The following is a 72,089-nucleotide window of genomic DNA, read 5'->3' on the forward strand; positions in this document are numbered from 1 at the left end:
CAAATAACTCAAGCCTGAAGAAGTTCTGCCATGTTTTGGAGTTGCTAATGCTAACATTTAGCTTCTACATGCTGAGATGTACTCTGCTCTCTCCTGGACTCAAAATCAACAACAGCCTTCTCCGTCACGAGCCTACATGGGTGAGTCCATGAATGCTAATTTATAGAGGTGGTTTTATTCTGTTGAAGGTGCTACATAATTCTAGTAATAAATGGATGCTGGGAAACTAAATGTATCAGTAGTACCTTTCCTATTAGACTCCTACATCAGAATAAAACGGTGCCCTTACTGATCTTTTACAGTATTGTGTGTTTGCATATGAGCGCATTAAAATTCCTCTCTATCAGTGAACTATGGCAGAGTGAGTTTAAGAGCATTTTCCTTAAAAATTATTGTTTTTTTCCACCATTTCTTTCCATTTTTACACATCCTCTTCCTCTAAAGTTGGTCTGCGTCCATGCCAGCGCTCCAACCCAAACAAGCCAACCCAGAGAGTTTGGCTCTTCCTGTTAAAAACCAGAGCTGAGGCATACTGGTTGGACAGGGAGAGCACACAGTCAACTGCGCCTTGTGGCTTCTTCGTGGCAAAATGTTCTGCTCCCAGATTTGAGGGAAATCCGGACAGTGCATTCCTGGTAATTAATAAGGCAAGCACAGGTTTCTATTTGGAGTTCTAGTGGAGCGTTTACTCTGAGGATTTTACAATGTCCTGTTTTTAGGCTCATAAATGTAGGCTTTGTAAAAACGAAATGTTGTGAAAAAATGGATTCAACAGATACACAAACCCCTTTATGGCTGACTTTGTCAATCACATCAAACAGTTAAATCCAGCCACTCATGTCCACAATCTGTTTCTTTCAGTCACTGCCCATAGTGCGTGACCACAGGTTAGGGTTATAATGTAGAACACTTCCTACGGTCTACCCTCACTCGTGGGCACAGCCATGGGCGTCATTTTGGCCAGAGATGCTGGGAACATGTCCCCACCATTGGACCTTTTGTCCCTATCACTTTTGAACCACAAGTTTATGAGAAATTCATCCGTCTGTGTTCCCATAGTTCAGACAACAGCTCCATAACCTGCTTCAGACATGGTGTCACTTGTTCATAAATGAACAAATTATCCAACAAAACTACAATAAGCTTTTTTTTACACGTTGGTCATATTTCATTTCATCAATAATAATTTCACATAGAATAAAACTAAACCATAATTAATAGTTTTTGTTTAAATTTCAACATTTAGGAAAGAGTGTGGCATGCTGGGAATTCTGTCTCATCCAATCAGTGGATGTTTCTCAATGTCAAGGCGCCTTGCCTTGCGAGGCAATGTCTTGCGAGGCCAGGCGCCTTGCTTTCAAGACAACGTCCTTCCTTGGTCAAAGAAAACGGTTAAATGGAACAGACTTGCATCACGTGACCGCGGCTTCCACGGCGGTCACGTAGCGTCACGTGACTCAGGAGAAAACGTTATATTTTATATGTATTAGTTTCAATATAAATAAATAACGAGCCTTTTACTTTTGAAATTGTGTACATGTTAATCAAATTAAAAATATAAGTGAGTTACTACCCGCTAGCCACTGAAGCTGCAACTACTAAGCAACTAACCAACCATAGACAACGTTTTGGATCTAAAAAAATTATTTTAAATTAGCTGACAAAATTGTCCCCGAAGTAGCTGCCGGCTTCTGATCTGCTGTCTTTTTGAAAATACTGTGGTATATTGCGGGTAATTTTTGACCAAGGCTAGGCTACAAGACATCTCCCGTGTATCCTTGCTCAGCTAGCTAAATGGTTAACAAACGGAGAACACATACCTCGGTAGAACATGAACCTTGGAACCGATTGGAACATGTCTTGGCGGCTCTCGATTCCGTATCTCCTAGGCAACCAGGGCGGGGCCAAGACATCAAGGCAAGGTTCCTTGGCAATGAGAAACATCCAGTGATTAGCTTGCTAAATAGTAAACATTAGCTAGCGCTTTATCCAACCTAAACTTAATTAGGTTAATATCAAACAAAATAAAGTTAGTTCTCTTGCATTTGTCTAAAAACCTCCACCAATAGTACTGTTTGGACCAAAAGCATCCATTGGACCTTCCAGTTGTCGGTCCTTGAACCGCTGCACTTCCCTGGGTCCTTTACTTATGTTGTGGTTATTAGCCAACAAATAATTTGTAAGCTTTACTTACTTTTTGGATTCATCAATAAAATTTGTGAATATGGAAATATTTACTGATTTATTACGTAATTAGGATATCCGTGGATATGCCTTGGAGCACCACCCCCTTTAATAGGGGAAAAATGAATCCGAACCTCTATCAATCTGTCTAAAATTCGTAAAATTATTTTAACGAGCAGCAATCGTATTTTATCCTGATCAGACAAATTTACTTGAGACAAAACTTAATTGGCAATAACATTTATTGACTAATATGATCACCTTAGCTCCTTCAAAGTATTAGCCAATCAATATACCAACTTATTTTATCAAATGAATAACAAGCAGCGAAACCATGGAATGATAATGTGAAGTAACAACCTAATCAGACCGGTGGGGAAGATGATGATGTAATATGATCCAGCAGAGATAGCTGAGTACCAAACTGGAGGGAATTTGAAAACAAAATGGCTGATCCTTTGTTTAGCTAACCAAAGGATCGACTGTGGGTGTGTGTGTGTGTGTGTGTGTGGGTGTGTGTGTGTGTGTGTGTGTGTGTGTGTGTGTGTGTGTGTGTGTGTGTGTGTGTGTGTGTGTGTGTGTGGAGTTCACAGCAAACTTAATCAAAACACTTCAAATCGCTTCACAAAGATCAAGAAAAGAAACAACAGTCATAAAGGCAAATTACAAATCAGTCTGTCAGCCTGGCCACAGCATAAACAAACTTAGATATTTAACAATGAAAGAAACGGCTTACTCTGAGGTGATCCATTGGCGTTTTTGGTACGGAGGAGAGAAAACTGTTATTTTAAAGCGGTCACGTGGTCGACCGCTTATTTCGGACTATTTGAGAAAGCGGGAGAGAAAGAGAAAGATAAAAAAAAGGAAGAAAAACTTTAAACGAACGAACACACGAGGCGTCCCTCTGTGTTCCGCTGAGCAGATCAGATGGCGTTGTTCTTGATCAGCAGCTCGGCCTCATGCATGCTGTCCGGAGTGATGTGAGCAGAGGCAAAAATCTCCTTACTCCAGATGAACTGGACTGGAAGAGAGCGATTTCCTCTCTGCGCTTCAGCTTTATAGATGTCCAGCGGGCGGTCTCTGTAGCGCTGGTCAGACTTGGCGTCGCTTGATGATGTCATCAAGCTGCTGCCAGCCATAGAGGATCATGGGGCATGGAGTCCCTGCTGGCGCTGATGTTGTCTACACTTCAGGGCGTAGATGCACAGTCCTTTGGAGAAAATACTGCATAGTAATTTTCTCATGAGGGCAGGACCCCAACACTCATTACACACTCACGTGTAAGAAGTTCTCTGCTCAATAATATCAGATAAGGAGAAACAGCCGGCTGCTACCGCTTCTACTTTAGGGCAAACTACCAGTGTCCCAAAAAGATAAACATCATTTGAAATCACGGACAACAAAAGACGTTTGGACCCAGAAAATGGCAACTAGTGATTAGGGCTATCTTGTTTCCTCTGGTGTTGTGGTTTCTGGTTCCAGCAGAAGTGTCTTAGATAAATACTCGAGGGGAGGGGTGAGTTGTCCGCAACTGTTTCTGCATTCAAAACCTGGCTTGCTCTGTGTTGCTAGAGTAGCTTTAACTGAAACTTGACATGGGTAAGCTATGTATCGTTTTATTGGTATTTTTCAGGATACATTTCTGAGTGCTGCTGTGGCCCAGAGGTTATGTGCTTGTCTTGTAATTGGTGATTTGTGGGATCATTCCCAAATTTGAACTTTGGTTTGTTGAATAAAGCTTTGATTTTAAACACCTGTGTAACGGAATGAAATTACTGTTTTCCACCAAAAGTCATTTCCCCCCTCTCATCTGACACAGAACTAGTCTGCATGAGATATGGCCTCAAGGTTTCATGCATTTGCTTCTAAACAGCTTCCTTCCAGCTCAAGAGAAGAATGAAGAAAGGACTCTCTCCTTTTAATAATAAATCAAAGCTAATAAAACTAAGTGTTAGTGAATAATAAGATGTGACCAATCTGTGAAATAAAAATATTAATTACTTTATTATAGTCCTATAGAATATAATAAGTACTATGACTTTAGGGTCGATGATAGACTTTGTAGTCGTATCATCTGACCTGCGGCCGTATGTTTTGGACACCCGAGTTAAGAGAGGAGCGGAGCTATCAACTCATCACCACCTGGTGGTGAGTTGGATCAGATGGCAGGGGAAGATGCCTCGTAGACCTGGCAGACCCAAACGCATAGTGAGGGTCTGCTGGGAACGCCTGGCAGAAGAACCTGTTAAGACGGTCTTCAACTCCCACCTCCGGCAGAGCTTTGACCGCATCCCGAGAGCAGTGGGGGACATTGACTCCGAGTGGGCCTTGTTCCAGTCTGCGATTGTTGAGGTGGCTGTTGCTAGCTGTGGTCGCAAGGTGGCCGATGTCAGTCGTGGTAGCAACCCCCGTACCCGCTGGTGTACACCAGAGGTTTGGGGAGCCGTCAGGCTGAAGAAGGAGGCCTACAGGGCGTGGCTGGTCTGTGGGTCTCCGGAGGCAGCAGACAGGTACCGGATAGCCAAGCGGGGTGCAGCAGTGGCAGTTGCCGAGGCAAAATCTCGGGCGTGGGAGGAGTTTGGTGAGGCCATGGAGAAAGACTATGATCGGCTCCAAAGAGGTTCTGGCAAACTGTCCGGCGCCTCAGGAGAGGAAGGCAGCAACTTGCTCACACTGTTTACAGTGGGGATGGGGAGCTGCTGACGTCAACTGGGGCTATAGAGCTCCGGACCCCACGTGACTCTCAGTTAGTAGACGCCATTTTGGGAGGTAAAAAAAGGTAAACAAACACATGAACGTGAATGGGATCAGCTTGGATTTTACTTCGTTGGAGTTTACTTCACACTTTAAAACCGAAGAAATCGTTTTATATAGTCAGAAATTAAATAGACTAAACATCTACGACCCTTACCGTGTCCCTGGGATACTGTTTTAAAATGCCAGAAGCTGTCGGAGCGGACTTCTTACTGGACCTGGCCGGGGAACCCCTTGGGATTCCCCCGGAGGACCCGGCTCAGGCGGCTGGGGAGAGGGAAGTCTGGGCCTCTCGACGCTACTGCCCCCGCAACCCGACTCTGGATAAGCGGATGAAAATGGATGGATGGATGGACAAATAACAGATTTACACGTAAGTAGTTTAAATAGAGTGCTGTGCTGTTTGAATGTATAAACTGAACGCCAAGAGAAATCACTAGTTTGATTTTTTTTTCAGTGAATAAAATAAATATGTCAAGCAGAAGCGTCTCATGATCTGTCTGAGAGCTGTCTCGGTGAGACAGATAATAGAAATCCAAAGTGTTTTTTATGTGTGATCTGACACTTGATCAACCATTGCTTAAAAATTAAATACAGCTTAGCCGGTTCATTGCTGTGATCATAAAACACGGAAACGGCAGCACGCAGAAATCACGAGGCAACGTTTTACGTGATGTTTACTTGTTGCTATGAGTAATAAGACAGAAAAAGCCACGCCAAAATAAGTTTAGGAAGCCCGCTAAGAATCGTAATAAAAGCATTTAAAATAAATACCATACACAGTTGAGGAAACGTTAGTTTAAGTACCTGATATGAAGCGGTCGCTGCATAAGTGAAATCCTTTACTCTCGGGGTCCCACAGTTTCATTTTAGCCCGGTCACTAGTGCGTTTTATTACAATGATCCAACGTTTGTGGCGCTCCGGATCTTGGGGAATCCTGTAGAAGGATCTTCCCTTGACTTGTCCCCGTCTGTTCTGGCATCCTGGGGCACAACAGGAATTGACCATATTTCCCGTGTGAGATTTATGACAACAAATAGTCTAGCTGCCGGCTTCTGCCTGCCAAAATGGTGCCGTTTCGATTTGAACTGTTGCATGCGGGAGAAGTGACGTCAACTCCCGGAGCTCTATTGTCGGACGGTGGAAGGAATACTTTGGGGAGCTTCTCAATCCCACCTATGTGCATTCTGAGGAGGAACCAGAACCGGGAGACCTGGGGATGGACTGTCCAATCTCGGGGGCAGAAGTTGCTGAGATAGTCAAACAACTACACAGCGGCGGAGCCCCGGGGGCGGATGAGGTTCGTCCTGGGTATCTCAAGGCTATGGATGTTGTAGGGCTGTCATGGCTGACACGTCTCTGCAACATTGCGTGGTCATCGGGGGCAGTTCCTGTGGAGTGGCAGACCGGGGTTGCGGTCCCCATCTTTTAGAAGGGTGACCTGAGGGTGTGTTCCAACTATAGGGGGATCACACTCCTTAGCCTCCCTGGAAAGGTCTACTCCAAAGTACTAGAGAGGAGGGTCCGATCGATAGTTGAGTCTCAGATTGAGGAGGAGCAATGTGGTTTTCGTCCTGGCGGTGGAACTGTGGACCAGCTCTATACCCTTGCAAGGGTGATGGAGGGGGCATGGGAGTTTGCCCAACCAATCCACATGTGTTTTATGGATTTGGAGAAGGCTTATAACCTTGTTCCCAGGGGTACCCTGTGGGGGACGCTCCACGAGTATGGGGTGGGTAGCTTTCTGTTAAGGGCCATTCAGTCCCTTTACCAGAGCAGCATGAGTTTGGTTCGCATAGCCGGTAGTAAGTCGGACCTGTTCCCGGTGAGGGTTGGACTCCACCAGGGCTGCTCTTTGTCACCGGTTCGGTTCATTACCTTTATGGACAGAATTTCTAGGCGCAGCCGTGGTGTGGAGTGTGTCGAGTTTGGTGGCAGGAGAATCTCGTCTCTGCTTTTTGCGGATGATGTGGTCCTCCTAGCTTCATCCAGCGCTGACCTTCAGCTCTTGCTGGGTAGGTTCGCGGCCGAGTGTGACGCGGCTGGGATGAGGATCTGCACCTCCAAATCTGAGACCATAGTTCTCGACCGGAAAAGGGTGGCTTGCCAACTCCGGGTCGGGGGAGAGGTCCTACCTCAAGTGGAGGAGTTTAAGTATCTCGGGGTCTTGTTCACGAGTGAGGGTAGGAGGGATCGGGAGATCGACAGGCGGATTGGTTCAGCGTCTGCAGTGATGCCGATGCTGAGCCGATGTGTCGTGGTGAAGAGGGAGCTAAGCCAGAAAGCCAGGCTCTCGATTTACCGGTCGATCTACGTCCCAATCCTCACCTATGGTCATGAGCTTTGGGTAATGACCAAAAGAACGAGATCGCGGATACAAGCGGCCGAAATGAGTTTCCTCCGTAGGGTGGCCGGGCTCAGCCTTAGAGATAGGGTGAGGAGCTCAGACATTCGGGAGGGACTCGGAGTAGAACCGCTGCTCCTCCGGATCGAAAGGAGCCAGTTGAGGTGGTTTGGGCATCTGGTCAGGATGCCTCCTGGACGCCTCCCCGGGGAGGTGTTTCGGGCATGTCCTGCCGGCAGGAGGCCCCCGGGTTGACCCAGGACACGTTGGAGAGGTTACATCTCCAATCTGGTCTGGGAACGCCTTGGGGTCATGCCGGAGGAGCTGGTGGAGAAGGCCGGGGAGAGGAAGGTCTGGAGCTCCCTAGTTGGGATGCTGCCCCCACGACCCGGACCCGGATAAGCGGAGGAAGACGACGACGACTTTAAATGTTTCCACTAGGACCGATCTCACGTAACGTTAAGAGACGACACCTTGCTTTTACTGATCCAATCATAATCTGCCAGATCTGACGGAGGCGTGGTTTTGGTGGTGCTTGGTAAATCTGTCATCTTTTCATTTGACCATAAACCAAAACATCCAAAGTGTAAAACTATGCCCACGTCATCTTTAACGCCGGTTCAAAGCGTTCTAGAGAAGTGTCGGAGTGGCCAATCCGTAACTTTCCTCTTCAGCCAAAAGAACCAACGACAAGCTGGATAAAATCTGTTGCTGTTCCAACTGTTGTAACGGTTCCTTTCAGAATAAAAGCTGAACCATCATGACCCAGTTTTGGGTCTCGCTAGATGCCAACAAACTGTCGTGACCTGGAAGTATCTCAAAGACTGGTCTGGTCGGCAACTGCTGCTTTTCCTTCCGGCTTCGGTTCCAGAGAGGGTTAAACTGGACCTCGACATTCCTGATCTAGACGGGGACTTCCAAAAGGGTATGTAGGCCGACGGAATGGAGTCGAACGTGTTTATGAATCTCCTAACCAAAGCTTAGCACGAAGACATCACCTTCACTTCCCACCAGAACTAATCATCTTCGGATTTGCTGGTTCTGAGCAACATTCCACACTACACATTCTCCGTCTCATTCACTTAGTTACACCATACATTTAGTGTTTAAGTTAGTCTAGTTATAATTTGTTTAGTAATAAATCTTTAAACTTTTAAAACCTGACTCTCTCTTCTGTTGTCTCTGAATTAATATGAGGTTGTTACCTAATCCCTGCAATAAAAAGTTCCAATCTTCTGGTTAAACAGTACCCACAGATCCTTAAGGTTGATTTCATGTTTACAATGGAATCTTATGTCTTATGGCTTATTAAATAACATGTAAATTAAACCATTACACCTGTCAGAGCTGTGGCTCATTCCAAACTCAGAGTTGGCAATCAACTCTTTTCAGTGATAAATCCAGTCCAATCCAATGTGATTTCAATAGCACTTTCTACACAACACTGTCGATCAAAGTGCTGTACAGTTAAAAATAAACAAGCACATATTAAAAAATTAACTAAAAACACTAATAACACACCAATAATTAAACACATCACAGCTAAGATAATTCTGGATAAAAACACAAAATAAACGTGGGTATATAAAAATCAAACAAGAGTGAAAAAACCTAGCTTCAGACCTGGAGATGCTGACGTCCATCGCAGCTGCATCACACTTCAGTTCTGGCTTACTGAGACCAACAGAACAACATCATCCTTAGAAAACAGAGATGGGATCTGGCCTTTTTCCTCTTGGCTGCGCCTAAACATTAAATCCATTAAATTTATGAAAAGATTGGCCCAAATCTCACCAGAAGCAAGTCTGAACCTTTCTTTCTCTCTTGGAAACGAGGGGTTGAGAATCTCTAAATGGGTCACCCAAAACACACACACACACACACACGAGTGTAGACTTTCTCCAACAAAACACATGAAGACCAAATGGTCACACACTTGTACACCGGACATTACTATAAAGAAAATAAACTCTTTTGGCTCTGGATGTGTTTGTTTTAGAGTTACTGAGATGCTGCCTCGATAGCAGTTTTGAAATCATCTAGTCATCACCGAAACAAGAATGCCTTTGCTTAGTCATCCAGAGAACAATGCACCATTCAGCTCTCTGGTTCTTTGGGAACAAACCAATCTGTTGCACGGATGTACAATTGGGTAATTCTCAGACCATATTTCTGCTTTATATGATATAAAAATGTCTCCAGCTTGTTCATATCCATCTCTGTCACAATGTTGGAGCTCTGTTAGGAGAACGGTGATGTCGTTTTGATTGGAACAGCTCCTGTGGCTGCAGCGGTTAGACATTTTTGAGGGAAGTCATAGTTAGTGCAGGGAAATTTATCAAACCAACCGAATGCTACATGTTCAGCCCAGTAAAATAGTAATCTCCTCTTTCATCGATGGGAGTTTTCCCCTCATGGCTGCTGTGCTGAGTCAGCTCCAGAACAGAGAAACCAGTGACCCAGTGCGGCTCACGTGTTTCCTGGAAACCAAATGCAGTCTGACAGAAAGTCAGTCCTTCTTCTCTAACATTCATCAGGCTGCAACGCTGAGAGTGATCTGTTCAAGAAAAAGTTGTTCTTGCAACTTTTGTTAGCTTCAGGCTTTTTCAGCATTCCGTCAGGGGTGCAGATGGGATTTTCAAACTGGGGGAGACAAAGTTCCAATGTACCCTCCCCCAAACACACACACACACACACACACACACACACGCACACGCACACAAACACAAACTGTTGCAAGAGTCTTAACTCTAGAGCTCAGTCAGTTTGTGTAATTTCATCCAATGGTTTATGAAAAAACAAACTCTTTTATATACGTGTTTGAAGCCATTATGCAGTGGAACGCTGGCATCAAAGCTCTGCCTGATCAACACTATCCAAGTCAGTCATTTGTTATTCTCCTAATCGACTACTAACCAAAACCTCAGGCTTTATGCAAAATATTAAATGATTTTCAGCATACCAACGGCCCTAAAAACTTCACATAAAATATATTTAAAAAACGATATTCGCTTATCACTTAGAGCATTGATACCCAAACTTTTCAGCCTGACCAACAGATGTTCCTTCATATTTTTACGTTATTTAGAAATTTTCATTATATTTGGAAAGTTTTTATTTATACATACATAAATAAAGCTCTTTTAAAATTTTATGTTTAACAGTTTTTTATGATTATGTGGCACACTTTGACTTCCACATTTAACGCATCGGCATCTGCCTCTTTACGGCTTTTTTTTTTTTTACATTGTCGCTACGTTTATCACGTAAGCGGTGTTTTTACCATCATTTCTACATCCATCACGTCCCAGAGAAGGTTAAACCAACACGAAACCCAACGTTTGTAAACTCCACACACACCTCTCGTGCAGCACCAGCTGTCTGATGCTGCAGCGGCGTCAATCTTCCCGGCTGAATGAGTGAATTTCTTCATCAGATTCAATATTCTGCTTCATAATCAGAGTCAGTCATTACAAGACAAAGTGATCAGTCAACAAAGACCAGACCTGCCGGCAATTATAGGTTTTATCTAAGATTTGTGCACTTCATGTTGCGCACATCTCTTCCTCTCCCCGACTGGGAGCCTCTAGGCGGGAGGCGATTTTCAGACTCTAAAAACTCCCAAACTTTGCTCAGCCTGAAGGTTCCACATCTCCACTATCTTCTGATGTAAAGTAGTAACTTCATGAGGGATCATATTTGTAGATGAGACTTGTTAAAGTCAGCAATGAGGCTTTGGCACTTATAACGAGTAAGTCCCAACACTGACAACAACGTACTGAAACTAGAACCAACATGCATAAACAGACAGATCGGTCCCGCCTACTTACACTGTTGGTCTTTTATAAATACGCAGTAATCGTTGCTCGCCTTTTTCGCTTCATCCTGCATCCTAGCAGCAACCACTTTGGTGCCTCTGGAGTCGGTGTTTGTTTACGTCATGCGAAAAGGAGCTTCAAGCGCTTAACCTCCGATTTTGTTTTCTTACTGTCCTCAGTGCGGGGGACGGATCAGGGTCGATCTGAATCTGGGGGGACAGATCCCCCCGTCCCCTGCATCCCGTTGTACCTCCTCTGAAGTTTTCCAAACCGTAACACTGACCAGGAAAGTCAGACATTCCTCACTAACCCAACTTCAAATCCAATATGGCAGCCTGACACATGAAAAAAGAAAAGAAACTATTTCTCTCCACTGGTCGACCAGTTTCTCATTAAATCTGTCACATACGCAAAACATGATGGAGCACACGACATGCAATAAGGTACATTGTTATTAGCTTGTGTCGCTAACAGCTGTTAGCCTGGCTATGCATAACATAAAGCAGATTGGGATGCCACTCCCAAATCTGCGTTCAGACTTTTTAAGGGAAAAGTATCCTTGTGTGCTCTTGTGGCTATGGGGTTAGCTGAGAAGGGTTGCTTACCTGCCATAAACTGGACCTGATGTCCCACAAGGAGGGGAGTCTGGGTCAGACCCAGAAATGGCCCAAGGGATTGCACATTATGTCCTCCCTGGACTGGGAGCACCTCGGGACCCTTCAGGAGTGAGGGGAGTCTGGGTCTGTCCTGGACCGGTGATAATTACTGAGGCTATGGCCCTGAGCCTCCAGTTGATGGACACCGATACTTCTAAGAATAATGTTAAGGTGATCAACACACACTTGTGATTTCTCAAATGCTGTTGTTTTTATTCAAACCGACATGGGCCTCCAAGCTTTCTCTCTCCTGGCAAACAGAAGCCTCCTCACAGACAAACACATGAATCGCATCAATCTGAGCTGGACCGGACCCGTCTGTCGACAGGGTGTGTGACTGCTGACACACCCCAGTCATCCATCGATGTCCCTGGAGAACTCTAAAGGGAGTGCTCTTTTGTCTGTAGTATTGGTGGATGTCGTTTCAGCAGACCCAGCCCTGGAGCAGCAGCACAGCTGGAGGACAACTCGGCTCCTGCAGGGAAAACGAAAGCCCCTCTAACTTTGATCTTTCAGCCTGGACTCCACAAAGCCGCTACCTGTTGTCTAAGTAGCAGAGGGAAGCCAAGAAGTGACAAGAGTATATGTTACTTCTGCCCGAGAGCTCTATGTGTGTTGGAGCTGAAATATTTAGCGTGATACGGCATCAGGGTGGGGAATTAAGTGAGGTGTGTGCCCGTTCGGGGATTCCATACATGCCAGTTAGCTGTAGGGTGATATCTGACGTTGGAAAAATCCTGAGACTAATTTGTCAAGGCTGACAACACAAACAAGTCGAAGCTAAAGCTGTGAAAGCACTAAGCTCTTGGTAAAATAGAGGAACTCCCACTGAGATTGATCTCTTTTCCAAAGTCAGTTTTGCTTCAAATCTACTTGAAAATCTTGCTCTCTCTCTCTGTGTGTGAAAGCTCAGAGGGTTTTTCTTCTAATCACATTGTCTTCTCCCAGTGTCTTTAATGCATTATTAATTATTTATCTAGGTATTAAAGAAGCTGTTGACTAAACGACTTTTCCTGTCCATGCCCTCTCTCGTTCTCATGCTGACGAAAATTGTTTATTTTTCTATAAATAGAAAAGCTGCCAGTCAGTGGGTAAAATCTTGGTTTCTGTTTAAGTTGCTTAGAAGCTACCACAGTTTGAACAGATGTTGTGTTTGTTCCCAGGCTTTGTTACAACACTCACGTAGACTAGAGCATATTCTCACAGACAGAGAGCGACCGTGTGTGTGTGTGTGTGTGTGTGTGTGCGTGCGTGCGTGCGTGCGTGTGTGTGTGTGTGTGTGTGTGTGTGTGTGTGTGTGTGTGTGTGTGTGTGTGTGTAAATGACGTTTTGTATTTCAAACATTTGCCAAGATCAATTTTCCTCAAAGGTCCACAAGGAATAAGATCCCACCACCTCCTGGAGGTGAGTCAAGTGTATTTTGGAGAGAGAAAGGGTCTAATCCACAGAAGTAGACATCACATGACTCCCGTGTCACGTACACCAGATCTTCGGATCTACAGTGAAGCTTTTGTTGTTTCATAATAAAAAGTTTAATAAACCCTTTTAATTAGGAGGTTTTCACCACTTTTGTTACTCTGGCTTCATAGCTTTGACTTTTTTCACAGATTTTTAATCAAAATAATCTGAAACACATTTTAGTGGAAGAATTAAACTTTTACAGCCTCATGTTCTTGGATATGGCCATTTTTCATTGGGTTTATGAAAGAGGTTAAATCATAAGTGTCATGGGATCTTTTTCATTTTCCCCATCTGTCATTTGTTGTAAATCTGTTTGCTTCTTGGCTGCTGGTTAAACGAGCGCTGGAAGACTTCAAACACCTGACTTTTATTTTGGTCTCTTTGTTCAGTCGTGTTTCAATCATCTGGAGACATCTGTGCGCATGCGTAGCAGGCAGAAGACCCAAAAATAATTACAGGACTCTGCTTGACCTTTTAATTGACGAAGAAATCTGAGTTGAGTCTGAATGGTGGAGCAGGACGTTTCTGTGGAAACCTGAGTGGGTGGTGTTTCTATTTCCTGTTCTTCCTTCTTCATCTACATCCTCTCCCACCGTGAGGTCAGTCAGAAGTCAGCAGGCTCCATCTGTCGTGTGCAAAAAGTCAGCAGGTATTGAAACCTCTCCAGAAGTTTTCATAAAGATCACAAACCACAGCAGACCTACAGCTAGAGCAGAAGCTGCTTTAAAAGACAACTTGTTCGTCTTTATTTGGCTGCAGTTCTTTGCTCCGATTGGTCCTAGTGCTGATCAAACTGAATGACAACCACAGATTCTGCCCCTATGAGGGACTGTTTCAAGGGTTTGTGGCCAGACTACATATGTACATAGACTGGATTGCCGGGCTAGAAATACCAAGAATTTTTTTTCACTTGCCACCACTGTCCCTTGTCAATCAACATAGTACAACAAGTACCCTGTCAACATCCTGCAAGTACCCAGAACCTAGCCAGCATGCATAGGTGGGCCCCTTATGGATGCAACAGGGTTGGTCCGTGGTTTCCATGATGACCCCAAAGAGGTTTGCCCACATAGATCTCAACAAACTCATATTTGAGTCAAACCATCTGGGTCCCTCTGAAAACCCATTTAGGGCTTGTTTAAATATGGGCAGACCCGTGTGGGGCCGACATGGAAACAATGGACAAACCCTGTTGGTATCTATATGGTTTGCCCATATGGGGCCCACTTATGCATGCTGGCAGGGGCAGTAACCTACAAGCACCCATGTTCATACCCTTACCCTAAAAAGTACTGTGCAAGAACACCAGGCGAACCCTGACAGTACGCTGGCATGTATCCTGCAAAAGCCTTGAAGGTAATCTGGTAAAAAAGATTTTACATAAAATACAGTTAATAAAAACAGTTCATTGTTTTTATTAACTGTATTTTATGTAAAATGTTTATGGTGGCCTTCTTGGTCGTCTTGCAAAAGAGACTCAAAGGATTTCCCTGGTTAAATAAGGGTTGAATAAAAAATAAATAAAATCATACCTGTACTGTACTTTAGTAAAACCCTGTACATAATCTTGGAAGCACCCTGTAAGTACCTTGAGAGTACCCCTCTAAGTACCCGTTACATACCATCTAAGTACCCTGAATGTAGCCAGGCTCAACTTTGTAACTTTTCATTCTAGTTATCACCAGTTTGGTGGCTTGATATATTTTAAAAATCTGTTTCTGACTGTTTTTGTCTTAAAGTCCATCCTTTAGTTTCTGAGCTCCATCTCCCATCAGCCTGTCAGTTAAACCTGACTGACTAAAGCGGTGCAATCGGACTCCGTTTATGCACCACGCTTCTCACTTTGGCTTGAAACCAGAAACCAAACCTTAACACTGAGAAATGTAGAGCTGGCACAAACACGCAGCGTCCCCACAAACCACAAACTTTACTCTCACCTATACACGCTTCCTTGATGTTGGATGTGAGTCCTACCGGACGTGATGGAGCCTTTGTTCTTTCCTGTTGTTTCCTGTATTTCAGGGAACATTTTTGTGATTTGTTGGTGCCGTTCGTGAGCTGGGGCACCATGACAGAAACGTCAAAACTGGGTGAAACCGTGTGGCCTTGGATGAATTTCTCCCTCGTTAGTTTTACTGTGGGCTCTGACCTCTCCGTCACCTATCCTGGCACCTCACAGTAAGCTGACGCAATCTTCTGCCGAAGCTTTGTGAACACATAAACCAGAAACGTGCACAGGATCTATTAGAGACAGAACTCAAGTCGCTCATCCAACAGTTTTGTTTCTGGTGCTTCTGTTTGTGTTTGACAATTACACATCCACAGGTGACAGGAAAAATAAATGAAGATTTATTTCATTATTGATCAGCTGATGTAAAATGTACCTGTGGAATAATTTAGAAGTAAGCTTTAGGGAGGGGTTTTATACACCAACAACATCAGGCTGTGATCTGCTGCGAGAGACCTTCAGCATCCAGATGTTCTCGCTTATGTCCAGTAGTGAGACACAGCTGGACTCAGACACACAGAAACTGACAGTCACTAAAAAGATTTTGTTAATGCTTCAATTTTTGTTTGGGAGATTTGACTTGACTTAAAGCAACGGTGAGAGTTTTATGTCTTCTCTGGTCTCTCCTCCCAGTAGGGTTTCCACCCAACCTCCATCACATTCTGATATCTCGGCTGACTCATTTCAATGAGAAGGAGCAGTAAGTTCTCCAAGGTGACGGAGCTCCTCACTTTATCTCTACAGCTGAACCCTACAGAGGAAGATCAGATCAGCAGTTGACATTCAAAATCTCGACATGACGGTTGGAAAGTAGCACAGCCAGTAAATCCAGAGCTGCTTCTTGTTTAACTGCTCAGTCCACTTCTGCTCCTCCTGGACTCTTCTCTCCAAAATCCTAAAGGGTTAAGGAGGCGGAGATGTGGGATCCTCAAAAAGGAAAAAAAAAAACTCGAGAGGAATTTAAATTTTAGAGTGTCCTTTGATGTAAGCAATGCAATCAGGTGTTCAGGTCTAGATTTCTTCTGGCGAGAGTGGGGGTGTCCCTTTGTTATTAGACCACAGGTAGTGTTTTCATATCTAATCTACCTTTTTTGTGAACTTGTTTATTTTCAGAGTCCTTCACAGCTTTATCTCCATCACATATCACAGAGAAGCCCCTTCTGCTATGCCTCAACTTGGGGGGTTGGATGGGTTGAATTTTTAACCTGTGAGTCATCTCTTCTATGAAAGGATGATGTCATTCCCGAACACCAGATTCAGGGCTTCTTCGACTCTCGTTAAAATTGCAGAGCCCTACTTTCTGCCGTCATCTCTGCATTTTCCTCTCCTGCAGTAATGGACTTGCTCACTCGACTACGACCTGAGTCCAGGTGGTCTGATTCAGGATGGCACGCTGAGGGGGCTGAAGGGCTGAGAGTGTGGATGTGAGTTAGGGGAGTAGTGACCGCTTCAAGGACATAGCTCGTCCCCTCAGAACGATTTGGAATTTCTTTCCAGGAGCAGCAGTCGGGTCACAGTTCATTTCACACAGCTAGCTGGTATATGCCATGCATGAGTTCTTCAACAGCAGCTGTGTTTACATCCAGGATACGTGCGTGCAGGAAAACTGACCCCACCCCCACATGGCTTTCATCTCACCCCTATGCTGCTACTTTCAGAACACCTACAGGCCTGAGTGGTTTAACCCTTCAACCACCTTTTCAGGGACAGATTACAGAAGGCATCAGTGCTCACAGGCAAAGCAGATCATATGTACGCTCATCACACATTTCACTAAGTCCACTGTCCATGGATGACAAAAGGGTTATTGAAAGCATGCAAAAAGAAAAATATCTTGTATAAAAAACATGTGAGGAAGAGAACATTTGAATCGGAAACCAAATATAAATAATATATAAATAAATTAATAAATATAATAAAACAAACCAATGTAAAAATTGTTATTACAGAAATGTGATTGAAAGAAATAAAAATAATATGAATGGACTATGGACTGTGTTAAATCAAGCCATTAATAAGGATTTTAACAGAGCTGTTTCCCAAGATTATATAATTGACAGTGAAAAACAACAAACATGAACATTATTGTTAATACTTTTAATGACTATTTTGTCAACTTCGGACCACAACTTGCCTCTAAAATATCGAAATCAAATAGTGATATTGACAGTACGAATACATATAATAACGCACACTCTTTATTTCCATCACCAACAAATGAAAATGAAATCATCAAAATAGTTAGTAAAAAGTCTACTGATTGCGATGATCTTGACATGACTATAATAAAACAGGTAATACTTAATATGGCAACACCTTTAACCCATATCTGCAACTTCTCTTTTATAAGCGGAGAGTTTCCCAAACTGATGAAAACAGCAAAAGTCACTCCAATCTATAAAAGTGGAGAAAAACATCAAATCGGCCGATCTCTATACTTCCTCAGTTATCAAAGGTATTGGAAAAACTGTATGTGGAACGCATGAACGGTTTCATTGAAAAATACAACTTACTCAATAATAGTCCATATGGATTTAGACAAAATAGATCAACTGCTCTTGTGCTGATAGATCTCATAGAAGAGGTAACCGAAAAAATGGATCGTAAAATGTATTCTATTGGCATATTTATAGCCCTCCAAAAGGCCTTTGATACAGTAGACCATGAAATACTTTTAAATAAATTACAACAAAATGGGATAAGGGGGATTGCATATAACTGGGTGAAATCTTACTTAACCGACAGACAGCAGTACGTACAGATAAATGATCACAGGTCAAGACTCAGAAATACAAATTGCGGAGTCCCTCAAGGTTCAGTCTTAGGACCAATACTGTTTCTTCTAGATATAAATGATACATACAGGGTATCATCAAAACTCAAAATCATCTTATTTGCTGATGACACTACAATATTATGTTCATGTAAAGATCTACAGTTACTTGTGACAGAGATGACAGCAGAATTAGAAAAACTTAAAGACTGGTTTAACAAAAACAAATTATCTTTAAATATATCAAAAACAAAAATGATGCTGTTTGATAAACAAACTAAAGACATTGAAATCAGAATGAAAATGGACAACAATGAAATAGAAAAGGTAAATGAGTATCGATTTCTGTGAGTGATACTTACAATATCAGCTGGAGATCTCATATACATAGCATACAAAGGAAATTGGCAAAGAACATTGCAATTATGAGAAAATGTAAATTCCTTCTGGACCACAAAGCTCTACTAATCTTGTATTACACATTTATTCTCCCCTATCTTAGCTACTGCGCAGAGGTCTGGGGTAATGCCTACAGTAGCCATTTGGAGGCAGTATTTAGACTTTTAAAAAGCTATTAGGATTGTTACATAATGTTGGTTTCACAGACCATACTCATACACTTTTCATGGAGTCTAAAATCTCAAAACTTGAAGATCTAGTTAACAGTCAATGCTCATTTTGTACAAAGCAAGACAGAACCAATTACCAATCAATATTCAACAGCTGCTTTTTGATAGAGAGGGTGGATATAATTTGCGGGGATCAAATAATTTCAAGGTGGTATGCTTGAAGAAGAGGTGTTAAGCTTTGGAATGGTTTAGAGGACAACTTACAGAGTGCTGCTAGTCTACTACTATTTAAAAGACAAAATAAGATGACTGTTATTGAGAAATATGTTGAGAATATGTGATGGAAACGCTTCTTGGTTTTATTCTGACTATGTGTTGTTATATAAAAGAACAGTACAAAAGATAAAATTGAATAACAAAATATGCATGAAAGGTTCATTAACAAAACATGTACTGTCAAAACTCTTAATATTGTAAATAGTATAATATTGTAATGTGGGGTAGGTGCACATGAGCTTCTTTGCGTCAGCCTACTCCATTTGAGCATTGTTGTTGTAATGTTGTAAAATTTGAAAGAATACATCAAATGCAACTGCTCAATGCATGTGCTAAATAAATAAATAAAGATAACGAGCCTGAAATATGGTCAAATCAATCTGAGAGATGCACTGAATTAATGAATCTGCTGATTAGATGGTTTTAATGTTTCTCTTTTATTAGGCCCGAGCAGCGAAAGCGCTGCGAAGGCCTCTTGTTTTTATCATTATTTTTCCTTTTTAACCTGTTTTAGCTACCACTACACACACACACGCGCACACACACACACTCGCTCAGGCACATTTGACTTACAGCTGTTGGTAATCTTGCAGGTGCCTGATTGGCTGACCAGCCCAGCTGTGTTCTGAAGGGAAGGACTGTGGAATTCCAGTCAGATGCAGTTAAAGAGGAAAAGGTGACAATTCCACACACACATCCTCCTCCACCCTATCTCCGGTTAATCATCGACTGTGTCATCGGTATTGTTCTCTTAGGTTTCTGGTGGGAGGGGATGGGTTTACCTCGGCTATCAAACCGAGTATCTCATGTCCTTGGTGGAGTACTTGTGCACATATTTCTTTGTCATGAATATTAAATGTGATCAAGCCCAAGATGTCTCCAGTGTTTCATACAAGTTCAAGTTTTGTGCAGTAATGAGAAAAGTGAAGACTTAAGCAGTCTGGAGAAGCTGTATGAAGCTAAAAGCTGCATCACTGGATAAAGTAAAGTTCAATCTAAATAACTGAAGGCTCCTTGACTCCAGCTGACCTTCTTGACTTGACTTGTGCAGCGGCTTTATTCTTGGATATCGGGGATCTTCACCTTCCCTCTAATGCTACAGATTCTGCCCCGGTTTGTTGATCTCCTACTCCATCTGAGATACTTAGGCCCTGTCCACACGTAGCCGGGGATCTGCCAAAACGTAGATATTTGTCTACGTTTTGGCCTGTCATCCACACGAAAACGGAGTTTTTTCACACGAAAACAGATCTTTTTAAAAACTCCGGCCAAAGTGAAGATCTGCGTTTTCTCTGTTTTGGGTGTCTGCGTGTGGACAGACAAAACCGGAGTTTTAAGGTCCGCAACGTCACTTTCCGCGACAAAAGAATGCTGACATCACGTGTGCGACCTGTGTTTACACTAGCCGACAGCATGGATGCCCTCAGAGCGGCGCTCGCTTTATCAATATTCCAAGCGCTTTTTGCTTGTTTGTTTTTGCAAGCGGAATTACTGCTCCTTGCGGAAGACCACAGACGAAGGACGAGGTTAAGAACGGGGGAAGTACTGCCGCCTACAGGTCTGGCATGTCCTTAACAACGTATTTATCCGGGTACGTGTGGACAGAGTTTATTTTTAAACGAGGTGGTGTGGATGAAAGTTTTTGGGGGGGCGGATATTCGTTTTTTTAAAAACCCGGCTACGTGTGGACTAGGCCTTAGACTCCTCCGCCCGAGGCTGAACATCATCTCTAACCTGGATGTTTCAGCCAAAAGAAAGTTTGGACTCACCCCATTGGATGGTCTGCAGGACAGACTTTGATCTTGCTGGTAAAATTATTGTTCTCTGCTTTAGAAACAGCAGGTTCTCTAAAACAGCTGCAATAGAGGGAGTAGAGGTAGAAGATGCATAGATGTTAGATTGTCTTTGAGAGGAGCTTTATTGTCCATCAAGCTCCTCCATATCTGTGTGAACTGGTCCATTACTACAACCCGCCGCGTGCTCTCAGGTCTGAAGATGAGCTCCTCCTAGCTGTTCCCAATGCACGTTTAAAAAGCCGTGGAGAAAGGGCTTTCTCTGTCTGTGCACCGAAGCTGTGGAACGCATTACCACTGCTAGTGAGGCTAGCACCAACAGCTAGCATTTTTAAATCACGCCTGAAAACTCACTACTTCAACCTAGCTTATACAACATAATTATGAACCTCACTGACATCTGCACTGTTTATAAACTGACCCCACAATTATCGACTTCCGTACTATTGAGGTTCTTTGTAAAATGTTTATTCCTATTTTTACTTCACCCTGCGTCTTAATGATTTTTAGCTGTTATTTTTGGGAATTTTGTTGTATTTCCTTTTTATCTTTTATCTGTGTTTGACATGTTTATATAACGCCGGTTTAATTAACCAACATTTTTAGTGTACAGCGCCTTGTTTGGTTGTAATGCCTTGTGAATGCGCTTTATAAATAAAATTGGATTGGATTGGAAGAGGAAAGGACCATGAGACACTGAAGCACTGGATCATAACTGGCTGTATGTGGTCCCTGTACCAATGTTTGCTTCATTCAAAACAATAAAAAAAAAGTGTTCAGTAGATAATCAACAGCTGAATGTCAAACCATGAGCCATTCCTGATTAATAGTGTCTGATCTGAACACCGCCCCTTTCCTCGTGGACAAGTTCTGCTTGTGTTTTCCTTTATTTGGGATGTTTAGATGAAACGTTAAAAAGCAAGTTCACTGAGAAACCGTTGTTTTCTTGTCAGCCACTCTGAGTTTGACATAGGCTGAATGTGAGAATCGTCTTCTACTCCTTTCTTCACTAGCTATTAAAAGAAAATAGACAGAAACGCTCCCCTACGGGGAGGGGTGAGTGTTGCAGATTCGCTGTTGCAGCTTTAAGTTTGTTCAGAAAGTCTCCAGTGTTGTCCTTCTTGGCTTCCATAGTCAACCATGACCTGCTGTCACTCAGCTTCTGGTCCAGATCCTGACTGATAGAGCTCATATTTCATCATCAATGCCTGGGATTAATCCGAATTTGTGGTGGCAGCTGCAATTTGAATTTAAATACACTTCATTCACGAAGCACATTTAAAACAACCACAACTACAGTGTATCATTCATCCATTCACACAAACATGCTGGTGATGATCTACATTGTAGCCACAGCTGCCCTGGGGCCCAATGACAAAGGCTAGGCTGCCGAGCACAGGCGCCATCGGACCCTCCACGTGTCTTGCCCAAGGACACAACAGCAGAATTCTCTGTCAGGAGCCGGGATCGAACTCGCAACAGTTCCAATTACTGAACTATTGAGACTTTTTTGAATCGCTGCTGTCACTACAAGCCAACATCTGACCAAAACTATTTCCGATGCTCATAAAACAGTAGATTTGCAGATGTTAACTTTTCAGCTCATGTTATGCACCATGAGGGAATCCAGAGTTTGTGCTTTGGCTATGACGAGCTGCACGGTTTAATGATCTTGTAAGAGCTGTGGGACTCAGTCTGACCCCTGACCCGATGTTTGTGTTGCAGCGTTGCCTCTACAGGATGCAGGCTTACACAGAACAACTGAGTATAAATATGATGACCCTGAAGTGAGCAGAAGCAGCCTTTTCTCAGCATGTATTTTACGTGGGAATTAAACTCCAAACACACTGAAATATTTACTTCTTATGATGTGGGTGGACCAGGTTGGCAGGATTAATGTGACCATTTCTGCAGAAAAATCCAAGTCTTTAAAGTCTGAAAGCAAACAGTGAAGTACAGAAGAAGAGGCGATGATTCTCTCTGACTTGTGTAATGCCGTTTGACATCTTTAATGTTCTTAATAAAATGTCATTTAAGATGTTTTATGGCTGCAGTTGACCAAGGGAGGGAATTTGAAGAGGTGGGGATGTAAAGAGTGGAAACCACACCCGTGCCAGATGTTGACGAATTATACGGACTGTCTGCAGGACGGGCGTGTCCCTCCTATTGCAGCTTATTGATCAGTTGTGTTTTCCCAGACTTCATTCATGGAAAAATTGGAAGCAGCTGCACCATCTGCCGTTTCTGTTCGCAATAAATAAATAAATAAAAAGAAAATGTGCAAAGATGTGTTCTTTGGTCTTGTTTTGGGATTTAGTGTGAATGTTTCAACAGTATTACCATATAAAATATTAACAGATGTCAAATGTCAATATCGAATTTGTCTGAGCAGCAAATATAAATGAAAACATACTAACTTAAATCCTAAAAGACTTTTTTGGCTTCTGTGCCTTGTTTTTCTTACCAAAGACTGCTTCTTAGAAAATGAATAGCGGAGTAGAAAGGAAAATTGAGTTACGACAAGTGATGACAAACAGATGTGTAAAGATGGGAAGAAAACGGCAAGTCATTAAAATTAATTAAAAGGGTAATTTTCAAGATGTGTCATTTGGATTCACCCTCTGCAGCACGCATTTATTTTTCTGATTTTAAATGATTTTAGTTCAAAAGAAAACTGCTTAATATGGCGTACGTTGTTAAATTCTAGCTATTATGTTACTAATTTTAATAAATGTAATTATACTGATTATAAAACATGATTATGCAATAAGGAGGAGGATTAGTGATGTCATCTATCTTAATGTAAAGTCAGAACAAGAACCTAAAAAAATACATTCAGGTTTAAGGTGAGGTTCATTTGCAGTGATCTTCAGTAGGAATGAATACCTTGTAAGTCGTTCTTGGGGGTGAGTATATCGGTGCACCACTGAGCTTCAGATGACTTTTTGGAGATATTTGAACAACTCAGATTCAGATTCAGCCTCGGATTTGATAACAGCAACACAATTCTACCACTGACTCGCAACGTTGATGTTTTATTTCCACAAACAGCTTTAGCCTGGAGGAGCTTCTGCCATGTGGTGAAGTAGCTAATGCTAACGGTTAGCTTTTACTATTCGGGACATTCTCTACTAATTCCTGGACATTAAAACAACAGCCTTCCCCGTCACGAGTCAAAATGGGTGAGAACGTTAGATCTTCTGGGCTCAGAAGCTGCTTTACTTGCCGAGTCCGTCATTTTCCACAGTGCCAGCCTTGCTGTGTTGAGCGGACTGTTTACCGTATTTGCAACCTGGAATGGTGCCCTCTACTGGCTGGTAGGTAAAAACATAAACCCAGTACCATGCCCGACAAAATAAATATTTGATTATTTTTAATTAAAATACAGCTTTTAAAGGAAATACTGTACCTATACTCTGTACACCTCTAAACGCCCTGTGAAGGGATTTATTTTTAAATATGGCTTTTTATGAAATAGTTCCATTTTAGTTTTAGTTTTAAGCCCTGTCATAGCACTGAAAGTGCTCTTTTAAGAGTTTTTAATGACCTTCTTTTAACTGCTGATTCAGGCCAGTCAACAGCTTTGGTTTTACTTGATCTGTCGGCTGATTTTGACACCGTTGATCACGGCATCTTCTTGTCCCACCTAGAGTCATGCGTTGGTCTCCGAGGTGCTGTTCTCCAGTTGTTTAAATCCTACCTTCACAAGAGGTAATTTTCCGTTAATCTGGGACCTTTTACCTCAAAAACAGCACCTCTGACATGTGAGGTGCCTCAGGGCTCCATTTTGGGTCCAGCGCTTTTTTCTTTGTATATGCTCCCCTTAGGCTCTGTTTTTGAGAAGTATAAAATTACTTTTCACTGTTTCGCTGATGACCTTCAGATCTATTTGCCACTTAGTGATGCCAGGTCAATTGGCTCATTACTGGAATGCTTAAAAAGCGTCAAACAATGGATGTCCATTAATTTTCTTAAGCTCCACAATCAAAAACTGAAATTTTACTATTTGGCAGTCCTAATCTTTTAAACAATGCTGTGGGTCCTCTTGGTCCTTGTTCTGGTTTTCTAAAACCCTGTGTTAAAAACCTTGGTGTGTTTTTAGACGGTTCTTGTAATCTTCACAGACAGGTGAGTATAGTGGTCCAATCAGGTTTTTATCATTTAAGGCAGATAGCAAAGGTGAAGCCATAGCTTCCTGCTAATGTCCTCGAATATGTCATCCACCTGTTCGTGTCCTGCCGATTGGACTACTGCAACTCCCTGTATTCTGGCCTGGACCAGTCCTCCCCACACCGGCTTCAGCTGGTCCAAAATGCAGCAGCCCGCTTGCTGACTGGAACCAGCAAGTGGGATCACATAACCCCGGTTCTGGCTTCTCGCCATTGGCTTCCTGTCTCTTACAGGATCCTTTTAAACATTTTACTTTTGTTTTTAAATCCCTTCATGGCCTGGCCCCAGTTTACATCTCTGAGCTGCTGTCCGCTTACGTCCCTGCCAGAACCATGAGGTCCAGCTCTCAAGCTCTTTTAACAGTTCCAAAAACCCGCCACAAGACTCGCGGCGACAGAGCTTTCTCTGTTGTTGGTCCCAAACTGTGGAACAAGCTACCTTTCAACATCAGGACCACACAGAATCTAGAGCATTTAAATCCCTTCTTAAGACGTACTTTTTTGATCTGGCTTTTAATGCAGGTTGACTTGATCATCTTAATAGTTTTTAACAGTTTTTATCATAGATTGTTACTGTTGTGTGCTCATCTTATTTTAGGTTTTTATTGTTGATTTGTTGTACCTTGATTTGTTTTACCTTGTACAGCGCTTTGGGTGTGGCTTTGCTGCTGTATATGTGCTCTATAAATGAAATTTACCTTGACCTTGACTTTCAATCTGTAACTGACATTGTGAAGTAGATCTGTCACGCTAATGAAATCCTAGATTTTTATCATTTATTTTCTATCAGTAGGTGATGCAGGACGTAGGTGAAGGAGACTATTCATGTTCAGCCTGCATGAAATTCGCCAAGTAACCCATTTTAATCAGAAATTATAATTAAAAATGTTTTTTTGTGTGTGTTCCACACCTTTAGAAACAGGTCATGTTTAACCCAACTGAAACTAAAGTGTTTTCTTCTTATCCTTATTTTTATTTTTCATCTAACTTTAAGAATCTCTTGGCTCACTTTCCTAAATATTAAGGGTTAATTGTTTCTTCTACGAGCTTCTTACCAAACAAAGACACATAAACTCCTGAGTATGCAGCCGAGAAGCACTTCCTTGCACATTTCCATCCTGATAGACGTGTTGGATGTTGTTGTTTATCCACATCTTCCTTGTGGCAAACTGTTTCCTAATGATATTTATGTTATGTATTATCTCTTTCCTCTCTTCCTGTTTGGTTTTAAGGTGACACCGGCTAGGAAGTAAAACGAGGACAATTCTCCCATGAATCTTCTGACATAAGATCTCTGGAACAGGACTAAGCATACGCTGTAAAAGCTGTTTCCATTATTAGTTTAAGTTACAGTAGGGGGAGTGTGTGTAAGTTCATGGTTTTCTCACAGCAGGTCTGTCTGATATTCAAGGTTAAAATGTGGAAAACATAGAATCATCTTCTGAACATCAGTAGGTGTTCACCACACTGATGGATATGAACGAGTCCTGCTCAGAAAACATTCAGTTCAAAAGTCAACTACATTGTTTTCTCAGGTCATATTCTTTTCATCTGTGGAACGTTTGCTTAAGCACCAGCGTCTCACTTAGGTACTGTTTTGATAAGGTGTGGCTCCACTAATGTTTTTACTTCAAGCTTATCCTCTTTCAAATGATTACATGTTTCCAGCCAGGAATAAAGCACAAGAGCTTTTCGCCCTAAAACGGCCATCCTGCCTTTTAGAAACATAACCCACCTTTGATTTATTTATTTTTTTATTGAAAAGACTCTCCCTGCAGTTGAAGCTGACTCCTTCTTTCACCCTTAAGATGTAGAGAAACACTTTGATCTCGGCTTAATAACCAACCCGTGTATGTCACTGAAACGAGTGAGCGGTCCAACAAAGGAGGTGGGTACGAGAGGGGAAGCTTGCATAAAATGTGCATACTTGGTGGAGTCCACAAAGAGCGTGACTGGGTTGTTGGAGCTGAATATTGGGTGGAGGTGAAAATATCTGGAAGTTCTTTTAAAGACAAAAAAAATCTTTTATGATTAACAGAGCCATAACCTTGAGAGAAACTGCAGCTTTACCCAGTCAAAACATCTGAGTGTGGTTGGAAATGGAAAAAAGATGGCTAGAAAACAGGGACACATATATATAATACAAAATATTCCTGGTAAATCAATCCATCCATGTCCTCAGGCCTATCCAAGGCCAGGTCTGAGGAGGGACATCATCATCATCACACTTCCTTTCTTCAGCGCCTTCAGTGACCAGAAGTCACCCAAAGCTCTGAAAAATAATAAAGCAAAACACATAACCAATTAAAACAGACATGAAAACAGAAGAAAAAAAAAGATTAAAAGTACGCAACCTTGAAGAAGAAAAATTAAGAAAGAAATGCCCACTAAGAGCAAGTTCCTGCGAAAGCAATGGTGTAGTAGTGTCTTTAAAAACTGGCAATAGGTGGGTTTGTTGGAACTTCAGAGTAAAACCTGGGAGGGGGAAATTGACCAGGAGATATGATGTCCCGGTCCTCTCAGCTGTTCTCTCCATTCACATTCAGCATCAGATTCAGAATCCGCAGTAACAAAATAGGCTTTACTCTGTCGAGAGCAGCATCATGATGTTTAACGTTCAATGACTGGAAGAAGCTCAAGTTTTTACGGGGCTTTGTGAGACAACAATCTTTCCGTGTTTTATGGTGTTGGGAGTTTAATAACAGAAATGTTGGGCACAATCTGTGCTTTTTTAAAATTTTTTAATTAATTTTTTTTTTGCTTCCATTCTGCTTCACAAGCAACTCTTGTAACTTTACGAATGCCAGTTATTTTGGACGACATCTGCTGAGGTAATTTCATACTGAGTTACCCAACATGTCAGCATAAGTTAACCAAAAGTTACGCTAAGTAACTCCACCGGGCCATTCCGAGTACCTACCCCTGATTAGGTACTCAGAAAAGTACCCAGAAACTCTCCAGGACGTTTTGGGTATACCTCAGGATCTCCTGCTAGTGCTTAGGGATGCTCCTTTGGAATGCGACCAGGTGGCATCCTTCTCAGGTGAACCACCTTGGCTGATTCCAAAATAAAAGCACCATTATCTGAGTTCCTCATGATTTCTCCCTGTCTGAGTCCTACAGATGACACTCATTTCAGCTGTTTTATTACAAGATCTTGTTCTTCTGGTCATGATCAACACCTCCTGACCATAGTTGAGGGTAGGAACGTAGCTGGACCAGTAAGTCCAGAACCTTTCCTTTTTGCTCCGGTTCATCTGATCAATGCCCTAATTTTTGAAGATAATACTTGAATCTTGCTTCTGTTTTGTAGGATCTTGTTGGTGATTGTTTGGGATCAGTGTGCCCAACACCATCTGCAAGCCATTTAGAGGTGTCTTACATTGGGACTGTAGTTCTCCCATTTGGTCTTGTGCATTAAAGTTAAGTTAAAGTCCCATTAGTCATCATCACACACTGGTGAAATTACATCTTCACATGGGACCCATCCCCGTGGGGAGCAGTGAGCTGCAGCAGTGGCTGCACTTGGGAACTATTTGGTGGTTTAACCACCCAATCCAACCCCTTAAAGCTGAGTGTCAAGCTGGGAGACATTGGGTCTTCGAAATGACCCAACTAGATTTGAACCCACATCTCCCAGTTGGAGAGTGGACACTAGGCCACTGAGAAGGTAGACCAGTTTCTTAGTTCTGGCTAAGCATGGATGGATGCCCTACAGTTTAGACATTTGTAGACACACATAGGACTTCCCAATAGTTTCCTTTCTTTCTCACTTTTCCTGCTGCTTGGGGCTTTTACCAAGCAGCTGATGATGTAATCCTGGATTATTGTTGTTTCCTTCTCTTGGTTGGCTCTGAGGCTCGATGCACATAAGCCCCTGTAGAGTTCAACTGGCAGGGCACATGCGTTGGTGGCTTCCTGTTCAAGTTGCTTTTCCAGACCTGCCCTTCTCCTTGTATATTATAGCGTGATGTATTCAGACCAGGCTCTGAAGGGGACACTCTCCTGACCTCAAAACCGACAATCAGCTTTCATATTTGACAAGATGCCAGATGTCTCCACAGAGACTCATGAATCCCACAAAGGCTTCAAACTACCTGTAGGAGGGTGTTGGAGAACACCTCCAGAAACATCTCTGATTATTGGTTCCAGCTAAATAAACAAGACAATTGGACCACTGCAGAACACTGCAGTGACCTCCCTCACTGGTTCCCCTAAAAACCCATTTCCAGACACTCTTGATGAGACCATAAAACTGAAAGATGGTCTCCTTATAAAAATGTCTGAGTTCTTCTCCGTTAACTCCCATTATGTTTGGCTTTTAACAACTTCTCTGAACTTTCTGCAGCTTGTGTGTCATCCTGCAGACTTCAGAATTGGCCGAGTGAACAACCCTTTATCAGATTTAAATATTACAGGTGGCTTGCTTTTATTTCTCCTTTGTGACTTGATTTACTAACTGCACACCAATCTGAATAAGTAGGAGTGAAGTGAAATAGCGATGAGGGAGGAAAACCCGATGTTAACTTTCAGACTTTTTTATCCTAGGAACAACTTTGTCCAGAGAAGATAATTCTGTGTGTGGAAAAAAGGATTTATTAATAATGATGTATCTGATCCCAGTTTTTACCATTTGTTTAGTGATGTGACAGTGATTGTAATCATCTCAGAAATGTAAATGTGTATGGTGTTTGCACATAATAATGTAAATTCAGCTTTAATCATTTTCATTCTATAAAAAAACCTGATGATTTTAGAAGTGTTAATGTCATTATATCGGTATCGGCAAATATTAGTTATCGGCCATAACAGTGATATTAACTCATTCACTGCCAGCCGTTTCCTGATCAGTAAAGCCCTTTGCTTCCAGCGGTTTTTGCTGTTTTTACTAATTTTTTTAAGACTCACAGAGCGTTGCGCGCTAGGATGATGTCAATGCCAAAACTACAAAAACAAAGAGGAGACTCACCTCTTACATCAGGAAGAATCCGTGTTTCGAGCTTTATCCGTTCTTTCACAATCCGTTGTTGAATTGTGATCGGCATTAGCTTTTCCAGTTCGCGCCTCACTTTTTTTACATCAACGGTCCAAAACGATCTCCTAACTCATGGATTTTCTTCTTCCTTATCACGTGACGTGTGACGTATGCGGATGAAGATCGGCTTTAGAGCTGGGATGTTTGTTCACACGGTGCAGGGGCTCGTTCCGACACCCAAACAGTAAAAAAAAAATGCAAATGACAAATTTAGTCGTCATTGGCAGTGAACGGTTGGATTTAAAATGACGACTTTTCTCATCAATGGCAGTTAATGAGTTCATATCAAGTATTGGTATTGGCCCAAACATTTCATATCGGTGCATCACTATTCTAAATGCTTTGTGTAGATTTAAATAAATAAAGAAATAAGGTCATTTATTTGTCTAAAAAACTCATCCAATAACCCAACTCAGGCCAAAACTAACGATTGGACCATCCAGTTTTCTGTCTCACTGAACCACCGCATTTACCCCGGTCCTCCACTCATTACACAATATCAGCAACAGAACACCACTGGTGTGAGAGGTTCTCCGCTCAATATTATCAGAGAAAGAGAAACAGCCGGCTGCTACCACTTCAGCTTTAGGACAAACTACTAGAGTCCCAAAAAGAAAAACATCATTTGAAGTCGTAGAAAACAAAATGTTTGGCTATAGAAAATGGTGACAGGTGTTTAGCTCTCTCTCGTTCACTCTGGCAATCCATGTTCCTATGTCAAGGTGAAGTAGCCTAGGGATGATTGCCGACATTAGGATTTGAGTTCTATGACTTATGTTCTTGTGTTTAAACGCTAGCTTGTTGTACAGATTTGCCACTGTAGCTGTGAAATCAGCAAATGTACAAGAGTTCTCATTTTAATTCTCAGTTTCGAGACGAGGGTGGTGGTTGATTGGTGTGTGTGTGTGTGTGTGTGTGTGTGTGTGTGTGTGTGTGTGTGTGTGTGTGTGTGTGTGTGTGTGTGTGTGTGTGTGTGTGTAATGAGAAGCTTCGGAACGGGAGGCTCTTGTTTACTCCCCAGTGGTGCTGATGTTTGCAGAGCAATGCTGATTTGACCTTCAATGTGACCTCTAAATGCTCAGTATTCCTTATAGTAAAGCAATTAATGGTTTTAATCACATGCAGGCAACTTTAACACTTTATTATCCTAAAATAATATGATAAATTCATTGTTTTGTGTAGTTTTTTGCAGTGGACAGCTCTAAAGGCTGATGAATTTGAGAGTCACATATTTTTGTAGTGATTCTTTGAAGGAAATCTGAGGTCCACACCCCTTGATGCCACATGTTTGCACTAAAACCACTTCATGTTGAGAAATTAGTTTATAATAATAATAATGCATTGAACTTATATAGCGCTTTTCTAGACACCCAAAGACGCTTTCCACACACTCTCACATTCACACACTGCTAGTGATGGTAAGCTACTTGTAGCCACAGCCGCCCTGGGGAGTTTAGTCAAATCTAGAAAATAAACAACGCTAGGTACAACAGCACCTTTTCATAAATATGTGTAAAACTGACAGAGTCAAAGCCGGTTTTATGTTTGTGTGGCAAGGTGGAGAAACGAGAGCCCGGGCAGGATTTGATCCCCAGACATGCGTGCTAGCCAGTCAGCCAAAGGGACATCCCCTTGGCCAAGTAGCCAGGGCGCAGGATCTATCGGGATACAGTGACAGGACATTCACACTGTCACATCTTCCACCCTCTTTCCTCAAGCACGTCCCCATGCTCCCGCGCAGGGTGCCACAAACTTCTAATCCATGGACCTTCTTAACAGTCCTACATGGATCCTGCTAACAACGCCAAATGTGGCAAGGTGTAGAAACGAGGGCCTGGGCGGGATTCGATCCCCAGGCTCCCGGGTGAGAGTCATGCACGCTTCCCAGTCAGCAAAAAGGACATCCTCTTCGTCAAGTAGCCAGGGCGCATGATCAATTGGGATACAGTGGCAAACGCTCACACTGTCACATTTGCTGAGCTGTGGCAGCCATCTTTGAGCTTTTTCTAAAATGTAATCAAAAGTGGGTTCATCTCAATAAAAACTCACACATGGGCAAAAACATCACAGTTCACATAGCATAAATTCTAAGGGAGCATTAGGAATCAGTAAAATATCAACATGAATGAAATTCTGAAAATTAGAAACATAAATAATGTTTCTTTGTGATTTGAAACAAACTATGAATTTGCAGCGGTGTCTGCGGCAGCTTTAGAAATCTGAAACTGACTGAAGACTCAATGAAAACTCATTAACCTGAATTCTTGAGTGTGTTCGCATTTAGAATCTAATCCATGTATTTTCATCTTCTGGTGGTTATTTATGACTTCAACCTGGTTACAGAAACTGCAACTCAATCTCTTACACAAAGGTCAGTCACACTAGAAGTCCCAATTATTGTGCAACTGTTCCACAATTAAAGCCGTTTGCCCTCCAGTGACCTCCGCAGCGCCTCGAGTCAACAATAGTCTGTGCTCCGGGTTCGGATCAAGCGTGCATTTTGCATGCATGCTCAAGTAAGTGTTTGCATTATAAATGTGACATGCAAACCTTCAGTGACGCACGGCGAAGCATGTGAAAAGCTCTGCATCATCACTGTGCTCCACTTAGGTTAAACTTTAATTTAGATCAGGTCACTTCAGGCTCTGAGCTGCATGGATCCAGAACCAAAATGAGATACTCTGAATCTCGAGTAAAATCAGTCAGGGGCTTTATTATCTGAACGTGATGATTTTGAGCCCATCTTGTGCCAGGTCATGGGTAATTCTGTGTGTTCACTCAGATGGTAGCTGTTCAGTTTTCCTCTGCCTTTCATGTGCTTTTCCATGTGTGTGGCTCCTGCCGTTGCTTCCATTTTCCAAGATAAAAACTGTCAAACAAGACTAATTGGTGCTGGGAGTCGGTGTCTGCGTGCTGGTGGGGAGTACGAGTGACAGGACTTGATTAATGGTACAGTAATGGAAAAATATGTTCCTGCTAGAGAGAAAATGTTTCATGAATTGGGACCGGACAGAAAAAGTGAAGTGGGAACGCCAACAGAAGAACTGGGAAAACAAACCAAGGATGAAAAATGGACTTTTAGACAAAGAATCATAGTGAAATTATCTCATGTATAATGTTTCATAACTTTGGCAAAAGGATTTTTTTATGTTCTTGTCAAGATGAGACAATGGAAACCCTTCTGCATCGTGACACGAGGAACGGATCGCACTAAATCTAGAAACACGTCATGTTTTCCACAGTGAGAGCTTTGTGTCTGACTCAAATACAGAAAAATATGAGAATTCTGAACATTTTAGACTTCAGGAAGTTTACAAGCCGACAGGAAGGGAGAGACGAAATGATGCCAAGTACGTTGTTAGGGATTTTATCAATATATTTATCAATAAACCCATTTCCTAGAGAGAGAGAGAGAGAGAGAGAGAGAGAGAGAGAGAGAGAGAGAGAGAGAGAGAGAATATAAGCAGCCAAGTCACCAAATTGCAATCTGTGGCAGAGCACGAGGCAACTGCCCCGAGTTCTGCTCTGCCGGTTTATTTTATAACATGAGATAAAAAAAGAAACAGAGGTGTGTGTGTGTGTGTGTGTGTGTGTGTGTGCGTGCGTGCGTGCGTGCGTGTGTGTGTGTGTGTGTGTGTGTGTGTGTGTGAATGGGAGTGAGGTCATGAGTGAGAGAGAGGGAGTGTGTGTGTGTGTGTGTGTGTGTGTGTGTGTGTGTGTGTGTGTGTGTGTGTGTGTGTGTGTGTGTGTGTGTTTGTGTGTGTGTGAATGGGAGTGAGGTCATGAGTGAGAGAGAGAGTGTGTGTGTATGGGAAGAACAGAGTGTGAGTATGCTTTCAGGCATAAGGTAATACATTAGTTAATAGGATTAAATTAATGAAACATAAAATTTCCATGACATACGTGAATCCAGACAATCAGAACTGAAATCTGTTTCCTTGTTTTTTAAAGTCTCTCAATCTAGTTTTGCTTTAGTCACTATTTTATTGTTGTTCTGTTTGTCGTGGAGGTTTATTGGTCTTAAATCTATCTGTAAGTGTGTTTGAACTTTCTAACCTGATGAGAGGTGACCAAAAAATGGCAGAAAAGAAATACAGTCATGAGTTGTGATACCGTCAAAGGAAACAGGTGACATATCGTCCATGGCATAATATGGCGTATGTATATTGCACTGACTTGTGTATATTGCACTTATTTAAATTGTATATTGCACAAGATCCTCCCTAAATATTCCATGAGCTGTTAGCAGCGATGATTGCCCTGGGGAAGAAGCTGTTCTTGAATCTTTCTGTCCCTGTTTTGTATACTCTGTATCTTCTACCGCAGTGGTTCCCAAACTTATTTAGCCTCGCACCCCCTTCTATGTCCCGATCATATTGACGCACCCCCCAGCCCCCACATCAGGGCATGGCTATATATATATATATATATATATATATATATATATAGATAGATATAGATATATATATATATATAGACATACATATACATATACATATCAGACGTCATGCTAAACCAGGGGTCGGCAACATGTTCTCATCAAAGAGCCATTATTACCCATTTCCCACAGTAAAGAAAGCACCGCAGCAGCCGCGGCGTTGTGGGCGGGGCCTACCCTCAGACAGCAGAGCGCTGCTCACAACAGGTGACAGCAGCCGGTACCGGTCGCTCGTGTACGTCAAAGTTATCTTTCATAAGAAGATAATCAATAAAACGATTTATATAAAGTGGATCCAGAAGTTGTAGCCCGTCTCTGCCTACAATATTTTGATATTTTTCACCCTGTTGGTGGTTTTACTGAGCAGGTGCCACTTTTGTCATACGTTTCTTTTTAAAACATGTTTAGACTGTTCAGAATACAAATCCAGGCTCTGTCACGTTTGATTGTTGTAATTAAACTTTGTAGGTGGGGAAGGTCAGAAAAGGATCCGATCATTTTGTTTTTCCCTCATTTACAGCGACGGAGATAACGGTGCAGTGCGCCTGGCTCTGGTGTTAATCAAGTTAAATTTGTAACAATTTTCACAAGAAAACAAAACAGTTAAAAGCAGGGCTTGTGCTGACTGGACAGTTCCCGTATTTGACCGTTTATTTTGACGGAGAAAGAATAGAAAGAATTACCCCGACGCATGCAGACGAACTGACATTTTATTCGTTTCGCAAATCGCAGATGTAGCTAAATCACTCAAGAAAAGATTTCCTTCTGAACATCTGAGCTGGACACCGCTCAGCGCAGCTCACTGTCAGCGCATATGTGCACAGCGAGCTGAAGATGTGGAGAGGGGATTGGAGCACGTTGCAGAACCAGAGCGCATGCGGGAAGATTCCTTCCACTGAAGCGAGAGTTTTCCAAACCCGGTCTCTCAGAGACTTGTCACTTAGAAAATGTTCCCTGATTTTGAAACTTTGGCTGAATTGTGCTTGTTCCTGTCTCCAATGTGGCGTCTGAAAGTTTGTGCTCGCTATCTGTAGCTCCAATTCGTCCATTTTGAGGCTGATCGATCTCACGTTGGATAGAAGGAGGCTCGGGAGGGCTGGCCGATGAGGTTGTTTATGTAGGTTAGCAGCAGCCCCAGACCTGCAGCCTCTCTTTTGTCTTCGCTCCCGTCACTCTTGGCGGGTATAGCATCCACTGCGACCCGGGGGCTCTCGCTATGTCCTGTCGGCTGTAGTGGATGTTCGCGGTGCAAAAAGTTCCAAATAGAGACAGTAAAGATAAAGAAAACAAGCACCAAGCAGGAGAGCTGAGAGCTGCTGCACCAGAGCGCGCCGCCATCTTTAAATAAATAAATAGTTACTTTGTTCTTTTATCCTTTAAGACCTGCAGATCCCTCTGAGGAAACAGACCTTTTTCTCTTTCTGCTGTTTTTCCCAGTTTGATGATGTCTTAGTCTTCACGTGCACATATCTCCTTCATATGATTGTATTTGGAACTGAAATCATTCTTTCTGATGTTTTTCCCAGTTTGTGTTTCCCAATCCCAATCGACAGTTCCAACCAGCTGCTCTTGCTGGTTGTGTATGTGTCAATGACTAATTTGCGCCATTTGCTTTGCAGATCCAATGTTGAGTAGGCCCAGAAAGCTGGAATGTTGCAGCATTGTGGTTGTAAATTTTCATGAATTTTCTTTAAACCTTCAGTATTAAATGCTCAAGTTGTCCATGTTTGTATTTGCATTAAATTTGGAGGTCACCAATGTGGCTTGAAGATAAACAACCCCCAATCAGGTAGTTAATGTTGCCTCTGCTGGTTCTTAGCATTGCCACATTTTCACCGAGACGTGTTTCGACTTCGTAGCCGGGCCACCCATGTTGTTCCGTGCCGACGCTACAGTAAACATGGCAGGAACTATCTGGACCGGCTTCTACAGCCCCTGGCCAAGCTGTCTGCAACCAGAACTGAGTGAAAAACCAGACGGAGCTGTCCTATAAGGTACCGGTGCCAGCGTATGTGTGACCGGAGCCAAATGGAAGAAAAGTGCCAGCAGAGTTGAATGTAACTGCAGCCACATCATTAATTTGTCATGTTCGCCCAGACGAAGAAACCTCCTTCTTTGTTGTTCTAAATTACTATTTGACCTCTGAATGAGTTTCTTATTAACTCACTGAATTACTGAAACTTTAAGACTAAAAATATTTCCAGCAAAAATAAAAGTTATCAAAATACACTGAATTATTTCAGTTCCAAACACAATCGTATGGAGATATGTGCACGTGAAGACTAAGACGCTATTCCACCTGCCTTTTGGATCTGAACAGACACCATCTTGTTACACAACTTTTCTATAATCAATCATTACATTTTTATTTAAATTGAATGATTAAGAGCCCAATTTATATTCAGTAAAGTTCTCAATGTTCTGAAACACTTTTGATGTATGTCCGTATAAATTTGCTGTGTGTTAGTGTGTGTGTGTGTGTGTGTGTGTGTGTGTGTGTGTGTGTGTGTGTGTGTGTGTGTGTGTGTGTGTGTGTGTGTGTGTGTGTGTGTGTGTGTCAGCTAAAAACAGATAAGAAAAAATGAAGTAGAGTGAAACTAAAAATGAAAAATTATAATAATCTAATCACCAAATTATTTAATTTATTCAGTTTTGTCTCATGCATTAGTAACACACACACACACACACACACACACACACACACACACACACACACACACACACACAGTGCGTTGCTTGAATTAGTTTTTCCAAAGCTACAGGAGAAGATTGGAACCAAAAGGGTTCTTTCATTGTCAGTTTGTTAAGACTCTTAAACTCGCACTGGTGAAAGCTTTGTTGTTCTGATTAAGACCAAAACAAAGCCTACTGGAAACATTCCTATGGATAGAAACTCTTCCTACACGATGGAGACAATTTTTGTTGATGATCAGGGTGACTCCTTTTGTCCCTGTGAGTAGGTTTGTTTTTGTGTATTTAGCTCAGCTGTTTTTAGTTTGGAGCAGAGTTCAGGTGCTGCCCACTCAGAAACACACTGAGCATACAGAAACTGGTGTGAAGAGTTCTGGACTTTGCCCAAGTTTTTCTTTGTCACCTTTTGACAAAATATCAGCTGACAACCTTTTTGAAGCCAACCAAAAGTCTTTTAGATATTTTTTTCCATTTTTACTGGAACTGCGTTTAAGCCTCCAGGACATAGCAGCCTTTCTGCTGTTTTAGGGCGGAAGCTATCGTCTGGGTACAAATGTATGCATGTAGTGTCAGAATGGTCCAGACAGCATTCATCACATTCCTCGGCAGATGCCACAGACATGAGCCCAGCACGCCTTAAAGCATTAGAGCCTGAAAACCCCTGAAAGTGGAGCTGATGGAGGCGGTGACAGACAAAATTCTGAGGTGAAAAAATGCAGTTAAACAGAAATTTTACCATTTCCTGGTCTGCTGGGCCAGGCAGGGCTGACCCAAAATGTGTTAACAGAGCTGATGAATTTATGTGTGAACAGATGCAATAAAACAACGTTCAGCAGCAAATTAAACTTGACATGGTGGCAAAGTGTGTAAGCACACCACAGGTCCAGGTTTTATTAGGAATGGTCTGACTACCAAATTACGAACCATAATCTATGAATAAGATACAACTGGGGTAAATATTTAACCACCTTAGGTAAGTAAAGAAGCTGAATGCCATGTTCCCACTTCTAAGGTAAAGTGCTAAACTCTAAACAAGACACACCTGTGTTTAGCTCTCTATGTTTTCATAGAAGGGAAACCCCCTTTGGGGGTGAACTTAGGTGGTGTATTTGTACTTATTGGTGTCATGCCTAAAAGTTTCTGTTTTGCATTTTGGACAGCAAAACATTATTTCATCTTTAGTTTGCTGGAAATGGCAGCAAAAGAAGAGTCTTACTTTTACCTGAAGGCTCCACCATGATGCCAACAAAAAATGAAAAATTATTCTTTCCTTGTGCTTTTTATTGACTGTCCGCAAACAAGAAAAACTTTATTGCTAGCTTTTATATTAGCTACCGGCACAGTGAAAAGCTATTGCCGTAAAGCAGGTAGAGTGCGCCAAGTAATGTCCTGACTCAAACCGCAAAACTGTTAATTGCAGTTGCTTGTCAGGAGAGCGATACAGAGTGCTGTTGTTGCCTCCCTAAGATGATGACCAGAGGGGCAACTGGTTTCCTGTTCAATAACGTGTGTCTGTGATAAAGAATAGAAAAAGGGACACACGTTGAGCTGATGTCAGTTTCACAACAGGAAGGTTTATTCTTCTCTCCAATTTTGACAAAACATGAACAAAGGGTGGCTTAAATCCATTTACAACATCAGATTCAAAATGGATCACAATGAACACATTTATTTCACCAAGATAAACAAAACACAATAGGGTACTCTGTACTTTTTTTTAACTACATTTACAACATCATAAAATTAACTCATTTTTAAACATTTTAATTCTTGTTCAGCATTAACTTATTTATGTGAAATGTATTTCCACTGTTCTTATACAATCTACAACTATATAGAGTGCAATGCTCCTTTAATGGCGTTCACTACTACTGTGCAGTCAGCATTGATCAAACAGTTTCCTTATAACACTCTATAAATGTCTTCATCTTAAACCACAAACTTGTTCTTGTAACCACAACATCAACCAGAAGACTAAAACGTAGCATAAAACCAATTTATCAGAGTGCCTACCACCTTAAGAGTTCACAGTCCCGAAGTCTCTCACACTTAGCTTCCCCACACACACTCAGTATCCCACATTAGCCCAGTCCGCTAGCATTAGCATCATTTTACCCGCAGCCTCAACCCACAGTTCAGACACAACTCAGAACAAATCCAATTTCTTTAGCGAGTTGCGCTCAGTACCCACATGAACAACATACTCTGTTTGTAAGGTCTGCAGTATACATTCACTTAAATGCCTTTACTAACCTGTGATAAAGAATAGAAAAAGGGACACACGTTGAGCTGATGTCAGTTTCACAACAGGAAGGTTTATTCTTCCTCTGTGCCCCAAAACGCTACTCGATACCACTGCGCGTAATGCGCCCTCTAGCGGCTGTATGCGGAATAGCATTGTAAACTGACAGGTACACACATACAATCATAACAGTTTTCCCCATCTTATTTCTGATACCAGATTTTACTAGAAAGCTATTTTCAACTCTCTACACTCTCCCCCACTTCAAGGAATGGCTCCTGACATTTGTTTCTTCATGTGTGGACCCATCAGTTTATGGGTGCGAAGTTATTGTGATAGTACGGCTGTGAATAGATGGGGTGAAAGAATGATGGGACGCTGTGTGTCCACATCCAGGGTTGGCTAGCCGAAAGGGTGTTCATATCTGCCCTCCAGTGGCAGTATGATGGCTGACCCAGTACGTTGTACGTGAGTCTTTCCGCTGGTCTCCCCCTCCTTTGTGACCTCCTTACAATGTCATTTTCTCTGTTTTCTCCATCACTTTCCTCCTTGCCTTTTTCTGCTAACTCCTCAGCTTCTACAACATCTTGTTCACCCCCATCTTCTGGTCTGTCAAGTGGGCAGAACTCTCTTGCTGTCGCACGTAGCTTGGGCTCACTGTTAGACTTCTGCTTTGGAATGACAGTTTCCTGTTGCTGAGGTTGCTCCTGTTGAATGGCAGGTCCTTGTTGTTGAGGGTTCACGAGTCTGTAGCAGGGAATCTTGCTCCGGAGGCCGTAGTGGTAGGTATAACTACCTTCCTCATCAGAGCTACTTGTCGCTGTTTCATGGACCTTTCCTACAGGTTGTCTTCGCTGTTTTGCTTTTGTCTTTTCTTCCACAGGAAGTTCTTCCTCGAAAGGTAAGTCGTTCACTGGTAGTAGAAGGTTTCTATGAAGAACCCGCATGGCTTTACTACCTCTCTCTGGCTGTACCTTATAGACGGGTCCATCTCCCAGTCTCTCCACCACGCGATGTACCACTTTCTCCCAATATGCGCGCAGTTTTCCTGGCCCTCCTCTCTCTGACAGATTTTTCACCAGTACTCTGTCACCTGGCTGGAGGGTGGCACCTCTTACATGTCTGTCGTACTGCTTCTTGCTTTTGGCTGAGGACTGCCGGCTGTTATTTGCAGCTATTTGGTAAGCAACTCGCATCCTCTCGGCCCACTTTTGAACGAACGTTTGGTGGTTTTGTGCCTCAGTGTCTTTGCCTTGGTGGAAAAGTAGGTCAACTGGTAGCCGTGGAGCCCTGCCATACAAGAGAAAAAATGGAGAGTACCCTGTTGCGTCATGCCTTGTGCAATTGTAGGCATGCACGATCTGAGGCAGATGATCTTTCCATTCACTCTTTTTCTCTTCTTGTAGGGTGCGCAGCATTTGAAGAAGTGTGCGATTTAACCGCTCCACTGGATTGCACTGAGGATGATAAGGAGTGGTGCGTGAGTGTGCAATTCCTGATAGTTGTTGCAATCTTTGGAACAGGCTGTTTTCAACCTCACGTCCTTGGTCATGATGCAACTTCTCTGGATACCCAAAGCGAGGAATAAAGTCCTGAAATATCTTTTCAGCAGCTGCCTTCCCTGATTTGTTTCTCGTTGGGTATGCCTGCGCAAAGCGCGTGAAGTGATCAACGAGAACAAGGATATACTCATATCCTCCTTTGCTTGGCTCCAAGTGCAAATAGTCAATAGAGACCAACTCAAAAGGTGCACTGGTGGTGAGGGATCCCATTGGAGCTCTCTGCGGGATATTGGGATGCTTCTGTTTAATACACTGGCATTTTTTTGTCACGTATTCTTCCACATCTTGCTGCATGTACGGCCAATAGAACCGTTCTCGGGCCAGATGGATCACCTTTTCAGAACCTACATGCCCCATGTCGTCATGTAAGCTTTTCAGTACTACTGATTTGAGCTGTTCAGGGAGGACCAGTTGTCGGTTTTGGTTTGTTTTTCTGTAAAGTAGTCCATTTTCTACTTCTAACTTGTTCCACTCATAGAGCAGTCTCCTCGTCTGTTTAGACATTGTTTTTTTTTCTTTTTCATTTGGAGTCCAAGCTCTCAGTTTCAAAGAAATAACTTCTTTAATAGCTGGATCTGCCTGCTGTGCAGCGGTGATATCCCTGGGAATGATGTCTGAAACGCTAGTGTGTGGTACAGCATTCCCATCATCACCGTTTAGTTGCAATGCAGCCACCCAGGGAACATCATCGTCTTGCACCAATTTTGTCCCCTGCCACACAGCAGAGACCACCTCCGGTGACACTGTCTCTGTATGGTCATTCATCTGCTGCTGCAGGTTCACGGGATACCTGGACAACATATCGGCATCCGCGTTCCTCTTCCCTGGTCGATACTTAATGTCAAAATGGAAATCTGCCAACTCCCCAACCCATCTATGGCCCACAGCATTCAGTCTTGCGGAACTCAAGATGTAGGTCAAGGGGTTATTATCGGTATAGACCGTGAAAGTTGGTGCATAATACAGGTAATCCCGGAACTTGTCGCAAATAGCCCATTTAAGTGCCAGGAACTCAAGTTTGCCCGAGTGCAGATGATAGTTCTTCTCTGCCGGTGTTAAGGTCCTGGAGCCGTACCCAATGACACGCAGTTTGTTGTTTTGGCGTTGGTATAATACAGCTCCCAGACCTTCGTTTGAAGCGTCTGTGTGTAACACAAAGGGAAGATCGAAGTCTGGGTAGGCCAGGATGGGGGGGTTTGTCAACATGTCCACCAACCTGGACACCACGTTCTGATGTTCAGTAGTCCAGGTGACAGGTGAGCGAGAGGGAAGTTGCCCCTTGTTCCCTTTGGTCACTGGACTTTTCCCCTTAACAGTCTGAGGCTTGATGGCATGACCTATCTCAGCTGGGCTTTGGAGAATTTCAAACAAGGGCCTCGCTAGTCGTGAAAAGTCTTGGATAAAGGACCGGTAGTAGCTGAGAAATCCAAGCAACGTCCGGACTTCTCCCACTGTGCGAGGCTTCTTGTCTTTCAGGGCTAGCACTGCTTCCAAATCCTTTGGATCGAGCTGAATCCCTTCTCCTGACACCACTCGCCCAATATATCGAATTTGTCTCTTAAAGAGCTCACATTTAGCTGGGCGGAGCTTAATGCCGTGTTGTCGCATCTGGTAGAACACTTGTCTTAGATGGTCTACGTGTTCGTCAAACGTTTTGGAATAGCAAAGGACATCATCCAAATACGGCACACAACACTCATCTCTGATGCCCTCTAACACTCCCTCCATGCACCTCTGAAAGGCAGCTGGTGCATTTGTCAGTCCAAAGGGTATTCGTACCCATTCGTAGAGTCCCCAGGGTGTGCTAAAGGCAGTGAGATGTCTTGACTCCTCACTCACAAACCCTTGATGATACGCACTCCCTTGGTCCAAGATGGAGAACCATGAATTGCCCCCTAGGCTGTCCAACAAATCCTGGATCCGTGGGAGTGGATGGCGATCTGGGACAGTTTTGCGGTTAAGCTCACGGAAGTCAACACACAGGCGAAGACTGTTGTCTTTTTTTCGCACACACACTACAGGTGACGAATGGGCGGAAACAGACTTCCTAATCCACCCCCTGTTCAGGAGATTTTGGATATACTCCTTCACCTCCTTAAACAGTGGCCGTGGAATGGAATTGTAGCTTTTTTGGACTGGAGTGTCATCAGTCGTATTGATTTTGAGCTGTAAGCCAGGGACACACCCTATGTCTCCTTCCTCACGAGCAAACACGTCTGATTCCTCATAAAGCATTTGCCGTACCGTGCTCTGGTCAGGCTCAGGCAGGTGATCTAAATCAACATTTGGATGCCATCTTTCCTCCGCACTACCAGCACGGCCATTTTCCTTCCCATTACTTTGTTCTTCACTGGTTGGACTTGTTTGGGTAGCGCACAGAAGGGTGTCATGGTGTGGTTCTCCAGGCCCCTGTATCGTTGGATGGATGTTTACAGGCGTGCTTTCCACCACTTCTTCAATGGATCCTAACACTGCTTTTGGAGGTAAAAAAACCTCATGCCTTGTGGAATTCTGGATTGGTATTCTCACTATTTTTGAGGTGCCAGCCGGCACATCAACAAGCGCAGGAAATAACTCCAACCCATCTGGCATTTGCCAGTCTACATTGGGCTCAAACAACATGACTCCTCCTCCAGGAAAAGCTCTCATGCGGCATTTCACCTGACAGATCTGACTGCGGGGGATTGTGAGTCCCTTCTTTCCAACTCTTAATACTGGACATTCTGACTCTTCCAGGGGTGACTTTGTGTGAACCACTGACACCAGACTTTCAGCATTAATCTTCTGAATTCTCAGAGCTTCTGAAAGGAGACTTACTAAGTGGCCATCGTCTCTTTGATCACCATTCCCTGCAATCATCTCCTGTATCACATTGAAGCCTAGTAGCGGGCTGCTTAACCCTCCGCGACTTACTAGCATGGGAACATAAATAGCAACTGAGCCGTGCCTGCTACTTGTGATCTCAAGAAGAACTTCTATCCACCCTTCAAATGGCACCTCTGTACCATTAGCTGCAGTAACTTTGAGTGGGTGGTCTGAAAATAGGCTTTCTAGTGGCCTAATTGTCACGTTTGGTAAGGCTTTTTGCACCCAAGACTTCTCCACAATACTTACTTGGGCCCCACTATCCAACAACATTTGAAGTTTGACCCCATCAAGATAACAGGTTACCATACATCTACCCCCAATCAGCTGAGCGACACGCTCCCTTTTGGACGCTTGGCACGATCTGGAGGTCTTGGTTGAAGAAGAACTTTTCTCTTTGGAATGCTGCTTCTCTGGGATTGGGGACTCTGCATTCTCCAAGGTCACTGGTGGTCCCCCCCCAGCGACCTCACCCGGTTTCCCGACAGAGTTCCCTTTTGTAAGCAGCCAATAGCTCTGTGTCCCTCTTTTCCACATCGGAAGCAGTGTGAGCAGACGTCGTTTCCTTGGGATACACATTGGTGACATTTCCCTTTAACTTCAGGCTTGGCTGACTGTTTGATGTGGGGAAAAGAGTTGTAAGTGTTTTCGGTCGCCACATTCGCTACTGGTGTGAGGGCTTTCTCCAAACTTTTGGCCAAAGATGACACTTGGGCTGTTAACTCCTGTATCGCATTGCGATTGGCCTGCACCTCTGCCTGCACTTGAGTGGCGTTCTGTTTATCACTGTCCAGCTGGGCTGTGTTGATACTGATTGCTTTTTGTTTGTATACCTGTCCCAACCTGGTTTTCCTCTCAGTGTCCTCCCTCAGTGATCTTGTGATCACCTCAAGTATAAAGTCATCAGTCACATTCATGTCTGAAATATGTGGTTTAAGATCTCGTCTGATGTATGAGCATTTTTCATTCATCCCCTGGTAAAGTGAATGAAGAAACACCCCCTGCACCAGTTTACCATCATATTGAAAGTCTGTACCTTGTTTAGAAGCAAACATTATACGCTGCTTGACCCCCATTAGTCTATACATAAACTGTTGTGGGCTTTCTTTGTCATTTTGCTTTGCGTTACTTAGTTCCTGGAACAATTCAGTGCTGCTTTTATCCCTAAGATGTGCTTTAAGGAACCTTGTTAACTCAGCAAGAGTCAGGGTGTCTTTGGTCATGAGCATATCTTTAAAGGTACCAGGCTTAATTACCTTGAGCACGGTTCTGACAACCTCAGTTTCTGAGAACCCCTCAGCTAGACCTTCATCAATTTGTTTACATAGACAGTTAAAACTCAAATCAGAAGCTGAGTCTGAGATTTGACCACCATGTATCTTAAACTCTCTATGTGGTAACAATGCCGCAACATCTGTCAATTTCACTAAACCAGTTACAGGATCAGCAATCACTGATGTTGAGACTCTCTTATTCATTACTGATGCCACTACTGCTGGTTCAGTCTCTGGTACAGCCACAGCATCCCCTTCATCAGAAGCTTGACCACGTTCAACAGTTACCTGGGATGCTTGCAGGTCATCAATGAGGTCACGAAATGCAAGCAGACGAGACATGCCCTGATCTTCGAGGCTCTTCAGTCGTTTACTTCTCAGAAAGTCAACGATAAAGTCAAAGAGCTCCACCTCGGTTGCATCCTCACCGGGAGCATCTTCCACCTCTTCTTCTTGACACCATACTGCAAGTTTATGTAGCAGGTCCCTGTTAGCGGCTCTGGTCAGCTGATGAAGCTGGTTCTGGATCTCCCACTGTAGGTCATGTAGAGTGGCCATGTCTGGATACCTGGCGTCAACCGTCACTACTGTTGTGCATCAGAAGGATATGGATCCCGCGATTCTTGGCTGATTAGCACCTGACCACCATGGTGCTAATCCCGGACGAGCCCCCAGAATTGTTGCCTCCCTAAGATGATGACCAGAGGGGCAACTGGTTTCCTGTTCAATAACGTGTGTCTGTGATAAAGAATAGAAAAAGGGACACACGTTGAGCTGATGTCAGTTTCACAACAGGAAGGTTTATTCTTCTCTCCAATTTTGACAAAACATGAACAAAGGGTGGCTTAAATCCATTTACAACATCAGATTCAAAATGGATCACAATGAACACATTTATTTCACCAAGATAAACAAAACACAATAGGGTACTCTGTACTTTGTTTTAACTACATTTACAACATCATAAAATTAACTCATTTTTAAACATTTTAATTCTTGTTCAGCATTAACTTATTTATGTGAAATGTATTTCCACTGTTCTTATACAATCTACAACTATATAGAGTGCAATGCTCCTTTAATGGCGTTCACTACTACTGTGCAGTCAGCATTGATCAAACAGTTTCCTTATAACACTCTATAAATGTCTTCATCTTAAACCACAAACTTGTTCTTGTAACCACAACATCAACCAGAAGACTAAAACGTAGCATAAAACCAATTTATCAGAGTGCCTACCACCTTAAGAGTTCACAGTCCCGAAGTCTCTCACACTTAGCTTCCCCACACACACTCAGTATCCCACATTAGCCCAGTCCGCTAGCATTAGCATCATTTTACCCGCAGCCTCAACCCACAGTTCAGACACAACTCAGAACAAATCCAATTTCTTTAGCGAGTTGCGCTCAGTACCCACATGAACAACATACTCTGTTTGTAAGGTCTGCAGTATACATTCACTTAAATGCCTTTACTAACCTGTGATAAAGAATAGAAAAAGGGACACACGTTGAGCTGATGTCAGTTTCACAACAGGAAGGTTTATTCTTCCTCTGTGCCCCAAAACGCTACTCGATACCACTGCGCGTAATGCGCCCTCTAGCGGCTGTATGCGGAATAGCATTGTAAACTGACAGGTACACACATACAATCATAACAGTTTTCCCCATCTTATTTCTGATACCAGATTTTACTAGAAAGCTATTTTCAACTCTCTACACTGTCCAGTACGTAAGTTCATGGATCTAGAACAACTGAAACCAGTTTGAAAGCAATAGTTTAAAGCTACAAGAGCTAATTTGGAAAACAAGTTAGCTTAAAGCATTGTCCCATGCCTCTCAACAATGTTTTAACAATGAATAACTACATGTATTATAGAGACAAAAAGATAAACGAGATTAATTAATAAAGTGGCTCTCTCCCATTTGTCTAAAACCCTCCACCAATTGCGTTTGGTTGGACTTCCCTGGGTCCTCCACTCATTACACACTTGTTTATTTTGAAACAGAACACCACTGGTGTGAGATGTTCAGCACATAATAATATCAGAGAAGGAGAAACAGCTGGCTGCTACCACTTCAACTTTAGGACAAACTAACGTTAGAATTCAGGGACCGCAAAAGACGTTCAGACCGGGAAAACGGCGACTGGTGTTTAGCACTCTCTCATTTCCTCTGGTAATTCAGGTTTCAGGTTCTGGCAAAAGCGTCTCAGGACAGATAACCGAAGGGAGGGGTGAATGTTCCGTGACTGTGTTTGTGTTTAACCTCTTGAACCCTAGGACATTTTTCAAAGATTTTCTTGAAAAAGACGTGTCCAAAATGAATTGAGCATATCTCATAAACTACAACGTTTATTTGAGCTGTTTTGGTATCAAAATAAAGTTAAGACTCTAAAGATTGCTCTAAAATTCTACAAAGCAATACTTATGTCACTGACAGAGAGTAACAGGATCTGAAACAGAAGAAATGAGAAAAAAAATCTGTTCCACCTAAAAAAAATTCCACTTTATGATGTTAAAATTCCTTCTAAAATACCTAGTGGCAGCCTAAAATATTTACAAATCCACAGAATAGGGTCTGAACATTTGCTGACCCAAAAATCATGAAAAAAGGAAGTTTGTAAAAGTTAAAGAGGTTTTAGTTGATAGAAATCCAGGCGGACCTCGTATTGGACCATTTTGGGCACCTATTGGTACAGTCTGTGCCATTGGGAAATTCTGTTTTTTTTTTCTTTAGGTTTTTCTTTCCCTCCTTTTTAACTTATCTTAGAAAGTATTTCCAAAAAAAGTATTTTCTAAAAAAAATTATTTTTTCAGGATTTTTGGGAAAAATCTACGCAACATATATTCCATTAAAAATAAGGGAAAATCATACAGAGGAATTAATCTGACTCCTAATGGAGCAAATTTATAAACAACAACATGTCAAATTTTATTCCACAAAAAGGAAAAAGAGAAAACTGAACAATGATACAAAAAAATTCTGGTTGGCCATGAAAATGTGAAAATCACTCACTGTCAGAGCTTCACAAACAAATTTGAGGTTTCCACTTAAGAAAGATGAGCTTGGGACTTTTCTTTTCCTTGCTTTTGGAGCAGAAGAAGATGGGCTTGGCCATGCCTGTTGCTGAGCAAAGGATACCTGTCCAGGTGAAGGTGGTTGGTACTCCTCATCCATTTCATCACTATTCACTGTAAAGTCACATGGAAAAAAAATATGTTGTAAAAATATATTCATTCACAAGAACGCAGAGAAAAAGACCTATTTGAACAGAGAAAATAAGCTAAAATGCTGATGTAGAGAGGATTATGTAGACAAATAAGATAAATTATAAATTTTGGGGTAAATATATCAGTAATTTTTATATAAAAACCAAAGCTTATGTTGTAACATTTTATTCATTCACAAAAACAAATGGTAAAATGACCTGTTTGAACAGCTAAATGCTTCTCTCATTCTTGAGAGTCGGGACAAAACATGTCCTTCATAAAAACATGTACTTTAGGTTAAAATTAAAAATTAATTATCATGATTTACTTTCTTGCCATGTTTAATCTAAATGAAATCTTTATCTTAACTTCATTATTAGTGCAAATTTCCTTTCTCTTTAGAAAAAATATTGCTTTAATATTTAGTTTGTGCTTAGAATGTTTGTTATTTTATTTGTCTTCACCACAAAGTCACAATTTTCCTCAGCCCCAAAAACTTGAAAAAAGTGTAAAAATGTGAATACATAAATATAAATTGAAAGACAATCATTACAAATATGTGAAGCAATGCTTGAAGTAAACATAAAATTATATTTTTCATAAAAATCTGCTTGCCAAAGTTGTGTCCTCAGTTTCTGTCAACTCCGTCAGATTTTTTATAAACTTCTTTTAATCAGGCAATAGCATGGTCATCTGTGTCACCGAGGACCCTTTTGAGTTTCCCATGCTGTGCTGATAACAGCACTAGCACACCTACTCTGGTAAGTTTAAAACTTTGAGATATTTTACACAAATACTGTCAACATTTCTACCGTCACAACTGGACCATGTCAACACCATCTTTCCAATGTGATGTGTGTTTTTAAAAAAAAGGCAATTTAACTTAGGCATTTTAGTGAGGTTACTGAGACAGCTAGCAACTAAGGAAAAAGTAGCTAGCTGCTATTTACAATGCATCTTTTGGCGGGAAAATACATGACCTTTTGTCAACTCCGTCAGATGTCAACTCCGTCAGATTTCATGTCTGACGGAGTTGACATGTAAGATGACGGAGTTGACAAATCAACCTATAATGACCTAAAGTGGTAATAAAATATTATGTTTGATATTATTTTTATGAGTTTTTAATTGATATTCTAAAGAAGAAAAACTTGCATCAATGAAATTTTAATTTGTTACATGTTACAGTTTGTTATATTGCTCCTGTTCACTGACAAAGTGTCCCAGTCAAAAAACATTAAAAAAAATATACCTTCATTCTTTTGCATACATTTTTGAATTAACTTGTTCCCTGATCATAAATACCAAATATTTGTATTGTAGGAAAGCATGGCAAGGCTGAAATATTCAGTTGAGGAAAAAAGGCGAAGAAACAGAGAATACCAACAAAAAAGAAGGGAAAAAATAAATAGTGACCCAGAGAAGAAAAGGGCCACACAAGAAAGGGAAAAACAAAGAAGAAAGAAGAGAGTTGAAGACAAAAAAGTAACACAAATAGGCACGATGGGAAACAGAGCAAAGAGGAACAAGAGGAAGTATTGGAGAGAGGCACAGAAAAGGTCCAGACAGAAAAGGTCCAGTGAAGGTGCAGTCCTACAGACCGATACCCCGCCAGATAGTCCGCAAGATATGAATGGTCAAGAGGATAATGCCAGACAAAGACTGGAAAGACTGGAAAAGAGAGAAGCAAAACAAGAAAAAGAAATTCCAGAAAAATACAAACTTTAAAAGAGAAGATTCACAAGTTAAGAAAACAACGGAACAAACTGAGAAAACAAATATGGCGAGAGAAGACAGCAGCAAATAAAACACCATTGGACTCCCCAAGAACAGAGACAAAAATGATGCTATCAGGTAGCACAATTAGAAACCCAAAAATTAAGAAAGCCCTTTTATTCCATAACATCCTCAAAAGAGAGCTAAAGAACAACAAACAAACTCCAGAGCCACGGTGTCGAGAGCCAGCACTGGTTTTGTCAGGAAAGATTTTAAAAAAGTATCGGCTTCTTCACCAAATCCATCAGTTTGGATTAACCTACAAATTAATGAGAGAAAAGAAACAGACAAAGAAAAAAACCAACATTTTTACAAGGTATAACACAGACTGTTCAGGATTTCTTCCGGAACTGTGCACGCATGACAACAGATAAGACAGACACCATCACTAGGAACAAAATAAAGCACCAGAGAATGATCCTTACGGACTCCATGATCAACCTCCACACTGATTTCCTCACTAGGAACCCCACTGTGAAGCTGAGTTATTCTTCATTCTGTGCTCTGAGGCCATTCTATGTAACAGCACCAAAAATATCTGATAGGAAGACATGTCTGTGTCAGATGCATGAAAACGCATGCCTAATGCTCGAGGTTCTTAGATCAAGAGGTGTTGTAAAGTCAAACAAACTGGAGGACAGTTTTCAGTTAGTTTGCTGCTCACCAGCAAGTGAGGCCTGCCTTCTTCGCACCTGTTCACGATGTGTAAATAAAAGTACCATTCCATCCCAAGAGCAAGACAAAATCCAAGTTCAGTGGAAGCAGTGGGAAAGAGTTGAAGAAAACACAGCCAATGGAAGTCATATCAACATTAAGCTAGTTCAACACAGTGGTAGTCTGTCAAAGCTTATCAAACTCTATGAGCAAAAACTCATAAAAGAGACCACAACCCATGTGTGTTTAGTGCTAAACCAATCAAATGCACATAGAAACACAATAGAGACATGTGATGAATGTACAGCAATTGTCCATGTTGACTTCTCAGAATCCTGGAGATGCAAATATCAGTCAGAAGTTCAGGCCTGCCATTTTGGACAAAATCTTCCTCAGATAACCCTGCATACTGGAATGTATTACATCAAGGGGGAAAAGGCTGGGTTTTGCACAGTTTCAGAGTCAAAAAGACAGGATGCTTCAGCAATCTGGACACATATGGATCCAGTTCTGAAAACTATCAAGATGAAATATCCTCACATTACCACTGTACACTTTTGGTCAGATGGTCCAAGTAAACAGTATAAGAACAAGAAGAACTTTTATTTTCTGTCTGGTATCCCATCTACACTTGGATTTGAAAGAGCAACATGGAACTTCTTCCCCACTTCCCATGGTAAGGGTGCCCCAGATGGCATTGGTGGAACAGTGAAAAGAACTGCTGACAACCTGGTACTTAGAGGAAATGACTTGACCGATGGAAAGACATTCCTTGAAAAGGTTTCAAACTGTCTGAGGGGCATTCAGTTGCACTACATTACAGAAGAAGACATGCAAATATATGATGCACTTTTAATCCAGCCTCTCAAACAAGTTCCACTGACTAGACAAATACACCAGGTCATCGCACAAGAGAACAGGATCCAGCACAGACAACTATCCTGCTTTTGCAGCCAGATGTTGGTTTGCCTGTGCTTCAGTCCCACAACATTCTTTTTCCATGATTACCCAGAGGAACCGCAAAGTCACAAGAGAAGGGCAAAGAAAAGACCTTTGGCCGCATTGATAGAGGAGATGGAAAAAGAGGACAGTGAAGGGATAGAGGAGGAGTGGGATGAGGAGCTTCTGAAAGGTCCTGAAGGTACTATAAAAGTAACAACTGTTGGCGGCCTTCTTGAAGGAGACTGGCTAGCAGTAGTATATGATGACCACTGGTGGCTAGCCAAGACCATTGCTGTCGATCTTGAGCATCAAGATGTGGAAGTGGAGTTTCTGCATCCCCATGGTCCAACAGCAAAAGTTAAACCCAAGCATGGCAGGAAGGATGTCTGTTTCTGCCCAGTTAAAGACATAATTGTGAAACTAATGGGAAAGGCATCACCAGTCCAATCAAGAACACGAGAGATCTACAACATAGTCCCTGATGTGATGGACTTCATAGATCGTGAGCATGCTCGCCGTCTGTTGCTGACATAAGTTCTATTTTAACATCACAATAGTTCACTGCACTAACACACACGCACACATAAACCCAAACATAAACACTCTCACCCATACACACCCCACATGGATTCTCACTTACCATATACACCCAAACACACAGGAGAAGTGGAAGTTAAGGAGAGAAAGACAAAGAGAGAGAGAGAAGAAAGCAAGAACAGAAGGACCCATGTTTTCCATCATTCTAATTTTGATAATTGTAGAGATGTTGTATTCAGTTCATAATACATTTGTAACATTGTCAAAATATGACATATTCTGTTAGTTTATTAACTCTAAGTAAAATCATTTTTATTTGTTAAATAGTAGTTCACACACATTTTTGTCAACACCATCAGTTGTTGGTCAACACTGTCAGATATATGTTTTTGAATTTTTAAAAAGAAAATGTTTATTCTTACTTCACTTTCTGGTCTTCATGTAATAAAGACACATCTGATCTACTGACTCTTATGTCTTACTTATTTAAATAATTGATTTTTAGAACCTTAAAATCAAAGGCAGAGTTTTAAAATAGGTATTTTTAGAGATCCAACTTTTCTTAAAAGTGTAAAATTACAATTACAGTTTATATTGTGAATATTATTACATATACGTGTAACTAAAACCTATTACAATATAGTTTAGACCTTTACATTGTTGTTGGACTCCATAAATTAAAAGCACATTCTTTTTAGTGTGTCTGACGGAGTTGACACAAATCGAGTTCTTACTCTAAAAAAGTGAAATTGTTAAAAATATGTTTCTTATTTAGAACCTGCACCTTTACATGGCTATATAGCTTAGACTTTACTCTACACAAATAGATCATTAAAATGAATATAGTGTACATTTAAAAAACTATATTTTAAAACCTGTTTTGTCCCGACTCTCAAGAATGAGTGGCTTATTTGGACAGGATTATGTACATAAATATCTGTCTATCTATCTATCTATCTATCTATCTATCTATCTATCTATCTATCTATCTATCTATCTATCTATATATATATATATATATATATATATATATATATATATATATTTAAATATAGCAGTGATTTTACACAAAATCAAAGTTTATATTGTAAATTTATACTCACAATAACACAGAGGGAAAATACTTATTTGAAAACAGGAAATAAGCCCAAATGCTGATGTAGACAGGATTATGTACATAAAACCCACTAAATATATATTATTTGGTGAATTTATCAATAATTTTACACTAAAACAAAGAAAAGAGCTGAGTGAAATGGGTTACATACCTTTCTGAAGAAGAGGTTTCATAATCCAGGACACTAATATCCAGATATGGAGAGACTGAATCCTCCTCATAAGAAGATTAATCCACTGGATACAAGTTAGCACCACCATCATCAGCTAACATATCCGGAACCGCTTTAGTGGTGAAAAACTTCTCGTTTTTCCATCCATTGTAAAAATAAGGTGTTGAACAAACAACAAACTATCTGAAAAACTCCTCTAGTCAATAAATGCTAGCAAGAAAGAGTCAGCGCTGCAGGTGAAAACTCCCTCATGATTCATGCTTACATGAACTAAAATGTGACTTTACGCGCACATGGTAAACAAAAATTACGGGCGAGGATATCTCAGGATCCCATTGGACAATTTGCGTCATTTAAACCACGCCTTAAAGCTCTGAGCCAATAGAATTGTGTGGTGTTGTGTTGTCCAAAGTGAAACAAAAAGACTTACCCAAGGGGTGAGCCAGTCTTCTTGGTAAGATGGCGTTGCAGACTTCTAACTAGCCTTTGGGTAGCACAACACAGCAAAAACAGTCTGGAATTAGTTTGTTTTTACGTTGGGAAAATGGATTACACGAATCAAGTGGATTTTTTTGTTTAAAATGGAACACGGATTATGATCACTAATCAGCAACGACAGACTTAATGCTGTTGACTGCTGAAAAAGAGCTGTGTTGTTCTCTGTTTGATCGTGGCTGGCTTTGTGAGTTTTTATGGTACAGAAATTAGACTTATACTATTTGAAAGAAGAGAATGATGGCTTTATTCTGAGTAGCTGATTTTCTGGATAGAATCATATTTGTTTGTCATTACTGTGTGTTTTCCTCAGGCTTTACTTGATATGTGAAGGTAGCGTTTTTTACTTCCGATTGATTTAAAGGTGCAGTGTGTGAATTAGGTGTTGCTGAGGTGGAAAACAATGTCTTTATTGATTAGACTGGCATCTTCCCGTTGTGTACGTGTGTAGTTTGCATATAGTGGTGAACATTAAGCATGGTTTTGGAACAACTTTGAAACCGCAAGTAGTGGGGTACCCGGTACCCGGGGCCCCCCAGCTTGTTTGTAGATTTGCAATTACAGTTTTAAAGTGTTGACCACTTTTCAGCGTTGCTTTAAAACAGGGCTCCAACTGAACAATCCACAACAGTTGGTAACAATTACATTGCTTTTGGGATCATTTCCAGCCTAAATGGATATTAAAATGCATATTTATTTAACTTCAACACAAATGAGACTGATCCAAATCTAAACATGCTAAAAGTCCACGTTACCTTGAATTACATGAACATGTTTTCATACCTAATCCTGGTACATTGTTTCTCACCCTTTTTGGCCAAATATTTTTGTTTAAATTTTCACTGGTAGCTTAGATGAGTTATCCTGACCACAGCTCAGACACTGTATTCATGTTCTACCCAGTTTGCATGTCTGGACACCAGCTCAGTCTGGGCTTTCTGACAGCGCCTGGCTTGCATTTAACTGGCCTAAAAATAGATCTACTCCATAAAACCAGCTGGTCGGGATCAAACCACCATCATGTGCACCGACGCAGACACAGCCAGGACGGCGATGTGGTGTTTCACAATAAAGATACAGCCCATTGGGTGTCATGTCCGCTGGTGTCTGAACGCTGTTTGCGATGAGTGAATTTCATCGTTGTTACTGAAGCTGATGAGTCTGGGTGGCCTCACTCACACATTAAACATAGTCTGTGTTTGATTTCCTTTAATTGCTTTTGCATGATGAAGTGTCAGGCTGAGACTTTTGGTAAACGCTTGGCGTGTCGAGAGAGACGTTTCAGAAGTTTCAGGCCTACCTGGAACAGTTCAGCCTTTAAATAGCAGCAGGGCGTCACCGATTTCCTCCGCCGGTTTCCTTGATGCAACACACATGTTCTGATTAATTACAAGTTTACTGGAAATTATGAAGACTTGGAGAAAATATGAGCAATTCTGTAGTAACTGCCATCAAACTGTTAGGTCGTCCGGTTCAAAGCCTTCGCGTGCTGTGTGGTGAGTGGCAGGTATTTTTAGAACCAAACTCCCGGTTCCAGCAGCATGGCACTCAAGCACAACATACCTTTGGTGTTGTGCTTTCCTCCTTTGGACAAGCACTTTCCTCTCTCTGTTTGCTGTGCTTGATCAGCTTCACAAAGGGTCACTGAACCGGACCTTTCCATACAACTTCCTTTTGCTGACTCCACAAAACAAGCATCTCATGGCCTGGCAGTGCAAGCATTTATGTAACCACAACTGATTTTATACAGTGACGTGCTTCTTTTCAAATGCCAGAAATACAACGGAAACTTTTCTGTTCTTCTTCTCCACCAGCAGCCTAAGAATGTTGCTGGTTTTGGCTTCTTTGGCTTCTTTGCCATCTGCCATCTTTGCCTTTGCGTACGGTTTGCATAGGTTGCCAAACTTTTAAGAACTAAAGCAATATTTTCACGTTTTTCAGTTTTTGTCACAATTATCATTTTGCTTCTAATTCTAAACAAAAGCTATGTAACTAAAACACCCAACCCAGTTAATAATTGTAAGCTTTTACTTTTGGTAGCACATCAAACAGCTTTTAACACTCTCAGGCTCAAAATAAGTTTTGATAAAAGGATGAACAACTAAGTCCTTCAGGGGTACTTCTGAGTTAAAAAATGCTCATGAAATACGTATGTGGAGTAACCAGGTAGATAGGTTTTAACGTTGCAAATCTGCAACGCCTGCCTCCAGAGGGTTAAAAAGGATTACAAAAAATACACAATTGGATTAGAGTGAGTGAGAAAAGCTCTGCCCCCTTTTGGTGTCCAGAATGTTTAACTTTGTGCAACTAAACCATTATTGTTAAACGTTTTATGTGTTTTACTCAGAGTAAGCAACATGGTTGAAATTGCAATAAAAGAACAGTAAACAGCGGCAAACCTGTACCTCCTGCATAGAGCTTACTCACACCAGGATGGGGGAAAAGGCTCGGTCAGGATCCTGTTTCTTGACTTTTCCAGTGCCTTTAATACAATGCGGCCTCGTCTGCTTCAGGAAAAACTGAACAGGATGGAGGTGGACCGCTGCCTGGTCGCTTGGATCACTGACTACCTCACGGACAGACCACAGTATGTCAGGCTGAAGGACATCACGTCCGGCACTGTGGTCAGCAGCACAGGAGCACCACAGGGAACTGTGCTGTCCCCACTTCTATTCACCCTGTACACCTCTGACTTCAGTTACAACGCTGAATTATGCCATATTCAGAAGTACACAGATGACACAGCCATCATGGGGTGTATCTGGGATGATCAGGACGTGGAGTACAGAGGTCTGGTGAGAGATTATGTCACATGGAGTCACTCGAATCACCTGCAACTCAACACCTTAAAGACTAAGGAACTGGTTGTGGACTTCGGGAGGTCAAGAGAGGGTCCAGTGCCGATTAAAATAGAGGGGGAGGAGGTGGAGGTGGTCAATAAGTACAAGTACCTTGGGCTGTGGGTGGACAATAAACTGGACTGGTCATGCAACACAGACCACCTGTGTAAGAAAGCCCAAGGCCGACTGTACTTCCTCAGGAGGCTGAGGTCTTTTAACATCTGCAGGAAGCTCCCGAGGATGTTTTACGAGCCAGTGGTTGCTGGAGTACTTTTTTTTTTTGCTGTGGTGTGCTGGGGGAGTTGCACAGCGAAGAAGGACACATCTAGGCTGGAGAAGCTGATCAGGAAGGCAGGCTCTGTGGTCGGCATGAAACTGGACACTTTGGTGTCAGTGGCAGAGGAAAGGACACTAAAAAATCTGCTTGGCATTATGGACAATGTTGGGCATCCTCTGCACACGGCCATAAACAAACAGAAGAGTCTGTTCAGTGAAAGGCTGCTTCTCCCCAAGATAAGAACTAACAGACTTAAAAACTCCTTTGTCCCACACGTCATCAGACTGTATAACTCCTCTCTGGAGGGGAGAGGGAGGAGAAACAGGAGGACAAAGGAGGGGGGGACACCGAAGCTGTAGTGACTCTTCACTTCACTGTGCAATACCTCAATGCAAGTACCTTTGTTAAACAGTCAAATTTTGGTTTAATAGTCAACGGTGCTAAGGACTTTGATATCTGGAAGGTGCAATTCAATTGTATTTTTATCTTCATTTCAATTTTTATTATTATATAACATTTTCTGACACTCTGTAACTTCTGTCGGTGTTGTGCTGCTTTTTTTGGAAACCGAATTTCCCAAAGGAACTCACCCGAGGGATTAATAAAGATCTATCTTATCTTATCTTAAACAATAATTAGTTGCATCATACTAATGTATGCTAAAATGCTAACATATTGCCACAGCTAATACTTAGCCTAATCATGGTGTAACCCATCAATTCACCATGAATCATTTTAATAGAATGAAGCTAAAAATCATCACCATCCATTTTGATGGAAACCAGGCCCGCCCCATCCACATGGGGGCCCTACGCACAAACTAATTTTGAGGCCCCCAATAATAAACCATCATAAAACTGTGTGTGTGTGTGTGTGTGTGTGTGTGTGTGTGTGTGTGTGTGTGTGTGTGTGTGTGTGTGTGTGTGTGTGTGTGTAAGGGGCGTTCGGTTCCGTAACAGTTGGGGGGTCCTGGTGGCTTGGTTCCATTGCGCTGCACTGCTGCGTAAGCAGTGTTGGATGACTTTTTATGTTTATGTATTTAGCAGACGTTTTTGTCCAAAGCAACTTGCAAGTGATAATCGGCATGTTGCCCTTGAGGCTAACAACAACAATAACAACAGCAACCAATTTCCAGTCAGTCGTAGGTGGCAGTGAGGCAGCATGATGAATCATGGAGAGTAGGGAACAAGGAGTGGACAGTAGAGAGGGGGACGAGTGCAGGGAGGGTGCTAGTTTAGAAGATGCTCTCTGAAGAGCAGGGTCTTCACGAGTTTCTTGAAAGTCGAAAAGGAAGCCCTTGTTCTGGTAGTGCTTGGAAGGTCAATCCACATTTGTGGAACGATGCATGAGAAGAGTCTGGATTGTCCTGAGCGTGGTGTAGGCACTGCTAGCCGATGATCCTGTGATGACTGGAGCAGCCGGGCAGAGACGTAAGCCTTTGCAAGCCTTTTTACCTCCCTCCTCCTTGGGCTGGAGCGTTCATATTTCTTTTAGTTTTTTCGCGAGGTATTCTTCAAGCTTCTCCGTGTCTGCCGCTAGTTATTCTTGGCTCTCTTTATGTTTTTGGTTTATGGCAGCGGTGTAGACGACAGCGGTGCCCTGACCATTTACAAGCTTGCATTCTCAGTCTAGACGGACGGATGTTTAGAAGAGAGCTCGACTCCGTACATCCTTGCGGGGCTCTCCAGCAGGCCCGCAAGGACGAATAATGGCATTGCGTGTCTCCGCACTGACGCAGACGCAGAAGCATGAATCAGGCTTTATTCAGACACACCCACACAAGACACACACACACACACACACACACACACACACATCCTTGACTTCCCACACACAGACACAGTCTCTCGCTCTCAATCTCTCTCTCCACTCCCATCTCTCTATAAATAAAGTCTGTGAACAGATGTTCGAGGCATTTTGCCTCGTGCATCTTGCCACAGTTATAACACATATTGATAAAATCCATGACAGTTTTCCTTCAGATAAACACATCTGCAAATCCCAGTTTAGTTTATGGATTATACTTCCTGACCTGTTTAGTAGCCATAAAGCCAGACACAAACATCTCAGGCCAAAACTGTTGACAGCAGAAATCTTGTCATATTAATGAGTTGTTTAATGGGGCGTTGGTTTTATTTTTGTGTATCATGCTTTTAACCATCTCATCGGAGCAGATTGAAGAAAAAACATTTGATTTGGGCGTCTGTAGTGCTCTCAGGAGTTTTAAACTATATAAATAAGCTTCTTTTTTTTCCAAAAGAAAAACACATTTACTAACATTATCTGTGACTTTTAACAATTTACCAATCTCCCGGTCTTTGAAGTATAATTTCCTTGTGTCATTTTTCTGACCATTATCCATCCAACCTCCAACTTTTGAGACTAGTTAGAACCAAAAGGAGAACATTTCTTGGAAAAATCCAGCGAAGCTGCGGCCGTCTGTAAGACAGCATCATGGAAAAAACTTCTTTTGACAGATTTGTGAGTGTACATTTGTGTGGCTGTCACAGTCGAGCGGGAATGGGACATTATTCCAGTTACGCTCCGATTGACCAAAGAAACCCCCTATTCAGACGTTAAACAAACCAAGAACACAAATGTCTAAGTGGAAAATATTCCACGATGACACTTTAATGGCTTGTTATAACAGCTTCAATCGGAAAATGGTGACAGTTTAGGAAGTTTGAATACAAGCTATGATTCCTACATCACCTTTTTTTTAGACTATTTATTTCATAAAGTCATATTTGTTGTGCTGGAAGAGGAAAACAAGTTCCTTGGGTGTTACCAGGGAGTATTTTATAGAACATATATCAAATAAAATTTACTGGAATTTATTTAATTAAAAAGATCATTAAGCCAATACCTATCTTGAAAAATAACTGAGTTTTGCTTGTTAACTTCTAGGTAAAGTACTGTATAATGTCAGGGTTTTGAAATCTGAATGTAACATTTCTATTTGTAGAGACAGGGATTTCTGCCTTAACTGGGAAAAAAAGTCATAAACCAGGGAACTAAGGGGAGCCCGGCTCCCCCAGAAACCATCAACCGACACACCGGGCGGCTAATTGCACGCCTTCGCCTTGCTCTTATAGCAGACAAGGAGCTCTCTCTAAATTCTGGTTTGTAATTTGAACCCTAAATAAACCTGACATGCCTGTCCTTTTAAAAAATATTAAGACAACAGCTCGATTTACCATCCGATACGTTCCAACTAGGGCTGCCACAAACAACTGTTTTATTAGTCGACTAATCGCCAGTTTTGTTGACGATTAGTCGACTAATCGTGTGTCATGAGTTCAATCACACACACACACACATGGATACTGTAGCGTCACGAAGGTCCTCTAACTTGTGACAAAGGTCACATTTTCCCAGCTAGGTCAAGCTGGGTCGACTGTAACTTTGCCCCACCGATTAAACAAGTGAGGAGCCATGATGGCTGCTGGAAATCATCTTTTTCTGCTGCTGTTCCGTCCCAGATTGAAGGACACTTCAAGATCACAATAATAATTTAAATAATAATTTTAATTAACTCTTTGACTTTATTACTGTTTATTATAATCATCATAAATAATCTCTTGGTTCAGTATAAATGTATTTTAATTACTGAAATCACTTATTATGCTTTGGGTATTATAACCAGAAGGTCATCTTGCATGTAACCAGCCTCATTCAGAAGGGTATCCAGGGTAAAAGTAAACTGCCATCACATGTCTTTGACTCATGACCAAAGCTTTCTTGCTGAGAGTGGGCGTGTTCTGAGGGTTTTGTTTAAACTAAAATCCGCAGCTGTAAAGTTCAGTTCGTGAACCAACCACCATCCTGAGGATAAGGGAACGGCCGCCCTGAACCTCTACCTGCTGTTCTGTCACGCTGATAGAATAGTTTCGAATAAACGCACCTGTAACCAGCTGTCGCAAAACCTCCTTCAGAGTCATTGATTTTGAGTTAAGTAAGACGCAAAACTCCTTCAGAGTTAAGCCAGATGCTCAACTGTGTACCCTGCGACCTCTTCGGACCAGAGAGTCGGTTCCACTAGACTCTCCTCTACTGGACCGAGTACCCGGAGGCTGACAACATCCTCCCTTGACCTCCGGATCTGCACAAAGGGTCGTCTGAATGGGTGAGGTAGCACACAGATTGTGTTTGATGCTGTTCTTCTAAGAAACGACTCAGTTAGCTGCAAAACCATCATTTCCAACCCAGAACGCGTTCCTCTCTCTGAAAGAAACCTTTTGAGAATCCATTCACGCATCCAAGCTCTCATTTCATTTTAGCTTTCCATCCAGACACAGGTAAAGCTTTTGATACCAAGTGTAATATCAAAGCTGGTAAATTGTCATCCATGAATTGTCATTTTTAATTGTCATTTAAATTGTCATTTCTGAATTGTCGTTTCAAATTGTTAGTAATAAATTCTTCATTTTTAAACTTTGCCTCATCTTTGAAATGAAACACAGAATGGCATAAATATTTCTGGTTATTGAAAAAGCAAAGATTCCTAACTTCTGATTAAATAAATAAACGTTTGCTATTAAAATTTAATTATCTTAAATTAAACATTAATCTTTGGATTAAATATAGACCAAGCAGGTTGGTGTATGAACTTCTATCGATTATATAAGTATCCTGGATATTTATACATGATATAAGCTTCATATGCTTGATCATTCTCAGAATCTAAACACTGATAGCAAACAGTGTTGATTCTAGTACGTACTAATACGCTACAATACACACCTTTTCGAAGGTCGTCTCAAATTTCCTTTCCATCATGTGGTGAAATGTGATCAGCCTGGTAAATAGTTGTCATAGTATTCGGGGTTGAACTTCTGGGTTGAACTTCTTGATCATATCTTTAAAACCTTGATCGCCGCCCATGGACAGGGGTCTCATGTCAGTTACCAGCATGTTCAAAATGGCCTCGGTCAGGACGTTGACTTGTTGCGGTGTGCACGCGTTTGGCCTTGTCACTGTTGTTGGATGCTTCAGACCACCCTCAGCGGTAGCTGACACCCTTCAAACGCTGTTGCAGCTTTTATCACGGCTGCAATACAGTGAAATTGTCCTGGCAGGAGAAATTAACTGGGACTGGTTCAAATCTGCTTCAGATGGACTGGAGAATCTTTGCAGTGAATTAAATCTTACACAGTAAATTAAGTCTCCCTCCCGCCCAAATCCAAAACATCCAGAGAAATCTACTCTAATTGATTTGCTATTGACAAATGTTCCTCATATATTTTCCATCGACATACATATATGGACAATGGGTTTCCATAGACTCCAATAAGTTTTTGTACTAAAATGGGAGGTGGCCACCACTGCCATTTTGACCGTGTCACTGGTTCCGTCAAGCCCAGACAATTCCACAAAAGGGAAGAGAGGTAGAGCTGAGTGTGGGGCTGTAAGGCTGGGATCAACTGACAACACCCGGTCGAACTAGCTACAAGCTAACCTGAAGCTAACCCAAAGCTAATGCAGAGGTGGGAGCTAAGCCAACGGAGGTAGCAACCTAGCTACAACCGGAGTTAACTGTGCACAACACCAGAGCTTCTGAGTTAGTTCTGGTTTATGCTTCTCCGTCAGCTCCGCAAGGGACAGACACGCACGGATTGACAGAAGCGTTTTGCTCTCATACTTCTCCGTCTCCTGGAGAGTGTTGCAAAGAAATTGCCCGGCAGGACAATAGAGGGCATAGCGCTGTTCTGTGGTATCCTGTCATGTATCGGTCCAAGATCGTATGTTTATATTGTGTTTTTTGTGTATATAAGAGACTTTTAACACGGACATATTTGTCTCTCATTCTCCCACCTCTTCATGCGCTCCCCACCTCTAAACCCATGTTTCCTGTCATTTCCGTCCACAAATAAAACGCTTGCTGCGCATCTTTTCACTCCTCCAGTCACAGGAGAATTAAATGTTCATATTTTTAGAGTTTATTCGCGAGGTATTCTTCAAGCTTCTCCGTGTCCTCGGCTCTCTTTGCAATGGCGGCGCTGTAAACAACAGCGGCATCCTGACCAATCACAAGCTTGCATAATCCGTCTCGTTCGACGGATGTTTAAAAAAGTGGGCTCGACTCCGTACGTACTTGCGTGCCTGGCGGAGCCCTACGCAGGGACGGATAATGGCATTACGTGTCTCGCACTGACGCAGACGGAGAAGCATAAATCAGGCTTTAGAGATACGCCGGGCTGACCGCTGGGTAAAACCGGTCCACAGAGGTCTCCGAGACCTCCACAAGCCGGCAGCCGCACAGCAGACAAGCGCCGCTGCGATCTGAGATGCGCAGAGCTGCCGCTGGGGAGAACCGGGTGGAAAGGTTTCCATCCCAGAGCTCCACAAGCCGTCAGCCTGCGCAGCAGACAGAAGCCGCGATCAGACAGAGATGTGCCGAGCTGCCGGGAGACCCAGCCGTCATCCCGCGCAGCGAACTAGACCAAATTCTTGCTTTGCAAAGTTTGGTCTAGGCATGCTCCACTGGAACCTCCGCAGCTCCTACCAGGACTCTGGCTGGCCAATCACAGCTCTCTAGAAGGGGTTTCAAACACATAAAGAGCTGTGATTGGTCCATAATGGTGGGCCAATCATAGTGCTCTATCTGCTTAGTGAACAAATCACAGAGCTTTATCCGCTTTGTGGGCCAATCGGGCACTCTATATGCCTGGTGGGTGGGATGATGCAACAGAGTGTAACAAGAGTGTGTCACATTCATTGTCCAGTGGAATGCGGAGATCATTTGAAAGACAACCGTAGAACCCGCCCCACAACCGAGAGCCGTCACTGGAGCGTGGCCTGGCTTGCCAGGCTAAAAGAAGCCGCAATCAGACAGAGATGCGCCGAGCTGCGGGGAGGCGAGAACCGGATGGAAAACATCGGTCTCCCGAGAGCTCCACAAGCCGATAGTCGGAACCCAGCTCCACCAACATGTTATATTTAAACCCATTTTCTAAAGTGCAGCATTATGTTAAATGCACTGGGTTTTACCCTATTACATTTAAATTTCATGGTTAAACAGTACATGTTAACATCTAAGCTCAGCTCGGCAGTGACCTAAAATACATAAATATAATTTTACTTACCCAAAAAAATGAAGTGGAGACTCCTTGGACGCTCTATTAGTGCAATTAATGCCACAGCAAGTCATTTTGTCCAACAATTGCACAAAAAATATCCAAAAAAGAATACACAAACACAGAGACTCAAAATCCCGGAACAGTTTCCAAGCCAGACCGAGGCTCTACTGAGGCCTTTCCACGGAGCTAGCTCTGTGGTCACGTGGGTCTGATGCTCATTAATTATACCAAATTTTAGGCTTTTAATACACTTAAACAGAAGAGTGAGAAAAAAATCCACCCCCCTCAGAGTTGTCATGAGTGTAAACTAGATCATTTAGACAAAAAACATGTTTTGGTACCAGGCTGTAAACATGTTTATTTCTGCTGTGCAATTGGTATTTTTAACATGGGAGTCAATGAGGATTTGCTCGCTTCTGACACCAGCCTCTAGTGGATGAGGGTGGAACTGCAGTTTTTGGTACTTCCGGGTTGAGACCAATTTCTGAGCCGCATTGTGGGGGCTTGATATTTTCTGAAACCGGAGTGTTTGCTAATGATATCTGTGATCATTGCATGGTTGCTGCAATTAGAAATGCTAAAATTCCTAAACTTAAGATGTATTGAAAAACGTGATTTGAAACATTTCTCACTGCAAGGCTTTACACATGATTTATTTCATTTTGACTGGGACTGCATGACTGACTGATGTTGAAATAGCCTGGAAATATTTTTAGGATGGATTTTTGTAACTTGTTAACAAACACGCTCCCTTGTGTAAGTTTAGAATCAAGGGCCGAGAGAACCCTTGGTTTTCTCCGGAGCTCAGTAAACTTCTTCATGAGAGAGATCTGGCTTGGGCTAGAAAATCCGAGGTAGAGGCTGACAAGATCAATTTCAGACGACTACGAAACAAGTTCACCGCAGCCGTCCAACATGCCAAATCTGAATACTGTCTGACGGCTGAAAGATGCTATGTTGGTCAGTCTTTTACTTTTACTCCTTTTTCAGGAAATAGCTGGCGAGCCATGTTTGTGCACGTGCCATGAGCAGTTCTGGTGCTCTTTGATTCTCGCATGAGGGGAAAATCGGCTCAGGTTGTATACTTATTATTTGCACAGGCATTTGTTTACTGGGAAGTAAAGTTGACGTGCTGAAGTTTTGAAAACTAATTTTGAATAAAACTCCATTACAAAAATATTGGATAGCTGCAGCCCTAATTATTACCCCTTCTTTCCACCCGAGCCATCAGCAGCACGTTACTGCAGCAGCGCGTCATAGCTGCTGATAGGAACCGTGTGGTGAACAGAACCTTTTTCACTGGAGCCGTCAGCAGCACGAGTCGGCCGAGTCTCAGGAGCAGCATGTCGCGGCCCTTACGCGCCGGTTCTATTTTCTACGCGCTACGCCTCTGAAACGGGTCAAGTTCGACATTTTTGGGGAAGGAAAGACAGGAAATCGGACGCGGAAGCAGAGCAAAGCTTCCCGAGATTTTCAGAATAAAGTTACTAACTGTGCGGCCCCGTGACAATTATCTCCTAGCTAGCTGTCTCCTTTGTTTTTCAGGTCCGTATTGGTGATTATAAAATGGACAGAACATGAAAAACAAACCTTTTGGAGCCATGTTGTAGTTTTCTCCTGCTTGTTGTCGTGTTTACTGACAAAGTCACTCCTGTGACTTCGTGCTCTGTCGGTGACGGCTGCTCCCCTGCTGTTTCGCGTCTCGTGGGAAGGGCCAAGCAGCAGTTTACGCGAGCAAGACGTGCTGCTGCAGTAACGGGCTGCTGACGGCTCCTGTGGAAAGCCGGGGTCAGGCTAAATCCATTTGACAGTATTTACACTGGACTACGTTTTCCGCCTTACGACGTGAAAAATGGTCCCACACCCTTGATATGTTCTGTCTTTTTCGCACTCCACCGGGTTCACGTTGTCCGCCATGTCTTAAGAGAAAGTTAAGTTACATTCGCTACTCGCGTGTGCATTCAGTGCAGTGTGTATGTGCGTCACTTATTTCGGTCCGGGTGAAACATGACCCTGGGTGATTGCAAAGCCATGAATTAATTAAACATGAATTAAACAAAGCCTCGAGGCAGAGAATTTGACTCGAGGCGTTTTTGTACTCGAATTATTCGAGGTACTCGAGGAATCGTTTCAGCCCTAGTGTGGCTGAGTACAGGTACTTGGGGTTTGTACTTGATGAACATCTGACCTTTAAGATTCACATCCAAAGTTTAGTCAGGAAACTTAGGTAAAAACTAGGGTTTTATTTTAGGAATAGGGCTTGTTTTTCTCTTGCAGCAAGGAAGAAGCTGGTTGACGCTACTTTTCTGTCCCTCATGGACTATGGTGATTTTTTTATATATGCATGCTCCTAACTAATGTCTGCTTCAATTAGATTCAGTTTATCATGGAGCACTGAGATTTATTACAGGGTGCAAAGGTCGTACACACTGTTGCACTCTGTATAATCTAGTCCAGTGGCCCTCATTAGCTCAGCGTAGGCTAACCAGGTGGTGACTATTTATATATAAAGCCATCATTGGGATGATGCCTCCCAGGGGTGGACTGGCACCAAAATTCGGCCCTGGCATTTTTACGAATCGTCGGCCCTCCCCATTGGGAGAGAGGTAGGGGTGGGGGGTGTTGCCGCCCACGGACTCGTCTCTTGGCCAAATGTGAGATCTAATATGGACAGGGACTGTTAAATTACAAGCAGGGCCAGACCACTGCGACCAGGAGCCCTGGCCTTCCAGATCAGCTCATTCTCCACGGGCGGAGATCAGCGGGATATTAGCTACATGCTAACATGGTAAAACTAATCCTACGGCATCGCTCTACCGCGTTTTTCTTGTTAAAAATGCCTGGAAACACTCTGTTAGCTTCAGGTTACCATGTAGCTAATGTTCTGCAGATCACCAGCTGTGGAGTAGTGTCAACCCAAGCTGGGCAAGCAGCCGACTTGGCTAAGCGGCCCACCGGGACAGTGCCAGAATGCCAGATAGGCCAGTCCACCCTTGTTGCCTCCTTATTTATATTGGCTTCTGTCTTTCAAAACCAGCACTCGCTCACTTTGGTCCAATGCTAATGTCCAGCTGGCTTTGCCTAGAGCTCATACAGAATTAGGGTAAGCAAGCATTTAGGATCTCTGCTCCATCAGCCTGGAACCAGCTACAGAACCACTTATAACTAGAAAATCCAGTCTCTTTTGGTCAATTTAAGTGGCTAGTAAAGGAACAGGAAGCAGGCACATTCGGCCCCTGTCCCTGCTTCCAAAGTTAGGGTAAGCCTATGATGTAGGTCAAGACGAAAACTTCCATTCCCTAATGTCGACTAAATCACTGTAATATTAATGCATCATGTTTGGTATGTCTTTCCCATTGTAATAGTGTGTATGCTGGTGCGTATGTTTCTGTATTGTGCGTTTACACATACGTGTGTGTGTGTGTGTGTGTGTGTGTGTGTGTGTGTGTGTGTGTGTGTGTGTGTGTTATTTACTAATTTTGGTTGAACTCCTGTAATGTTAAAATTTTGTTTTTACTTTCATTGTTTTAACTAACTGTATTTTTTATATGGAATTTTTATGGCGACCTTCTTGGCCAGGGCACCTTTGCAAAAGAGATTTGTCCTCAAAGGATGTCCCTGGTTAAATAAGAGTTAAATAAGGGTTAAATTTAAAAAATAAATAAAAAAACAATTGTAAGAAACTCGTCCATTGTAGAACAAGTGCTCTCTTTTAGCACTGCAACGTAGCGGGATAAAATAAATCATTAGCTTTTGTAACATTAGAGCAAATACTTGACATACGTGTTCTAAACATGTAATCGCCATCAGTGCTATTTTTGCTACACCTATGATGCTAACAGCTAACAAGAGGTAAACTTACAGAGGCGGCTCTTCGTTCTGCGCATCACGATTCCTATAAAGATGCTCGTGCATCGCCGATGTGCTCCCTTGAAATGAGAGTTTTACCGTACAGAGTTTGAGCTCTACTTGCTTCTCAGTTGTTTTAATAAAATTCTCCCAAACCTTTGAGCTCCGTTCCCGAGTCGCCATGATGTGTTATTTCTCCGGTGATTCTGATCCAAATGCTGAGCTGCAGTGGCACTACTGCACATGTGCCTCGACTTATGTAAGCAGCGGTTGACACGGATGGCGACTAGTGCGCATGTGTGAGGTTTTTGGGGCATGTCCAACCAGGAGGAGATCCAAAGGAAGACCCAGGTCATGTTGGAGGGACTCTCGGCTGGCCAGGGAACACCTTGGGATAATGGATGGATGTACGGAAAGACAACAGTCCAACAGGTTGCTCTTTTATCCTCAGATCTAAATGTGTCACGAACAACTCAAGTCTTTGAGAATGAGATGCTTTTTTCACTGAACAGCAGATATTTCTTAAGATTTAATATATTTCACGATCAAATCCCTGTGTCCTTGTTTTAGTGCTGATAAATGTCTTCAACAGGTACTGAGCCACAGTTTATTGTATTTTGTATTTTTAACTGAGTCGATCTAAAAGTTGACATAAACTCCATCCCTCATGTCTTTGTCTTTACAAAATACTTTCCCTCTCATTGTAAGAAAAAACAAACTTTTGGGATGTTACTTTTGTCTTAAACATGGGTAGAGTGAGTTTGTATCAAATGCTGGACATGTAAGGGATATGAAAAACCAGAAGTTTAGATATGTCACATGACAAGAAGATTTTATTCTGAAATGCCGTTAATGAGGTTTACAACCCATCCTTCAATGACTCTTGTTTGTTTGCAAAAATTACAAACATTTATCAAGTAAACAACCCATGAGGCATCATCTCCTGTCAAACGTGCTCTAAATTATTAACGGATGCATATCTGGATGGGGCATTAAAACTGCGTCATAACCAGTGATCACCAGATGGGAGGGTGAAGAGGAGAAGTAAAACTGCTGAAGTGCGATAAAAGGATTTCTGTATAAATGAGTGCAAAAGTGTGGGTCAGAGAGAGCATGAATAAAACCACAGACAGACATGTGACCTGCTGAGCTGATGTCTTTTATTGGTTCCAGTTTGAATCTACACACTGGACTCATTTAGCCTAAATCATGCTAGGTGTGACTATGCAGTGGAAGAAAGGAAACCAAAACCAAATGGGCCCTGGGCTCGGCTCCTGAGCTGAAGCCACCATTGGTCCCTCTAGAAACTGACTACCAGGGAATAAATGAGCGTAAATCAGTTGACGAAGACCTCAGGAACCCCAAAAATATCCTAAAAGTCCCGATAAAGCTGTGGTGTCAGACACATTCAGCCTGTCAGTTATCCGACATTAGTTCCTTTTTGGCAGTCTCTTAAAAGCCTAAATCCTTAATCCTGGTATCTGATGATCAGATCGGATCCGAAGCATCACTTCCCAGTGAGCCGGAGTGGTTTTCTCATCCAGACGGAAAATCCCCAAAAACAATAAACAAATACAAATCCGTGGCAGCGAGCTGCAACAGTTCTGGTAAAATGAATTTTCTCCTCTGATTTCATCTCTTTCCACATGTGAAATTATGGAGAGGATTTATATGTAATGAAACTTTTTATGTCTTCTGGTTAAAAACATTTAGTTTCTGTAACCATGTTTGAGGGAAAAAACAGGAATGACTGACAAACTTTAGGCAGTAAAATTGCTGTAAAATAACTTGAGACCTTTCAAAGACCAACATCTTTACGACCTCATCAACTTCTCATTATAATGTGGGTCTATTTTTCATTTTCTGCCACTAAAAAGAAGCATGTGGGAGAAAGCCCGTTTGAATTACCTCTCATTAGCATTAACCTTTTTCCTGCAGAATTATAAAATTCATGGGAATGTCAACTTTAATTTTAACGAGCGGAGAACCCTGCCCGTGGCAGTTAGTGCTGATAACTCCTCTGCATTTTTTACACTTCAGCGAGGGAACAAGGCAAAACAAAACACAATTTGGGTCACTCTGAGCCCATGCTGAGGGGCGGCGCGGTGGATCTCAACCTTCCCAGACGAGACCTTCCACAACCTGGACAGTGAGTACCAATCAGGAGGCTCGTTCTGCTCAAGGAACATTTCATAACAAGCCACAAACAGCAGGGGAGGAACAGAACGTCCTGCCTGAAGATTTACATTCACACAGCAGAGATGGTTCACCCTGAGGTCAGAGGTCAGCACTCAGAGAAACAACAAAGAGCTCAAACTGATACTCAGTTATGAGCGCTGGACTTCTGGATGAATAAGACCAAAGTTGGGATGTTTACCCATAATGCACAGTAGCAGAATCAGCTCATAGGTGATGGTTTGGGCACCTTCTGGGCTGAGTGAAATCATCTAAATCTATTTTTGTTTATCATACCTGCGTAGCTCTGCAGCTAAACGTGAAACACGAGTGGAAAAGATTGCATCGTAATCTGTTTCAGAAGACATTTTTGCAGATAAGGCTTGTGTAAATAATGCCTGAGTAAATTTAAATCATCTTGTTATATGAAGGTACCAGCATGCCTGCAAGCCTCAGTGTTATTGTAAGGCTAAAAAAAATAAAAGCCCTGCACAGAAACCTTGTGGTTCAAAGACTCTGTTTTGTGTCAATGACACGATTGCACAAAGTCTGTCTGCTTGCCAAAACACGCATTACACGTGTTGAAATAAATAGATGAAACGTTGTTCTAACCGGAGGTGTTGCTCGTGCTCCTATATAAGCATGATTATACTCAATTGTTGCTCAAATGCCTTAAAAGCTGAGAGAACTTAGGTTCTTCTGTGTGGACACAGGATGGGTTTTAATTTCTTTACAAATAAAATCAGTTTTTATAAATTACAGTCTAAACAAAAAAGTGTAATTTTTTAAAAACTAACCCTGAAATACCCACACATCTTTCAAAGCAATCAATGCCAATATGCCAAGTGTTTCTAGCCTGGCATCTAGGGCTGGGGGTAAACGATTATTCTGACGATTATTTTATCGAATAGTCGACTATTCTAATGACTAGACGATTAATCTAGTGATTATTTTTTTATTGCACAATTAATAAAAACAAGAACATCTTAAATAAATTCCTCCAAAAAATTGATAAATTGTTACAGTAAGAGAATAAACACTACAGACCTTCCATTTTGTATAACACTGCTTTTATTGTGTTGGTTGGTTATGTTCTGGTGGCGTGTAGAACTTGGGAGTGCAGGCTGCTGCCTGAGATGTGGTTGGAGATGGAGTGTCTCCATGCTGCTTTGTTTGGTCACTTATGTGTGTGAGGCGAGTGGTGTTACGACCCTTCCTGGGGAGTTTGGCTCATGTGCAAAAGGAAGGGACAATAACAAGGGATTAAAAAGTTAAAATGATGATCAGGTTTATTTACAACAAAAAAACAAATCTTTCCATCCACAGGTTGGGAATAATAAAACTAATTGTGCCTGTGGGGAATTAAAGGAGACATAACATGAAAAACCCACTTTTTTATCCATTAACACAGTGTGTTTCACATTTTAAGTGTCTAAGTGAGCAAAAAGGCTTATATTATTCACTGGAGTTGCTATTTAGATATTTAATAATTAAGTTTTGGGCATATTTGTCCACCCGTTCAGTTTTTACATTATCCATTACGTCAGTAATTAATTTAGTCAGGATAACTACCAAATATGGTAATGGCCCTCGGCTAAACACAGAGCCAATCCGCCATTTTTTCTTCTCGCTAAGATTTTTTGTAGTTCTATTGGAAAAATGCAGAATGTCTGGTTATTTTAGCCACACACAGCTCAAAACTGTTCCTCTTTTTAAGGAAGGGTGGTGGGGCAGTATTTAAACCCAGGAGCTGATGACACTACTGCTAAAAAAACACAGAAGAAAAAGTAGTGTGTTTGTGTTTGTGTGTGTGTGTGTGTGTGTGTGCGCGCGCGCGCGTGGTTCGTTCGTTCCTGTCTCCAGGCTAGTAAGTACTGAGGGCTTCATCTATCTAAAAGGAGTCATTTGCATCTGAATGTGGCAGCACCGGGACACAGCAGCAGAGCGGTAAGCTTCATATCACTCTAAAATGTCGACAAACTTTACTTTAGATTTACGGGCATTAGCAGCACTAAAGCGTTAGCATCCGGCTTACTATCGCTAGCACAGTAT

This window comes from Nothobranchius furzeri, chromosome 14, assembly GCF_043380555.1.
Source record: "Nothobranchius furzeri strain GRZ-AD chromosome 14, NfurGRZ-RIMD1, whole genome shotgun sequence".
Lineage (NCBI taxonomy): Eukaryota > Metazoa > Chordata > Actinopteri > Cyprinodontiformes > Nothobranchiidae > Nothobranchius > Nothobranchius furzeri.